The sequence below is a fragment of the Malus domestica genome, chromosome 15, assembly GCF_042453785.1.
Source record: "Malus domestica chromosome 15, GDT2T_hap1".
NCBI classification, from domain to species: domain Eukaryota; kingdom Viridiplantae; phylum Streptophyta; class Magnoliopsida; order Rosales; family Rosaceae; genus Malus; species Malus domestica.
In genome coordinates, this window is record NC_091675.1 from 17,989,155 (window position 1) to 18,060,197 (window position 71,043).

Below are 71,043 nucleotides of genomic sequence, written 5' to 3' on the forward strand. Positions count from 1 at the left end.
TTGATAAGTATTGATTAACGTGTTTATTTTTTATTAGTGATACATCACAATTTTATGAACCAAAAATGCAGAATAATTTTTTTAAGTACCAATCATAATTTCTCTAGGTACAATTATATATGTATCATATATTGTAGAGCTAGCACATCAATATATAACTAGAGTTTGAAATAGATAATTAGATATATATTTACAGTGTAGTCGATATCATGTTATTTTGCGCGGAAATTATATTGAAAGAGATGGATGCATGGATAGCGACGGGAGAAAGGCAGGTGGTACTATAAACACGTGAGCTGTAGTCTATGGATATCAAAGACGAAAATTAAGAGAGAAAAGCAAAAGGAGACAGGGGCAGGTGGTACTATTGTCTGGTCTGTATGCACTCCACAGGTTCCAAGTCCAGTCCAGGGCAGCTGGGAATAGCAAGATCGAGATATCAGATATGGCCAAAGTGCCGCAGTCCTTGTGGAAATTAAGATGGATATCTGAGTGAATTTGAAGTTGGAATAATATATAATTAGATAGATGCATGGCTAGGTCTCGATAAAGAATGCATTTGAAAAGTCCGGTCAGAACATATTTATTTTCTTTTTCTGGCTTCCTAAATGTGCATTTAGTGTGAAATTCCCCTTCTGATTTCTGACCACCACCTTCATTAGCCAAATGGTTCCTTCCTGATATGACTACTTGGAGTAATATTTCAATATGATTATAATACGGTTGGTATACGACATGTTTTAATATAAGTGGTGAAAACATTTATTTTTTAAGTTATTAATTTTTTAACGTACACATATCCCATCATTTATATAGTGATGCGTGGTATACCATCACGTGTTCCAGTCACACCGAAAAATCTCTCGGCTACTTGACTCCTAATAGGCAACTAAAGCAAACCCTACCAGGCTAATAGGTAAGAAAACCAAATTTTTATTCTACAAAACTCTAGACTTGTCCAACAAGAACACCCATAAGATAACAAAATACCCTAACAAAATAATAAACCAAACAACTAACTAATTAAATTCCCATAACAATCCACTTAATTTTTTTTCTTGCACTTTTATGAGTCAGTCCAATTTTTGTCTCCTTTTGTAGTTTTATATAAAGGAAAATTAATTAAAAGGGCTTGAAAACTTTGAGTTTTAATGATAAGGACAAAATAAAGGGTAAAATGAATAGTACCAGGATTGATTTTTTAGTGTAAAAATGTGGTTTTTCGTTAAAATGAACAGTACCGGATGCTTTTCGTTAAAATTCCCCTTATATAAATGTCGATTTCTCTTTTTCCCAAAATCCATTTTTGAATAGTTTAAGCCAAAGGTTTGGGTTGCAAGTAAATGCCTAATTTGTCTTCTTTAAGCCTTATTGAGTTCGGCCCCAAACAAGTATTGGTGAACCGATTACGTTCGTTCGAAATTTTATGATTAGATTATAATGTTTGGAATTAGCCAAACCGCAACGTGCAAATTATTTGCGATTTAGATACAAATTCGAAACAACACAAATCGCGCTCAGCCACCAGTCGAGACCAATAACATATACCTAATAAGAATATGGTGGTAATTTTACTTACTTAAAATATCAAAATAAAAACAAAAGTCTTCCACATTTTTCTCCTCTCTTTTCCCCATTTTTCTTTCATATGCATAGTACCTGATAATATATATAATTCATCCAAGAACTTGCATGGCAAGTCTTACTATGGACTTCTGTTAAAGAGACCATATGAATCGTGTATCTGCATGAAATCAATTAAAATATCTATAATGTCGTCCCAGTATAAACCAGTTGAGTCATGGCTAAGAAATTAACACTTAAATATCGAGTCAAAGGTAGCTTTGAAAATGCTATGCAATTTCATTAAACTGTTTGAAGTTGGAACAGAAATTGTCAACCAAATACTCCAGGTGTGTATCTGACTAGTTGGTTTAAGAGTCACAAAAGATTCATGCGTTTGGATTACTATATTTTAATACATTTCCAGTTTGCTTGTCGCTTAACTTTAGCGTGATAAAGAAGGGTAAGACATAGACCCCCACTTAATTTCGATTAGTTTCCACTTCGCTTTTGGCTTAACTTCGCCAAATATACAGAAAATACATTCTTTCCGTACGAAATATTGAAAAAATCACCCCAATTAAGCCTATCTTAGTTGTTGGTTAAAAGATTAGTTTGATCGTTTTCAAGAGAGACGTGTTGTCGTTAATTTATTTTCTAATTCTGTATATTCTTTATGGTAGATTTCAGTCATGTTACCTCATTTCCTATTAGTTTCTTGTTCAATTCTTGGATGTTTCCTTCTGCACCTATTGCATTGGACTTTCTATATTGAAGTAAGAGGGCCAAACCGTCTAGTATTTTTTTTAACCTACCTTAAATACGACCACATGACGTTATTATTCAACTCAAGTTTATAACACTTTAAATTTTTTGTACTACTATACTTTAGAAATGTGACATATCAACTTTGTCATCCACTCATATCATAACACATAAAATAGTATAACATGTGAAACTATCCAAACCATCAATCAACGACTTTTACATTTTCACTAAGTAAAAAGTATAGATAATTTACATTCTTCTTTTTACAATTAAGATAATATTCTATATGCATTGAACCTAAAATTTACTTATCAACCCATACCCCACGGCTGGAATTCTCTCTTAAAATAACAAGTTTAAAATAGTTAATCTAATACAATTAGACTTTTATTAACATATACCTAAACTAACTAGTGAAAGCAAGTGTATGATCTTGAGATTATCTAGCTAGTTTAGCTCCATGCATATAAAATTCTATCTGTTTGTTTAATTTATGTGCCCGTATATGCATGGATGCCTACTCCATAACACAAATATCCAAATTAAGCTGCATTCAATTGTTTGGTGGATCTTACTCAAAAGTTACACGGACATCATTATTAAATTGTTTGGCATGGATCATTACCTCAAATTGTTTCGTGGATTATGTTGCATCAAATTGTTTGGTGGATCATTAGTACTTAAATTGTTTGAGATGTACTCTAGGGATTAATTTTATCCTGCAAGTACTACTTAATCAAAGGGATTTAATGTAGGTTATAAATAATACATGCATGAACATATGTATAAATATGACTAAAATCGTACTTTTTATATATACGACATGCATGTCAATTAAAGATTTTATTCAAGCTCTGTATCATCACATATGTCTCCTAAAATTTAGTTGTAAACATGATCAACATATATAAAAATAAGGTGATCTTCTTAGTGTTTTCAATAATATACGTAAGATTTAGTTGAGACTAGCCTCCCCACACGCCTACATGTTTGGCAATTTACTTTATTTTATATTTTTTATATTTTATGTATAGATTTAAAAAACTGAATTTACATGTATTTAAACAAATAAAAATAGTTATATCAGTAATATACTCCCTCTTGTACGTGAGATAGTTTTATTTTGTATTTTTTTTACAGTTTTTTCCCTTTTTAATTAAATTACATTCTTTAAAAATTAAAAAGGGGGCTTTTAGACATTTTGAAAGTTTCACATTTTTGCCTTCAACTTTGCCACACGCCTACGCGTGTGACAATTGAATTTTTTTTATTGTTTGAGTTTTAGTTATTTTAGATTTTTTTTTAAAAAAAAATTGTAACTGGAGAATGGCAATTTGGGTATTATGAAAGCTTCACCATTTTTCCTTCTCCCTATGTATATATATAGATAAATGATTCTTATTATACATTGAAAACAATCGCATCATCACGCCAAGAATTTTTTGTGTACCTGAAACACTTATCACATCATGTATCTTTCTGTGTTATGACATGGGTGATAAGTTTGATCTGTCTCACTTGTAAAGTTTGTAATTAATTAAAAAATAATACATGTGTTACAATTTACGTGTGACTATAATATCACGTGACGATGTTCCATCTCACACAACTTCATACAATCACTATTTTTTAATGTCAATTTGCATGAAATAATTAGGATATTATAAGTGTTTGAATGCTCAAAGGTATTCAACAGAACTACATAATTTGATCAACAAATGTAAACGAACCATGAAGAGGAAGGTTCCCGTCCATGACTTACCAATTTCGCGTAACATGTACTAGCTAGAGAAATGACTGTGAACCACGATCGAAATTTGACCCTAGCAAAGCCTTTTAGACTTGAAATTCAATTTCACGTGCTTCCATCATATATGACGACCCTCTCATGCAGCCCTGGACCTCCACTATAAATACGATCTGCTCTCACATTGTTTTAGCAACCAAGCAAATCGATAGTATACAAATATACCACCCTCATTCTAAAACCATCTCTTTTTCCAATCGGCTCTCCTAACCCTTTATTAGCTGTCGCTAAAAAAATTTATGGCTCCAATAGTCTCAAAACTTGGCATCATTGGTGCCGGTGTAAGTGGCATAGCAGCAGCTAAACAACTAGCCCATTACAACCCTATTATTCTCGAGGCCTCTGACTCCATTGGAGGGGTTTGGAGGCATTGTTCTTACAGTTCCACAAAACTTCAGTCCCATCGATGTGACTATGAGTTCTCTGACTTCCCTTGGCCTGACAGGGACAACACTGAATATCCTTCTCACCTTGAGATATTGGCCTACTTGAACTCTTATGCTGAGCACTTTGATGTGCTTAAGTTTGTCAGGTTCAATTCCAAGGTGGTCGAGGTCCGGTTCATTGGTGACCGAGAAAACATTGAATTTGGTGTCAAACCTGTGGAGTATCGGAGTCTCTCGCCAGCTGGCGGTCAGCCTGTTTGGGAAGTTGCTGTCCAGACTAATGATTCAGAGACCATTCAGGTTAGTCAATTGCTTCATATCCGAATGGTATTTTAGGACAATTTCATGCATGCCTAGGGTTCGCACATCACTTCTTACAATATGTTTGTGGAAATGGAACTCTCGGATTAATTACCAGAGTCTTATAGGAATATATAGATGCAAATATGTTACAAATATTACTTTTAATGATTTGTAATCAAATTAATGTTAATCAATAAAATTATTTGAACATGCAAATTACCACAATTACGAACACTATCCGATAGAGGTGGACCATACCACTGTATTAGATAGTGTACCAGCAAGTAAGATGCAGTGAGATGATACCTATTTCCTGCAATTCAAATGATCGATCCATACGAGTTATTATCTTGGATATGTTAAAATTAAGTTCTGATTTTTAATTTTTTTTGTTTGAATTAATTCAGTGGTACGCCTTCGAGTTCATTGTGGTTTGCATAGGGAAATATGGTGATACACCCAAAATTCCAGAGTTTCCACACAACAAAGGCCCTGAAGTATTTCAAGGCCAAGCTCTTCATGCTCTTGATTACTGCAAACTGGACAAGGACGCTGCTTCTCAATTACTAAAGGATAAGAAAGTCGTTGTAGTTGGCTACAAAAAATCAGCTATTGATTTAGCTGTCGAGTGTGCGGAGGCAAACCAAGGTAAAAGTTTGGTCCTCAAATTTCTTACATATATGGTGAAATCTTAGGGTAAAAATAGGTCTACATTTCCACGTTACGGGGTTGTAATTTGCCTGGTTACACACAGCAGAAAGAAATTCAAGAATTGAAAAATATGAATTGCATGGTCATGGAATCAAAAGAGCTGACCAATATATATATGATGCGTTTTGACTTCTTTTTTTTTTTGACTAATGCTTTTTGACTTCTTTGACTGCACATGTTTTTCAACAAATCACATGAATTGAATTACGTACAAACCATTAGATTTGACACTATAAATGTTTATTAAATGTTAATTACGTACAAACCCTTAGATTCATAAATATTAATTATTAATCAATTATTTACTAATCATCAACGGCCATGCATTCTTCACGTCACTCACAAATTATCCGTGTATAAGAGATTTGAAATTTCGCAATACATGAAGAGGCCGTGTGAATATGTAATAAAAATAGTTTCATACAAAAAAAAAGAAAAAAAGAACCTTGCAAAGACTTAGAAGGAGTTTTTTCAACGATTCTAAATCACATGAATTACCTACACACCATAAGATTTGACTTCATAAATGTTAATTATTAATCAATTATTTGCTAATCAACAATCATGCATTCTTCAGGTCACTCAATTATATTATCTACGTTTAAGAGGTTTAAAATTTCACGATACATGAAGGGACCATGTGAATATGTGAAAAAGTTCCATTAACAAAGTAAAAGAATCTTGCAAAGACTTAAAAGGCGTTGTCACTTTCTCCGTTACCAATTGTTTATGGAATTAAGACCTCGATTTCTTACCTTTTATGAGTCTTGATTATATTGACCTGAATTACTTATGTTATTCCTTTTATGGATGTATTGCAGGACCAGAAGGCAAACCATGCACGATGGTAGTAAGGACTTTACATTGGACTGTTCCCCATTACTGGATTTGGGGCTTGCCGTTTTTCTTGTTCTACTCTACAAGGTCTTCACAGTTTCTCCATCAAAGACCTAACCAAACCTTCCTCAGAACCCTCCTTTGCTCTCTAATTATGTCTCCAATGGTAAGTTAAAAATAATAATTAATCAGTTCATATCAAGAAAAGAAATTATTAAACTAATACATGAGAAGTGACTTATGCACACTTTCTTCTCCCCATACACACTTCCGGCCTTTGGATTGAGTAAATCCAATGAGAATCACGAGACAAGACTTAAAAGGGTGTGTAGAAGAAGAAGAAAAAATGTGCGGGAATCATTTCCTTAATATATAAGAGATGAATGCTTAAAGGTTTGGTTGTTATTTACAGAGGCATGCAGTTTCAAAATTTATTGAATCATATTTGCTGTGGAAGATGCCTTTGGAGAAGTATGGACTAAAGCCAGATCATTCATTTGAGGAGGACTATGCATCCTGCCAGATGGCTATCATGCCGGAAAATTTCTTCTCCGAGGCGGATAAGGGAAAAATTGTGTTCAAAAGATCAACATCAAAATGGTGGTTTTCTGCTGATGGAATTGAATTTGATGACAACACTAAGATAAAAGCTGATGTTGTGGTCCTTGCAACTGGTTATGATGGTAAGAAAAAACTCAAATTCATCTTACCGGACCCTTTTCGCAGCTTGTTGGAGTATCCTTCTGGTATCATACCCTTATACAGGTAAACATAGTTTTCGGATTGGGATTTTAAAAATTTATTAGTCTTAAAAATGTTAAAATTGGAGGGTAAAATTTTTGAATGCATGTTTCTTCTGCAGGGGAACAATTCATCCTTTGATCCCAAACATGGCTTTCGTGGGTTATCTCGAGAGTGTTTCAAATCTTCACTCTTCTGAATTGCGCAGCATATGGCTGGCCAGGCTGCTGGATAATAAATTTAAGCTTCCAAGTGTGCAGAAAATGCTTGAGCAAACAAGTAAGGAAGTGGAAATCTCAAAGAAAACAACCAGGTTCTACAGGAGGCATTGCATTTCTACTTTTAGCATCAACCACAGCGACGAAATTTGCGAGGAGATGGGATGGACATCTTGGAGGAAGAATACTTGGTTGGCAGAAGCATTTAGCCCATATGGAAGTCAAGACTATCTGAAGAAACATTGAACCTCCAGTTCGCGATAACCTATTAAGTTTATAATCGAGAGTTACATAAGTACTAAGAATAAAGAAACCCTAGCTCCTTACTGAAAAAAGTAATGAATTATTGGGCCATGTATAATCAATTGTAAGACATATTCTGAAATCACAACAACAAGACATTGAGATCACGAATAAATCAAATCAATATAAAATAGAGATTGACTAATTATATTAAACTTATCTGTAGAATACGGAAGATATGGTTATGAAGATGAAGTCATTGATCCTTGCAAACAAAGTGAATAAAGTAGAACTAGTTTTCTACTTCCAGTACCTCTCAATGAATTCTACTTCGAAATAGGCTTGTAGTTTTCGTGAGTTTCAGTTGGTATGGAAGCATGGACTATTCTTAGGTTATATAGCTAGGGTTTCAACCAATTCCTCCCTATTATCGGAAAGGATATCAACCCAAACTATATCTAATCAATTAGAGTCCCATCATGACTCTTATTCCTCGTGTTTACTTAATAAAGGCCCTTAATTGATTGCATGTAATTAGGACTCCAATATGCTTATTTTCTTAAGGCACCAAGAGTCCTAGAGATTTCATTAACTTGATTGACAAGTCAACTATTCCCTCAATTATTCTAGGCATAATTCATTGCCATTCACAAAATGGTTTTACATTCTCCCACTTGAATGTCAATGAGAATACCTCAACGAGATAAATATATATGGTGATCACTTGAGTCCACTAAAGTATGCAATCATACATTTCAAGTAACTTGTCACTTTGAGACAAAGTGCAGAACCAAAGAAAACAAGGGCCAAGGCACACATTGGACAGTTCCTTGCACTCCATGATTACATGCACACTTAACTCAAAGCACTATGTTACTAACAAAGTCATGATATCAAGAGCTAATAGTCAAAACATTAGCTCACAATAGTCGAACTAAAAACATGAAAATATATTTCAGTACAAAAGTAGTTCACAAAAGAACTCAACAAGGTTGGTAACAACATCCAACTTTTCTGTCAATTTAGAATACGATAAGAGAACAAGTAAAATACAACATACTATTTACAAAATCAAGACCTCTTATTAAAATTTACTCTTAACATATCAGCCACTAACACTTCAAATTTTTAACACAAAAGGTAATCGCTTACTCCCACTGATGAATAGAGATAAAATTATATAGATAAATTATTTTTACTCCCACTAATTAAAAGAGTAAAACAAAACTTTGTAAATGTCTACAAAATAAAACATATACCTGTCAAATACTCCCATTAGCAAAACATTAGTCATGGGATCTAGAACATAAAATTTGTGAGCTCAACATCTTTATTCTAAATATCTGTAGGGAAGTGACTCTTTGATAGAAATAGAAAACTTTAACTAAATGTTTTCTTATTGCATCAAAAACATATTATTACATAATCATGTTTAGACATAAACTAATTATATTAGGTTTGCATAGCTAAAACATAAAATACAAGGGCAAACGTATATAGCTTCAACACTTTTGAGCAAATGAAGTATTTACAATCTTATCCAGTTCAACTATACATTGATTTATAGTTGAACTGGATAAGAAAATACTTTTGAGTAGATTAATTATCCATCAATAACTTATAAATCACAAATCCAATTTCTTGAACAACAAACAAGAATTAATAAGCAAAACACTTTTGAGCAGAATATACTCATTAACCCTTATTGAAATTCCTGCAATATTAGTTGCATATATAACAAATAAAATATAAACAAGCATGATAATGTACGTTTTATCTACCAAAACTATGACCATTAAAAGCATGCAACATTGATGAGTGTGAAGCCCATAATACATTATTTCTCCCACTTGGGCAAACACTCAAAATTGCAAGATTAAACACTAGAGAAAGTGGTTTTCATATACCAAAATATAGGCTAGTTGAATCAATAAAGATCAAATACATAATTTTTTTTTAAAGTAGGTTAGAATTAAAAAGTTCCATAAATAAAAACTTATGCAATGACTACAAATTTTTATTTTATTTTAGTGTATAAGAGGAGACTCACATATGTATTAAAGATTAGGTCATAAATTAAAATAAAACCTAATAAGAGAATCCAAACTCAAAATTTATGTTTTAATTCTAAAACAAGGTCAATTAAAATAAACACTTAGATATCTCAATAACATCAATTTTCCAACAATAATTTTAATCCAATTTAGAACTCAGAGAAAATTAAGGCAAAAGATTGGCAAATTTACCTACTCATTCTCGAGAGATTCATCATGGAAGTAGTTGAGTTGTGGAGGATCGAACCAACTACAAATTGCATGATTGTTACACCTTTGGGCATAAACTAATCATGCAAAGAAAATATCAGCATAGCTAGCCAAAACATAAAATACACAAAATACATATAGCTTCAACAACTTTGGCCAGATGAAAATATGTTAGAAGTACTTTATGTTGCTATAATATTAATTTATAGTTGGTAAATGATTTCTTGAAATTCCCTTTGGGACAAAAATATTCACCATATAAATTAGAATTCTGATTTTTTAAAATAATCCTTTAGAATAGTATTAAATAACCGTTTTGTTGAATATTCAATGATTCTCAAAAGATTCAATCAGACACAAAAATATGTCTTTATTGACATTGAACAATAGAGTTCTCGAAAGAGGAAACATGGTTATTCAGTTATTCGATAGGGACCAAAATGATCAATTAGTAAACTGATGTCACTTTCCAATTTTCTCCCAAAAGACAATTATCATCATAATTAGAATTGATGACCAAACAAAACATTGGTTTAAGAAAAACAAACCAATAAATCTTTAAATCAAAATTTAATCAGTGTTTTCTAATAAAAGTCATTAGTATTGATAATTTGCATAAAATAAGGACATATTGGAACCATAAACTTATATAATAATTGGTACCAATAGCTGTGCACAAATCAGTGAAACAATATCACATAACAAAACTAGTTTTGAAGTACCAAAATTCAGCAGTACTACTTTAGTTTGCAAATTCACTAAAAACTCAATTCTCTTTATATTGTAATGAAAATTTTTAGGTATACACCAGACATATATGGCTACTATTTCAAAAAAAAAATATAAGCGAGCCAAAAATTAATTCAAAAAAGAGAGGTGCTGCAGAAACTACAGAAAATGTTCAGTACATACCTAAGATTAAAATTCACTTAAAAATTCATTTTTCATCCAATGTATATAAAAATTTCAGAAATGAGGTAAACATATTGATCTAACATATTCCAAAATTTCATAATTTTTGAGTTTTAACAACTGTACTAAAAGAAAATTCGAAATGGGATGTGCTGCAGAAACGGAAAACATTCTACAGTACATACTCGAGACTATAATTCACCAAACATTCAATCTTCCTTCAATATGCATGAAAATTTTCAGAAATGAAGTAGACAAATAAATGTACTGTTGCCCAAAAATCCATAATTTGTTCGATTTTACAAGTGGATTAAAAATAAAATCGAAAAGGATTGTGCTGCAGAAACTGCATAAATCTGCAGTACAGTCCCGAGGTAAAAAATTCACCAATAATTCATTTTCTCACCAATGCTCGTGAAAATTTCCATATTTAAAACAAACATCTCAATGTATATCATACTCAAATTTCATGAATTTATGAGTTACATAGGTCTATCAAAATAATATCACAAACAGACTATTCTGCGGAAGTCTGTAGAATTCCAGCAACAAGGTATCACACTTAAAAATTTACCATAAATCCATTTCTTATAAAAAAAAATGGAAATATTGCCAGCGTCTACAATCCATTCGATATTACAAGATGACAAAATTTCATAATATTTGGAGTTATAAAGGTCTATTAAGCCCAGGTTATTGACATGAATAGTTTTCCTTATGAGAATTACCTCAATTATATAGAACACTAAAAGTAATATTCATTGCAATAATAGAAGCGACTATCATTTCATAGAGAAATAACCAAGAACCAAAACTTACTTATTCATTTGCATATGCACTATATGGATAAGAGTCGAAAAATGCAAAATTGAATTAATCCAAATTTGAGAATTAAAATATATAATTAATTCCTTTTAATGAAACTTTAATGGAGAAACTTTAATGGAGACACGACTTTGGCTGTTGGTGACAAGATTATAATCATACCCCCATAATAATTATAGTTTGAAAAGATTATAATTTAGCATGATTAATTTTGACAAAAGTTTAGGCAAAAATAATTCACACCACAATTGAATTTCTTACAAAATTGAAAACCCCAATACGAACCCACTGAAAGCAATTCATAATAATGTAATTAATCACACATCAGAATTATGACAGCAAGCAGTCCTTCGTAATACAATAATTATTTGTTTATATATACGTACCTTGCCAAATGGTTTCACCAATCGGTTCATCAAAATCAAACAAATTGGGAATGCCTTTTAGAACATGTTAATTAACAATAGTAAATCCAAATTTTAAAGCATGAAAGCATGAAATCCAACACAATATTCATCCTGAAACCTCACATATGCAAGGGTTAATTCAATAATTTGACAGAATCCTAACAAAGAACAGCCCAAAATATAAGCAAACTAACCAAAATTTAATTTTTTTTTAAAGGCTAGATTTTGCAACGCAATAAACAGAAGCGTAAATTCTCAACTTAATCAATTTTGAGATGGGGAAATTAAATAAGAAAATAAAGGTTGATTGCCCAGAATCAACGACACCTTTATCTAATTCTCAATTTAGTTGGAACCAAAAGCTTAATTTTAACTCAACCAAATTAGGTAGACTAAATTGTGAGATTTCATATCTTTTCAAAGAGAATTCTTACTGAAAAACGCAGAATATATCCAAAAAACCGTTGTTGAAGAGTTTTGTGAGAGAGAACTAAAAACCTCACACGTGAGGGAGAAGACCCCGTATTGTTTCAACGCCATATCCCACCCTTTTTTTTAATTAATAATAATTAAATAGAATTATTGCATCTAAATCGATAATAAGAGGATTATATAATAAATCCAAATATCATCCAAGATTAGGTTTGGGCAAACACCATCAAAACCTGTAATTATTTTACAAAAATTCTTGCAATTCGAAAAGAAACCATGTCATAATGCAATTCGAAACGAAATTTTCTTTTCACTGTGATGTACGAAAACAATACTGACCTTGATTATATACATGCTTTTATTCTTCCACAAAATATAAACATAATAAACTTAGTTATTACGCGAATTGATACAAAATTATGGAAGCATGTTAACTGATTTCATAGGATCAAAGAGTAGAAAACATCCAACCAAAACAATATTATGTAGGCAAACAACTACCTTTAATTAACCCGAACCCTAAGCTTGTTGTGTGGCTCTGATACCACATGTAAGACATATTATGAAATCACAACAACAAGACATTATGATCACGAATAAATCAAATCAATATAAAATAGAGATTGACTAATTATATTAAACTTACCTATAGAATATGGAAGACATGGTTATGAAGATGAAGCCATTGATCCTTGCGAACAAAGTGAATAAATTAGAAGTAGTTTTCTACTTTCGTGAGTTTTAGTTGGTTTGGAAGCAAGGACTATTCTTAGGTTATATAGATAGGGTTTCAACCAATTCCTCCCTATTATCGGAAATGATATCAACCCAAACCATATCTAATCAATTAGAGTCCCATCATGACTCTTATTCCTCTTATTTACTTAATAAAGGCCCTTAATTGATTGCATGTAATTAGGACTCCAATATGCTTATTTCCTTAAGGCAACGAGAATCCTAGAGATTTCATTAACTTGATTGCCAAGTCAACTATTCCCTCAATTATTCTCGGCATAATTTCCCACAAAATGGTTTTACAATAATTTCTCCATTGTTTACTTGTGAAATTCCCACAAAATTATGAGCTGCTCGCAAAGTTGCCAACTAATTCACGTATACAAAAAATAACTGATTGTTATAAGTTATAACCCTATTTTGTGGAGATGTAATGTCACATCCCAGTCCGCATAATAAGATATTGTCCGTTTTGGGCTACGCCCTCACAGATTTGTTCTTGGGTTTCGGCACGAGAACTTCCCAGTGAGTCACCCATCCTAGGACTGCTCTCACCCAAACTCACTTAACTTCGGAGTTCTTATGGGATCCAGTGCCAGTGAGTTCCAAAACGCGTCGTGCAATGGAAGGTGAGCATGTACATATAAGGCATAGAAGATCCTCTCTCCTGGGTGATGTAGGACACTACATGTAACACACAGATGGAAAAACAAGTAGCTAAAAACCATGAGAGCTTTCGAAGTAGTTTGAGCTAGAGTTTCTTCGATATGATTCTCAGGCTGGAACTGGTTGGTTTAGATGAGTTGAACCAAACCATTTTTGTCCAGAACACGTTTGTCTCCCAGGCAATGTCCCCAGCACATCCGATTACCCTCATCGCGTGCAAACATTTAAAATCATAATCAACCTCAAACATGATTTGTAGTGGTTATGCATTCAAGGCATAGTGCGAGATTACCATACAACATTCTCAAGCTATTGAAGGGTTTATTATGTGTTTAAATCGTAGTCCCCCTCCGGTGCCTTCTCTTTCTAGGGCTCTACCGACTGCTGAGACTTCTCCTAAGCAACTTTTGTGAAGGCTTCCTCTTGTTTGTTTATTTTGACTCATGTATATGTACATATTTGTAACTTATCGGAGATATCAATAAATAAGCTTTGCTTCATTTCAACGTACTGTGTTAAATATACCAAAGCCTTATTCACTGAGTAGGGTCGGCTATATGAATCTTAGAACGCCATTATGCTCGGTCCTGTGTCATGTCCTCCGTTAGATCCAAATACGCTAAGTCTTTTCTTAGAGTCTCTTCCAAAGTTTTCCTAGGTCTTCCTCTACCCCTTCGGCCCTGAACCTTTGTCCCGTAGTCGCATCTTCTAATCGGAGCGTCAGTAGGCCTTCTTTGCACATGTCCAAACCACCGTAACCCATTTTCTCTCAATTTTCCTACAATTTCGGCTACTCCTAATTTACCTCGGATATCCTCATTCCTAATCTTATCCTTTCTCGTGTGTCCACACATCCAACGAAGCATCCTCATCTCCGCTACACCCATTTTGTGTACGTGTTGATGCTTCACCGCCCAACATTCTGTGCCATACAGCATCACCGGCCTTATTGTCGTCCTATAAAATTTTTCCTTGAGCTTCAGTGGCATACGGCGGTCACACAACACACCGGATGCACTCTTCCACTTCATCAATCCAGCTTGTATTCTATGGTTGAGATCTCCATTTAATTCTCCGTTCTTTTGCAAGATAGATCCTAAGTAGCAAAAACGATCGCTCTTTGGTATTTCCTGGTCTCCGGTCCTCACCCCTAACTCATTTTGGCCTCCATTTGCACTGAACTTGCACTCCATATATTCTGTCTTTAATCGGTTTAGGCGAAGACCTTTAGATTCCAACACTTCTCTCCAAAGGTTAAGCTTCGCATTTACCCCTTCCTGAGTTTCATCTATCAACACTATATCGTCTGCGAAAAGCATACACCAAGGAATATCATCTTGAATATGTCCTGTTAACTCATCCATTACCAATGCAAAAATGTAAGGACTTAATGATGAGCCTTGATGTAATCCTACAGTTATGGGGAAGCTTTCGGTTTGTCCTTCATGAGTTCTTATGGCAGTCTTTGCTCCTTCATACATATCCTTTATAGCTTGGATATATGCTACTCGTACTCATTTCTTCTCTAAAATCCTCCAAAGAATGTCTCTTGGGACCCTATCATACGCTTTTTCCAAATCTATAAAGACCATGTGTAAATCCTTTTTCCCATCTCTATATCTTTCCATCAATCTTCGTAAGAGATATATTGCCTCCATGGTTGAGCGCCCTGACATGAACCCGAATTGGTTGTCCGAAACCCGTGTCTCTTGCCTCAATCTATGCTCAATGACTCTCTCCCAGAGCTTCATTGTATGACTCATTAGCTTAATACCCCTATAGTTCATGCAATTTTGTATGTCGCCCTTATTCTTGTAGATAGGCACCAAAATGCTCTTTCGCCACTCATTTGGCATCTTCTTCGTTTTCAAAATCCTATTGAAAAGATCAGTGAGCCATGCTATACCTGTCTTTCCCAAGACTTTCCACACTTCGATCGGTATATCGTCTAGGCCCACTGCTTTTCTATGCTTCATCTTCTTCAAAGCTACAACCACTTCTTCCTTCCTGATTCGACGATAAAAGGAATAGTTTCTACACTCTTCTGAGTTACTCAACTCCCCTAAAGAAGTATTCCTTTCATGTCCTTCATTGAAAAGATTATGAAAATAACATCTCCATCTGTCTTTGACCGCATTCTCTGTAGCAAGAACATTTCCATCCTCATCCTTGATGCACCTTACTTGGTTTAAGTCCCTTGTCTTCTTTTCCCTTGCTCTAGCTAGTTTATAGATATCCAACTCTCCTTCTTTGGTATCTAGTCGCTTATACATGTCGTCATAAGCTGCTAACTTAGCTTCTCTCACAACTTTCTTCGCCTCTTGCTTCGCTCTTCTATACCTTTCACCATTTTCATCGGTCATGTCCTTATATAAGGCTTTACAACATTCCTTCTTAGCCTTCACCTTTGTTTGTACCTCCTCATTCCACCACCAAGATTCCTTTTGGTGTGGAGCAAAGCCCTTGGACTCTCATAATACCTCTTTTGCTACTTTTCGGATACAACTAGCCATGGAATCCCACCTTTGGCTAGCTTCCCCCTCTTTATCCCACCCACACTGGGTGATTACTTTCTCTTTGAAAATGATTTGTTTTTCTCCTTTTAGATTCCACCATCTAGTCTTTGGGCACTTCCAAGTCTTGTTCTTTTTTCTCACTCTTTTGATATGTACATCCATCACCAACAAGCGATGTTGATTAGCCAAGCTCTCTCCCGGTATAACTTTGCAATCCTTACAAGTTATACGATCCCCTTTCCTCATTAGAAGAAAATCTATTTGTGTTTTTGACGACCCACTCTTGTAGGTGATCACATGTTCTTCTCTCTTCTTAAAGAAGGTGTTGGCTAAGAAGAGATCATATGCCATTGCAAAATCCAAGATAGCTTCCCCATCCTCGTTTCTCTCCCCAAAACCATGGCCACCATGAAAACCTCCATAGTTGCCTGTCTCCCTGCCCAAGTGTCCATTTAAATCTCCTCCTATAAATAACTTCTCCGTCTGGGCAAATCCTTGCACCAAGTCTCCAAGGTCTTCCCAAAATTTCTCCTTCGAACTCGTATCCAACCCTACTTGAGGTGCGTACGCACTAATCACATTGATGAGTTCTTGTCCTATTACAATCTTAATTGCCATGATTCTATCTCCTACCCTCTTGACATTTACAACATCTTGTGTCAAGGTCTTGTCCACGATGATGCCAACACCGTTTCTCGTTCTATTTGTGCCCGAATACCAAAGTTTAAACCCTGAGTTTTCTAGATCCTTTGCCTTAGGGCTAACCCACTTAGTTTCTTGTAGGCACATAATATTTATCCTTCTACTCACCATAACTTCCACTACTTCCATAGATTTTCCTGTTAAGGTTCCTATATTCCACGTTCCTAAACGCATTCTACTCTCTTGAACTCTACCCTTCTGTCCTAGCTTCTTCACCCTCCCCCGTCCCATAGGATCAAAGTTCTTCTTTTGTTTGTCCTGTGTAAAGTTGATAGGAGCATATGCTCCCAAACAACTTTGAGTTGACTCGTTCGAAAAGAAGTTTTTATGGCCCCCTTGCTCATTTAACACTGCATCCGGGTGCCGATGGAGATACAGCGACCCTTGCTCACTTATCACTGTGCTCGGGCCACACAGCGCGCCACTTACGGGTGACGCCCTAGCTTTAGCGCAATTTCGTTTTGGATTCATTTTCATAAGGATTCGACGTAATTGAGGAGTGCTGGCTGTCGACTACCTGACGCCCTCCCCCTCCTCCTTTACCCGGGCTTGGGACCGGCAATGTAAGATAAACTTACACAGGTAGAGTTATTTTTTTTTTTTTTAAATTAACATTTAAAAAAATTTCAACGGACTATTATACACAAATTAGAACCAGATTATTGCCATCCGTATTTGATCTTCAGTTTTTGTAATCTCGTTAGTAAATATAAAATACCAATTGAAAATTTCCACAGTTGACTTACAAATAACATCTCACTTGAGTTTCCTTGCTACCAAATATCACAGTTGTTTGCCTTATAGGGCATAGTTTCCATTAGTTATAACCAGATTGGATTATACAAAAATAACTACTTGCTAACCCTGTTTTGTAGAGATATAATGGACATAGGGATGGAAACACAAGCAGCTAAAAAGATGAGAACTAATTTAGAGGCTTTGAAGTAGTTTGAGAGTTTCGTCGATATGCTTCTCTGGTTGGAATTGGTTGTTGTAGATGAGTTGAACCACCCCATTCTTGTCCAGAACATATGTCTGTCTCCCGGGCAATGTCCCAAACAGATCCGACGGCACTCCCCATTCTTTCCTCACCTTGTTGCCCTCATCGCTTAGTAATGTGAATGGAAGTTTGTACTTCTTTGCAAAAGCCTACAAACATTTTCAATTGTAATCGACTTCGAGCATTGATTTGTAATGCTTATGCATACAAAACTAACACGCACAAATTATAATTGTTGGCTCACGTCTTAGTAGCTTACATTTTCAATTAATTCGAAAAACCAGCAAATTTATCCTTACATCTGTTGAAGAATCATTGTGCATAATCACCAAAAAACTCTTTTGAAAGCAACATATACTAAGCCTTAATGTGATGACACCACGTGATATAAACACACAAAACTTTCACATTACCTTGTGTGATGAGATGTGATGACACTACATGATATAAACACACACAACTTTCACATTACCTTGTGTGATGAGGGGTCATCACCGCTAATCCCGACAACCTGGGCACCGGCCTTTTTAAACTTCTCATAAGAATCTCTGAAAGCACAAGCCTAGAGGAGTATCAAATTGTCAGTGTCTGCACTAACTAAAGGCACAATCTATCTGGCATTATCAGCTCCAATACATATTTCATATCATAACAATCGAAAATTTACCAGACAGATAGCAGAAGTCATTGGCCAAAACTAATCCAGGATAAGCATATTAAGCATAAACAAACTTCAAAATAAGTGGAATTAGAACATGCTAAACAATGTGGTTAATTCGAACCTGTTTAGTGCAGCCAGGGGTCTCATCAGCAGGGTAGAAATATAGAACCACAGGCTTTCCCTTGAACTTGGAGAGGCTCACTGTCTTTCCATCCTGATCTTTCAATGTGAAGGCTGGAGGAACCTTACCCTTGTCCACCTGTCCACAAACCAACCAACCATAACCAATTAATAAAAAAAAATGCAGCCGTCGTAAGGGACTCGTAGCTCAAATGATTAAAAGCCTTTATCCATGCACCCATTAATACGAAACACAACATATATAAGCAAAATGTACCTTAGCAGAAATGAACATCTTGCCAGAGGAAGATGAAGGGATTGGCAGAGTGGAAGAAGTGGAGAACTTGAGGCCATAGAACGGGGAATGTGAAGAGCTGGAGACAATTGGGAGGGTTTGAGAAGATGGGTAGCGTTTGGGAGTTAGGGTGCGAAGTACAGAGGGGAAGGCTGGGTGCTTGGGAACAGAGAGGGAGGCCATTGGATTGGATTGCACTAAATTAAACAGAGAGAAATATGAAGTGTCCTCCTTAGTTTCTCTGTTTCTCTGGTGGGTTTTTTCACAATTGGTGGAGGAAGATAAGGGAGGGAGAGTGTTGGGTGTTGGGGAGAAGATGGGGATAGACCGGCTTTTGTGGACGATTGCTGACCCCAACCTTGTGTTACTAAATTTTTTAGCATTTTACTACCATTTCTATGGGAGTATTTTTTTTATTGGTACAAAGTTCAGCTTATAAATTTTTTTTGAGACAACAATGTTTTTACATTAAAGGGTGGAAGAATAAATTTGTGTGGAATTTATCATTCACCAGATTTGAAATTAAAGACTCTCACTTATAAGTGAAGGAGAAAATCACTAGATTGCAGTACTAAGTGGCCACTTCACAAAGTTTGTAAATCAAATTTTAGTGATGAACGACATCTACATTATATGTATTTATTTATGGAATTGTTATTAGCACCCCAAAAATCTCATTCTACACTTCAAACTTTCTATATTAGAAAAAAAAAATACACTTGTAAGGAATGTAGAATGAAAATTTTGAAGTGTGAATAACCCTTCCTTGTACTTAATGAATTTACACAATACATTCAAGTTGGTGCACGTGCATGATAAATTATGACAAGTTTTTTTTTAGGTCTAGCAGACATTAAATTGTCATTAACTATGGGACATGTGTTTACTTGTTGGGTGATCCTCCTCCTGCAACAAGTATGTGGCTTCGTCACATTAAGTGATTATGGTGCCCTGATCAAGTAATTCCCATGCTATATGTTTCGTCACATCATATTCACAGAATAATGTGAAGGAGACCATCAATTTAGATAATATTTTATAAATTATATGACGTGGTTGTTGTAATTGGATTGTTTCTACGACTTGGTCCTAACATCAAATGACTTTTTTGGGTCCAAGCCCAACTGTCTGGCCCAAACCGAGGAAAGAAGAATAAACTCAAACATAAATCTTTGTGATTCCGCGAAAATTGAGGGGGAGAAGAACTCCAGTGTGATAAACTTGGGATCTTTGAAGGGTAGAAAGCGTGCTCAGTACGAATCGAAAAGGTAATGAACCCTAAACCCCTAAATTCTCAGTACGTATCTCCTTAAGATTGGAATTCCTAATTGGGTTTCTGAATTGTGAACAGGATAGAGCGTTCTGGGCTGGGTTCTCTGCGTTTTCTCTCGAAGCATTCGAATTATGGAGGGTCTGCAGAAGTTGATTGGGAAAATCCCAAAAGACCCCCAAAAATTGGGCTCCGCTTCGGCTTCCTTCGACCCTCACCGTGGGACTGAAGGTCTCGCCGCCGCTCTGTCCTCCTCCGATCAGTCTCGTATTTTGCTCAACAGACCCGCCAGGTACCTCTAAAGTTTTGGATATTTTAATGGTACTCTGTAAATTGGGTAGCGTTTGGTTTGGGATGGGAGGCTTGGATTTGTGAGTTGTCTTTGAAATCTCAAATTGTAGGATTTTTTACTCAATGATTTCCGCAATCATGGTTTAGGGTTCTAGAGGCTTGGGTTTTGTACCTTTCAATGATTTTCCGTAATCGATTTTTGCGTGTTGTTTAAAGAGTTGAGGTTGATGCATTACTCAGGCATGAGTTTGTTCTTATGTATGCTTGTTGAATGTAAGCAGACCTCTAATTGTAAACATTGGATGCTGCCGCCGTTGTCTTCTGTTTTTTACACTATGCTGGCAATTTTTACAATGTCTACTTGCAGGCAGGTGGTTTCACTGTGGACATGCTCAAAGCTTTGTACACTTTGCTTTGTTGCTGGAATTGTTGTTGGTTATACGCTGAAGCGACGCGTCCGAAGTTGGGCTTCCAAACTTCTCAAGAAGATGAGAGATGATTGATTGCAACTGGATCGCATTATACTGATCCATTTAATGCGTTGTTCTCCATAGAAGAATGATTCTCCAACAATAGTTGTTTTCTCTAGAGGGTGCAATTTTGATTAGCTTTCCGCGATTATACTAACACTGCTTCTGACGATTCTGACCTGATCAACATATATTGTTACCCCTCGTTTTTTATTATGTTAATGATAAATTTTACAAGCTAACCATCAGCAGTGCCTCTGTTCCCGTACTTTGGAATTGTTGCATCTGCTGATTTAAGTCGGATGAATTCTGAATATCAAGTCGGAAAGGTATCTCTTTTGCTTGTATTGTCTGCCATGAATACTTGTTCATACTCTCCAGGCTAGGTTGTTGTCCTTTTCTTGTTTTTCCATCGAAATTTCAATACATTGGGTGCATATTCGCTTGAATTTTGTTTCGTCATTGTCAATACGACCAGGTCATCTTTCTTCCCATGTTTTACGGAAACTTTGTATTATATTGGATATGTATGAAAAACAGTTACATTTACATCTTTCTAAGCTACTATCCTTATACATATATATTTATCTTTCTCTATGGATACTCCATATGATTAGAAAAAGATCGCTGCTTGGTACTTTGACGATGGTGGTCTTCTAGTTTTAGAAATACTCCTTGTGGAATTCAAACCGTGTCGTTGTCTTGTGACTGAGTTCATGTGATAGCACCTTCAGCTCCTTTGCCAACATCGGCATCCCACAGTAGAATACCCCTGCAAATTAGCTGATTCGTTTAATCTCTCGGTTCTTTGTTTCGGTTCTCTACTAGATGCATGATTAGGGTTTATGTTTTTAACATAAAAATTCGGTTGTGGTAGAATATCTTTACCTACTGTTGAATACGGATGCTTGGAAGCTATCTTGGTAAACACTTCTTTCCAATCCGGTCTTGCGAAGTGAGTTCTTACCTGCAATGCATAATTCAATGTTTGAAAGGTCAGTAACTGCTTAAGAACACAATCTACCGTACTTGTCAACTGAAACGGCGATGAGGATCATACTCGGGTGCCAGATAGGATGTCGACGCCATGTTTGGCGTGGTTTAGAGCTTGGACCATGGTGATTAGAGTCGACCTAGCGTCACCCTCTTCGTAGACACTCGTAAGATAGTTGTGTAGTTCAATCTGACCCTGTAACAAGAAAGAAGGTTAACAAACTAGTAACTTAGCAGTAGCGCATCATCGAGGTCGAAGAAAATTATGACGTAAAGTGGTAAAGAAGTTAATTCGTTACTTTGTGATCCATTTCTGCAACCTCATCCATGACTCCTTTAAACCACTCAAAAGAGCCAGGCTCTCTGGTAACCCAATAGAAGTGTGCATTCATAGTCCTCTGCGATTTCTTCTTGTCACCGGGCGTCAAACTTGAAGACGTAAAACTATTCTGGCTGTCGTCTGATCTACTAGTTTCTGTATTTGAATCCTAGTTCATGATCAATGCATTTTAACTTAATTATCAGAACGGAAAAATCTATCGAAACACTGAATGTTTGTACTCAAAAGAGTCGGATGTTATGAACTGTACCATTTGTTCTTCTGCTGTTCTTGTGCTGTTTAGGAGATCTCGAAGAATGCTTATGAAAGGGGTAGCTCCAATCCCAAGCCCCACGAGGAGCAAGACATCGTAGTTCTGGTAGTCCTGCGCTGGTGCCCCATATGGACCGTCGATAAACAATCTGGGTTGGCTGCATTGATGTTGCATGTAACGTTAATAATCTCATGCATATACTGAACCTAAACCTCGGAAGGTGAAATATTGGTTAGGTGTGTTCATACCCTCTCCGATCCAGATTTCGCATCTGAACAAATCTTGCTGAATGTTCTGCAGGGGATGAATCATCTTCCTCCGCTATGGCTCGCTTCAATTCTCGAGTCCAGTCTCCTACTGTTCGGATGTGAACGCTGAGGTACTCATCTCCTGGCGCTGAGGTAATGGAAAATGGATGCCTGTAAATAATAAAGGATCGAGAGGTTTAGTATTTATAGTTGTCGGGGTGCTTCTTCTAATTTACGTTTCATGATAGACGAAGTTGTATAAGAATCAGACTCACCATTCAAATGAGGAGATTGTAGGGCATTGTAGAAATATGTACTGCCCACTTTTGTACTTAAATCCAGGTGGTTTGGACATGATTAAGCTAATCACATTTCCGGGTAGGACCGAAACCTGTTCACACAGTCAGAAATCAACGATCGCAATGTATATGAACAGTCGACAAAAAAAAAATATGAACAGATTTGAGTAAATTTTTCTTACCTTTAACATCTTAACAGAATAATGCTTCGATCTACATGTTCGCAGACTGCGTTCGGCCACATAGAGCAACAATGGAACAGAGATGTACATCCATGTCTGCTAAGTAGGAAAACATTTATTACTTGATGCAATCAGTTAAAAAGTACATGAAATTTGCTACTGTGTTATTGTTCAAGTTTCTTACCGTTTTCTCGTACCACTTGTGGGCTAAATACAAGCAGCTTCCATGTATGATTAGCAATATGTAGACAAGACCTAGCAGATGATGAGAATACCAGAACGCATTAAACCCAGTCAACTTGTTGAATGGAGCAGGAAGCCTCACCATGTTCCTCCGAAATCTACGCGCTGCTAGAGTGAATGAGATGGCTATTAAAATCACCATCAAAATTCCAGTCGTGCCTTCAGTTCCGGTGAGTAGGAATTCGTAGGTGGGCTTTTTGTTGTGGAAATCTGAGGATAGCGGTGCGAATTTTTCCGGCGATGAGTTTACTATGCGAGGAAAGTCGCATGCCAGATGGTTCCCGGCGTGAATGATTATTCCAATTGCTATAGCAAATGCAATTATCTGTGGTAAAATAAGGTCAATGCAAACAAAATGTCAAATTGTTGTGTCTTAAGAAAAAAAAAAACACATAGAACTGGCTACAAATAGACAAAAAAAAGGCACTAAATTGTAGTTTAATACGACTTATTGTCTATTTAGTATCCCCGATTTACTGAAGATTAGCGCTTATACCTTGTGGAAATTAATGTTGTCATCAAAAGGGATGAAGCACCTAGCTCTTGTGGATCGAAGCCATGTCAGCATGTTTCGACAAACCGGTAGGAGGATGAGAGCCATGTTAAGCTTCAGAGTCTCTGCAGCCCCTTTGGCCACTGGCAAGCAATAGTGCATGACCTGAAATGCAGCCCTATTTTTTCTGTATTGGTAGAATTTCCAGCCAAAAAGGGAAGCCATTGCAACAACCCACAGCAGTAGAATCCAACTGCCCTGCCAGTTCTCGAGTACGAGACACTGAAGTGAACGGCTCAGTCTCCGGACCAGATTCTTGGGCTTCAAGGAACTGAGGTTCTGACTCCAAGATACACTTGCTGTGCTCAATGGTCTGCTGTAGTTTATGTACACGTCTCTTTGTAGAAGCAATGCTTCCAATTGCCATAACTGAGTAAATGGTAAAACATTATTAATTGTCTGATTTGGAATTCCACAAAGACGAGGACACTTTTAAATGTGATTGTCACACTGTCAACGTTTATAATATGAGTGAATTAATAATATCATGTGACGGTGTGACAGTCACGGCTTTTATTTGAAGGTTGTATTAATTTTACCTCAATGTAACCGAAGTTTTCGGGATCAAGTTCTTCCATTATTAATGAAGCATAATCTTCAGCTTGTTCTTTCAGCTTAGGTAGCTTGTTTGCAGAAGCACTGAGCATTATAAGCTGTAATTGAACAAAACAAAACGAAACTCCATTAGAAACTGATGGGATTTTTTTTTACTTTTACCGCAGTGAACAATTTTTACCTCTCGAACTCCTTCCCTTGTGATTCTTCCATCTTCATTGCTATCCGCCCTGAAAATTAAATCCAAAAAATTTAATAAGAAAACAACCTTTTACCAACTAAACACCCAAGGAAAGTGATCAGATCTCTAACTTTCTTGTTTTTCTATCCAACCAAAGACCATGAGCCATTTTTCTTTTCCTTTTTATTACCAAGAAAATACATTTCCACAAATAACAGAAGGCAAAAGCTACACGCAGTTAAAAAGCATTTAATAACCTAACTTATATTTTAGAGGCACTGAGATGGGAAAGGTTGAAGTAGATAGAACACACAAAGACACAACATAGTTTAACCTATGTGGGTAGAGTTCTCTCTTTTTGGTCAACTAAACACAAAACTCACACCAACACAATGCACAACTTCAAAACGTAAAATGCCAAAACACAATACAATCAAACACTCCAGGACGATTAGATTTATAACTTTTCAAAAGGGGGTGACTTGTGAACCCCTTTTTGAGAATCAATCACTTGATTTGTTGAGTTGATCTTGACTGATACAACTATAATGAATTCTGCTATGATCTGTCGCGTGTAAGCTCTTAACAACCTTTGACCATAAAATTATGTGAAACTCATGCATACATGGAATGACAAGCATCTGCATGTTATTGACTTTAGCACCCTTCACTAACACGGTAATATAAAAGTTAAAAATATCAAAAGAAAAGAAAAAAGAAAACATAAGTTAGGTCAGTTAGCCATGGTGCATGCGGCTTGTATTCAAGTTTCAGTCACCTTAAGATGTATTACATTAGTTTAGAATTAGAGCTCCGTCTGCTTGGACGGTGGATTTGTTGGAAGCAAAATCAGAGAAACGTAATCAACGGCTGAGAAAATAGAGAAATGAGAGTGAGAAACCTACATGTCAAAGAAGATTTGAAGGCGCGCGTCGAAGCTGTTGTCGGAAATCTGCAACCAAAAGTCGCGAAGCTCCTCTTTCGTAATTTTGCTTATCTTCTGCCGCCGCCTTCTCGCCAATGCATCAAATATCCCCACCGCAAACTCCTCCGAGTCCCCCATCCCTTCATTTATACAAAATATTCATTAATCTTTTTCCCTCGCAATTTTCCCGGGAACCAAACAGACAAATTAAATTAATGTCAATCAATGTTAACTTATTAAACTTAGTTAAGATCAATTAATTAAACTTCTATGAGCACTTAATATACCTATACATTCACCGAAGTCTGCACTGGCGAGCATGCCGTCCTTGGCGAGCGACTCGAACCTCGCCTCCACTTGCTGCCACTGCTCCGCCGCGTCACTTCCTCCGGCAGTCGTCTTGCTGATGAATCTCAACCCATTGAGAGCTCTCTGCGCGCTCGATCTCGTCCGTTGAAGCTTGGCCTTCATCCTCCTCGCCTCGCGAGCCGGCAGAGTGAACTCTGCCACGGACTCCGAGTTCGACGCCGTCGTCCTCGAAGACGCCGATTTCAACCACCCAAACGTCCGCCGAATACTCCTCGACGTCGCCGAAAGACTCCTCCGTAAAATCCCGTTCGCCGCCGCGGCCTCCGACGACGTCAAATCATCATTTGCGGGAGCGACGCTGCACACGACAATTGAGCCGTCGTCGTCATCGTCGAGCTCCAATGTGACTTCGACCAAGTCCTGGTTGAGGTCGTTGAGAAACTTCGGCAGCATTGCACCACCGACCGACGACGGCGAGGAGTTTCCCGGTAACTCAAACCCGTGGGTGTAACTCGACCGCTTCGAGCTAAACGACGCGGTTGGCATCATTGTTTAATTATTATAATTCTTGAGGTTTTGTGTTTGCTTGAAAAATTGAAATGCTGAGGATTTTTCTAGCTCTAGAGAGAGGGAGAAAAACAAGACATGCACCTCTCAACCAATTCGTCCCCCACAATTTCAACGCAAGTCGTGCTACCTCTCTCTCTCTAACTCTCTTTCTCTCTCTAAAGAGTAGTTGAGTTTTTGCTCAAGAAGCAAATTTGTCCCACAACAACAATAGATTTCCACTTACTTATAACAATTATATGATCTTTGAAAGGAACGGAGAAAGTACGTACTCTACATTACTTCCCAGTACTATATTTTCCCCGCCAATGTTTTTGCGTACATATAAAGTGTGTTATTGAGATTTGAGGATTTTGTAGTGATTTTATAGGAGGAGCGTACCATCTACAATTTAAGAAGAAACAATGATTACGTTAATTGCAATGTTTAGGCTAATTGTAAATGATTATTGTACATACGCACATGTTGTATATTTCTACAAGACAAAAACCCTAAAATTTATCTTTTTCCACCAACTACACTCTTGAATCTCATATTTTAACTCTAATATTGTTGTCGTAGATTTAGACTTGTATTTTATATTCTTTTGTTACATATACATTGTATCATTGTATCATACTTGTGGATACAACTTTCTTCCTTCTTGTTCTTGGATAAAAATACACCTAGAAGAACAATTAACACCTTAGGTCAAGGCCAAGAGCCTCAAGCGCCCACGATCAATGGGAGGGGGGCTTTGGCTGAAGAACCTCCGATACCAAAGTTAGAATTTTGAGGGAAAAGTGTTTGGAGAAAATATAATGAGGGATGGATGAAATAGGTTATAAATAAATACCTATTTTTGGCACTTTTGACTTGATTGAGGGATGATTTTCCACTGCTTGAGCGTAGAAGCTTCGGTGTGCCTCGAGGGTAATTTTATCTTTTTATACCCTAGAATACACGTGTCGCCTCCATATTTTTCTCGATTATTTTTGGCTCCACATATGTGTGTATATGTGTAGGGTTAGTGATGCTTCATGGCCACAAACTAGGGCAAGGATTTGGTCTACACAATCACCTATTCAAGAGGAAATATTGTTCTATATATTTTTCAGACAGTTTTATATTATATGTATTATTGATGAATAACTATGCACAGGGCATATCCGGCCGGTGGTTCTTTCACTATTTTTATGCATAACAATTGGCCATCAATGGCTTCTCTTATTTTATACGTAGACATATTGGAAATGGTCGTCACTATTGTTGAGCAGTCAGTCTCGGACTCCATTTTTTTATACAAACGTAACCACATAGAGATAACCCAGCATAGCTTAATTACCAGCTGGAACCAAACATGCATGCATACCTCTTTTTATTTATGTGTTGTCATTGTCTTTAACTGTTTAAGATTCTAAACAAGTTTAATAGGTGTTTGACAAGTACATTAGCTATTTAGTTAAATTATTTAAATTGGATTAATAGATCCCTAGATTAATGAGTAGAGTTGGGATTAAGTCTCATTTTTCGGAAAGGGATCATCTCCTGATCTCTTCCACCAAGTCCTCCTCATTAATTAATCTGGGCCCTTAAAATTTGATCAAATGGCTACAAACAGAGAGCCACTTTAAAAGTTATAATAACTTTAGTCATTTGATCAAATTTCAAGGGTCCGGATTATTTGATGGCGAAGACTTGGTGGAAGGGATCCGGAGAGGATCGCTTTCCTCATTTTTCAGTTCTAGAAAGGAATACCACTAGACCGTTGTACTAAATAGCACATATATTATATGTATATATGTATAAGAGCTAATCTCTATTAATTTTTTATACAATTTAATTATATAAAAAATATACATATGACCTTTTTTTAGAAGAATTATCTTCAATTTGTAATTATTGTGAACTTAATTACATGGTTTAGAATAGTACGCATATATGCAGACCAATATATACACACATATATTATGTGCATTGATAGGATTTTTACCATCTATGCAAATAGGATCAAAATCACATGAAATATTTGCAAGAATACAAAGATGTTGTAGTATAGATGCTCATGCAAGGTCATTCTCCACAAGAACTATTTTAATAATTTATGCAAAAACAATTCCTAATTAACTACTTAGAATTAAAAATTAAGAAAAGAGATTTTGGAATTGGATAACCTTAAAAAAAAAATTTAATTAAAAACAAATAATAAATTTGCCCACAACTAATATGATAAAAAGAAAAAAGTTTTAAATACCAATTTATAAAAGCACTAGGGTTCCACCATCACCTAGCAATCCTATGTATTTTTACCAATTTCTTATGATCTACACATGCCACTTTAAAGGTTAGGTTTTCCTAATTTATATTCTACTTGGAACATCCAACATATAACGTATATCTAACATGCAACCCGTCCGAACGTTCGGATCAAATCTGAACATGAGAGACTCATTATGCTTTATGAAAATCCTTTGAAAAACCATACAACCCTTAAGACGTGGTGTTCATCTTAATTGAAATTACAATTATTAATCACAAGAAGCCAGCGCCAATTTTAGGGAACCTTCCAATCAAAATTGCTTCAAATTACTTTTCTAAAGATCCTAATGGTGATCAAGCATTAAGACAATTAGATAGTTTTAATCACAGTAATTAATAATTCAAAGTATGCATGCGATTTCATAAGCAATTAAATAAAAATCACATATTCATACTAAAGCTCAAGGCTTTGCCCTAGCAAAACAGATTAGTTACGCATACTCATAATAAAAATCAAAGAAAAGATCATTAACTAGAAAAAGAATGAAAACACTTTGTAGGTGAAAAGTCTGAAATTCTCCAAAGCTTTGCTAAATTTTCTCAATGTCACGTAGAGAACCCTAATGGCTAAAAACCTTATTTATACTACTCCAAATTAAAGCCCTCCTACAAAACAGGTTTTCTAAAAACTAGGAAATAAAATAATAAAAGGATAACTAGGAATTACATTCCCATTATGACTAGGAAATCTGCCCAATGTAGAAATAGCCACGTTTATGGACCTTTAGGGCTCCAAAACAGGCCCAAACGACTTAAATTAAAGATTAGGACCTTCTCTTCAAGTTCCAAGAAGAGCCCAAATCTAAAATCCATCATCTTCTAGCCCAAAAATCACAAATAATTCCAATCTGCCAGCACTGCACGCTGGGCATAAATTAATTCGTCACGATCAGATGCTTCGGGATAATATTATGAAATTTTGACACAATCTTCTTGACATACTCACGAAGCCGTTCCAATTTGAATCACTAAAAAATTCCACCGTTTGATTACTTTATGCTCCAAACAAGTTCGCATGTCCTACATTAAAAACACATAGGAAAGCATCAAAATCTCACCAAAATAATAACCAAAATATACCAAAAATAGGGAATAATATATAGTATAAAATCGACTCATCATGCATATACATACAAGTGCTAATCTCGATTAATTTTTTTATACAATTTAATTATAAAAATATACATATATAAAAGTTGGTCTTTGTTGTTATAATTAAGTTGTCATATATACGTACTCTCGTTGAATTTGTTGCAAAAACTCACATTTGGGAAGATGCTTTAACAATACTCTTTCACTGTCCGAGCTAAAAAATTCTACAATGACTCTTTTGCAAACGTTGAAAGTTAAATCTCGTGGCTGTTTGACGTAGGTAATTAGAGCATGGCTTCAAGTTGAAACATGTTCCCTCATAGATTTCGAACAGGATTATAAAATTACTTCAAATACAATTCAGGTACCTCAACTAGTCAACTCTAAAAAATCAGTTTTTTAACCCATTAAATGATCTGATTTCCCCTCAACTAGATCAACTAGATCAACTAGATTGTATATGTGAATTAGATCAACTAGATTGTATATGTGAATTAGATTTTTTAGATCAACTGATTTCCCCTCAACTAGATCAACTAGATTGTATATGTGAATTAGATCATTTAGCCAAGTTAATCTAATTTCCCCTTTACATGAGTTCAAAACTCCCTCTCCATGTATCGGAGTAGTTTAAGAAATTGCTTGTATCAAAATAATATTTCAAATAATATTTATTAATTATTCTTTAATTTCTCATACATGTGATGGCATATATATATAAGAGGATACATAAATATGCTTTGAATTAAAAATATGTGGGAAATGGTAGGAAGAGGCTTTTAGTTCAATGAGTTAAGATCATATTCTCTTGCTCTCGAAATCTCGAGTTAAAGTCCTTCCTCCTTAATATCTATTATATAAAAGACAAAAAAGCCTATATATGTGTGTGGCAGAACACCATTAACACAACACAAAGATGCTGGCGCTAGTTTCCCAAAAAAAAAAAAAAAAAAAATGCTGGTGCTCCAAATTTATGCTTTCAGTTGGTATTAATTGTGTATGAATTTGAGGGCATATTTTGTATAGTCTTCTTATTAGAAGGTTCGTGTCTTCCACTTCCGCCGCCCACGAGGCAGCTCGTAATACATTTCACATCAAGATAGAGAATGGAGATTTGGCGTTGCCCTTAAGTCACACGTATAAGACCCTTCCATTTATTACTACGTATACTAGTTGTTTATTTATTTATTTATTTATTTATTTATTTTTTTATAGATAACCAAAATTTGTTTATAACCAAGCATTGTTCTATTTGTTAATATCATGTTTAATGTTATATTGCACACATCTCATAATAAAAATCGTTTATTTTTTTAATCATCATTTAAAAAAATTAATGTGCTTTAAAGGTTTAAATTCAATGCTTGATCTCAAATTCGATTTTACGTGACTACTTATTTTTAATAACAAGTAACTAAGAGAACATGACTCAGTAAGTAGATAACCAAGGTAGTAGCTTCAGCGTTTATTTGACTACTGTAGCTTTAGCAAACTAAGAAAATAATTAACGTTTGGCTGCAACTTACTACTTGTCAAGCTATTATTGGCTACAATTGATGTTAAAAATATGTATATATACGAGCAATAGTGCTGAAAATTGGACCGTAAAGAATTGGTAAATTATATGTATATACTGTACACAAAGAAGAAAAAAAACGAATGAAGTTAATTATGTCATTTCGATGCTGTTCAGATAAGTTAGGTACGTACGGATGATGACAAATTATTGCTTAGGTCGAACTTAATTTACTTGTCACTCTTTGAGTCTCTGGCTCAGCTGATTTGTTATAATATGTTTTAAATGCAAATTACTTTCAAAAGTTCTGCATGCTATCTCATCTGAAATGCCAGGTGAGGGAAGTAACTCAACCAACCTATTGACTTTAACAAGTTTAATTACAGAGGTATTTATCTTTAGAGTAAACTTAATACTTTATTGTTACTGTTCTAAGAAAAATTTGACAAGTTTAATTACAAGCACCAGAGATGCCTAGACATATGAGGGAAGTAACTCAACCAACCCATTGACTTTAACAAGTTTAATTACAGAGGTATTTATCTTTAGAGTAAACTTAATACTTTACTGTTACTGTTCTGAGAAAATTAAGAATGTCTATCAAGCACCAGAGATGCCAAGACATATGAGGGAACTCAACCAGCTCATTGACTTTAACAAGTTTAATTACAGAGGTATTTATCTTTAGAGTAAACTTAATACTTTACTGTTACCGTTCTGAGAAAATTTTGAGTCCGACAATCACAATGCTATGTCTGATGTTACTAATGAACATGTATCATATCTATGGATGCAAATTTCATACATGACTGATTTGACAAAATTTTATTTACAAGAGAACAAACCATTAGCCTAATTGACAAACATCCTGAAAAAGACATAGGGTGTCCGTCAAAGGGCCTCCAATACCTATAAGTAGAAAAGTAGTAGAGAGAAAAATAAAACTTGAGAGTGTTCTCGGCAATAAGTGGCGATTACAGTTTTCTCTATTTGACTTGGCTATTTATAGAGAAAACCCTAACAGTTAGTTGGTTGGGAATGTTGCTTAGCATACTAGGTACTCCTTGATTATGCAAGTCAATCTTCGCAGTCTTGCCAGCTAGTAGTTCTAAAAGTCCATGTTGGTAAGAGCGCAGTTGCGTCAGACACCCAAGGAAAAACTCTGGAGAGTTGGTGTCCTGCCACCATTGGATCGCGGAGACTCCGGAGGTCAATGGCATGCTATGTTGTAGGCGGCCCTGAGAGCTCATAGTCCGTTAGCATAAAAGTCCAATTATTTTAAGGCATTCTACGTCTTTTTCTCTTAGGGTAATTTTGCGGTCCACTCACGACGGCAAGGGTAAAACCGTCTCATAGAGCATATAGTCCACATGTTCTTCTCCTATTGGATGTGGTTATTTTATTTTTCCACAATATGTGCAGAAATGTTTGTGAAAATTTCATGTATTTAAGATATAGTGTTAACAAATAAATATACTTATTATAATATGAGTAAACTGGTAACACCACATGACAATATTTCAATATCGAAAAGCTCTTGTTAGAACAAGAACATTGTAAAAAAGGGAAGGTTATGTACTTTCAAAACCATTTGTTCTTGGATTGTGCTATCCATTTACCCATTTTTACCCCCCACACACCCCTTGTTAATTTTTGTCTTTTAATCTTCTTCAATTCATTCGATTCGCCAACCGGAAATTGAAAAAGATGTGTAGGAGGTAAAAAAGAGTGTGGATAACACTACCCTTTATCTTTAACTAAATTGTTCCACAAATTTTTAATTAAACCATCAATTGCATGAACTTATCTGTGTCTATGAAAATTTTCTTGGTTAAAAATCACATTTGAGTTCGTACGTACTTGAAATCCTATAGCAAACAAAGAAACTTTTTCGTATATATATGTGTGTCCTAGCTCATCGATCTTGTACTCCCTCTCCCTCGTACTGAAAATATTGTACTAGGCAACAACAACATTAAATAAATTAGAGAAATTAAGATTTCTTAAGCAGCATTTTGGTCAATTAGGTGGAACCTACTAATCAACTAGAAACAAAATGCATGTCTTAATGTGGACATGTTTTTTGATGGTGATACATGCTGGGTGTGGCAAAAATCTAAGTTTCGAAGCAAGTCTGTGGAATGACACTGACACAAAATCTATATGTTGAGTTTAGTCGCACAGTCCACCAAGTAATTTAATCCTTCAAAATCAAGCAATTGAACTCATAGCTACTCTTGAACTTCGTGTCCCTTCTCATTCCATTCATTTTATTTGCATGTTTCAATCTCAAAAATTCAAAATTGCCAGAAACCTAAGCAACAAAATAATAGTAATAAGAATAAATAATCAGCAAGAACAATGGCGGGTCCATGATTTTTGTTTTCAGGAAACAACTTTTGCAACATGAACTAACAAAGATAAGTTTTCACCCTTATTAAGAAGCTTAAAAGATAAGTAAACTGTCCATTTTTGCTTACTCCTTAACCCTAATGCAACCCTACCTCGATTTAGTATCGTCTCATGTGTCTAAGGAGGATCCATTCTTTGAACAATTTTTTTCTCAGTGCATTCTTTGAACTATACATCGTTTTTCTTGTTAGAATTGTTTTGAAGGTGAGTAAGGTCAAACCAAGATTATGAGTGAGCAGGGACTGATCAATAATAACCACAAATTGCCAATGAAAACCAACAGTTTTTCTATCGACAAAAAAAAAAAAACCAATAGTTTCTCAACAGAATATTGTTTGACTGTATTCCAAGAAAACTAAATTAAAAGGAACTTAATTAGGTGAAATGATGATCTTCACGAGTTTTAGTTAGGTCATATCAGGCTCAAGAAGCTCAACTCTGTATTACTGACTTTGCTCAAATCTATGTTGATCTCAATTATCTGGCCCAAAAGATAAGAAAATCTTTGTAATCCCGGAGGCAAATTAGTGGCCCAAGTCCAAATATCATACTTTTCAATAGTTGGATTCTAAGAATCCACAGTTAGCTGAGGCTGCTGAGCTCCTCACCAGATTCTGTGATTTTTCTTACACTGGTTTGGTTTCTATACTCCTCCAATGAGAGCAAATAAAAAACAATTTGTAATATATTCAGGTTATAGTGTAAATGGCTAAAATAGGAGCCTCAACATTGCTATTTTACAAGAACTGTATATTAACGCAGTAGTGATTCATCTATCGATCTTGTGATTCGAGAAAAATTCTACTATATAAACAACAATGTATTGCATGCGTTACATTTTTTAACCATTCAACATGACATTATTCATCTTTTCCTGACATGATTTAGAACGATAGTCACCATTAATATAGTAATGTATGTTAAACATTGTTATACGGTAGAAAAAAAAAATTGCTTTGAAGTTAGAATGCATCCCTTTTAAGTTTCATAGAGTAGCTTCTAGCATACATACTCCGATTTGGAAGCTTAAATATAATTATATAAATGTTTATCCTCTCCATCCTTATCAACAAATGTGGCTGGTAATGTATCCTTAAAAATGAATTCATCTTTGGCCAGCTCAAAAACAATTCCTCTACATGTGCGACATGAAAGAACACAACGATGTCAATGAGTGCATGAACATGCATGCAACAAAGACCTACATTTGTTATTTTTAAATGCTAACTTTTTAAAGATGAATTATAGTGTGGGGGTGCTAATCACGTGGAGAAAGCGTTTCTGGTCTGATAAATTAAGGAAAGGGTTTTTGGCAAAAAAAATATTCATGCACCAAGCCTGCCACATGTTGTCACAAATTTTTTTTTCAAAGATTTTTTATTTGACTTTGTGAGTGTCATCATCTAATGTAATATGTAATGTAATGTGTGGGTGCAAAGTTGCTTAAAGTCGTCGAATGCTACAAACTAAAGGTACGTACTAGCTTATAATATTTAGTACACTCTCATCACCCTCTTTTCCATGTCTTATAGCTAGTCAAATTAGCTACGGGACATAGAAGAAGACACTATTTAAGGATAGCTAATCCTTGGCCCTATTAGTAGTGTTACAATCATTTCAAATAGACAACTTCAAATAATTTTTGTTATTGTTATGTTCTCGATTGTTATAAGGAGGTGATATTAACACTATCGAAATGTTTCAAAATACTCTCGTTGTTGTTTATTTATTCTTTTATTTTTAATTCAACTTTCAAAACTTCCCTTTTGTGTAGTTGATACGGAGAAGAGCATATGGCTGAAAGATCAAAAGAAATCGATGAATGCAAATTTACATTTTAGGAGTGAGAAACGAAACTAGAAAAAAGCGATGTTATGTGTTTGTGTTTTGTTATGATTTAATGATTCCATTAAACAATCTGTATTCCCTAAAAAGCGATCTTATGTGTTCATGTTTGTGTTATGTGACAACACAACAACAACAACAAAGCCTTTTCCCACTAAGTGGGGTCGGCTATATGAATCCTAGAACGCCATTGCGCTCGGTTTTGTGTCATGTCCTCCGTTAGATCCAAGTACTCTAAGCCTTTTCTTAGAGTCTCTTCCAAAGTTTTCCTAGGTCTTCCTCTACCCCTTCGGCCCTGAACCTCTGTCCCGTAGTCACATCTTCGAACCGGAGCGTCAGTCGGCCTTCTTTGCACATGTCCAAATCACCGGAACCGATTTTCTCTCATCTTTCCTTCAATTTCGGCTACTCCTACTTTACCTCGAATATCCTCATTCTCAATCTTATCCTTTCTCGTGTGCCCACACATCCCACGAAGCATCCTCATCTCTGCTACACCCATTTTGTGTACGTGTTGATGTTTCACCGCCCAACATTCTGTGCCATACAACATCGCTGGCCTTATTGCCGTCTTATAAAACTTTCCCTTGAGCTTCAGTGGCCTACGACGGTCACACAACATGATGGATGCACTCTTACACTTCATCCATCCAGCTCGTATTCTATGGTTGAGATCTCCATCTAATTCTCCGTTCTCTTGTAAGATAGATCCTAGGTAGCGAAAACGGTCGCTTTTTGTGATCTTCGCTAAATTGCTCCGGTCATTAGTGTGGATAAGTATATAAATGGATAGAGATAGGAAAGCAAACACAAGATGTACGTGGTTCACCCAGATTGGCTACGTCCACGGAATAGAAGAGTTCTCATTAATTGTGAAGGGTTTACACAAGTACATAGGTTCAAGCTCTCCTTTAGTGAGTACAAGTGAATGATTTAGTACAAATGACATTAGAGTACAAATGACATTAGGAAATATTGTGGGAGAATGATCTCGTAATCACGAAACTTCTAAGTATCAGAGTGTGGTATCATCTTGACTTGCCTTATCTGTCTCATAGGTAGATGTGGCAGCTTCTCTGGAAGTACTCTTCCTCCATCCAGGGGTGGTATCTTTAACTGGTGGAGATGCACAAGGTAATGTATCAATTTCACTTGAAGCTTACTTGTAGTTTCAGGCTTGGTCAAGCGCGATACAAACCATGTAGTAGGAGTCCCCCAAGTCGCCGAGCTAGGGGATTTGCTGAAAGAGGTGACAGACAAGGTAAGCAATCAGAGCTCCGGCTGATTGTTCACCTTCTCCCCATCTTGCAGCAGCATGAAGGATAAAGAGAAGAAAAATGAGAAGAGATGATATGGGATACTTTTGCTTTTGAAGAAGTAACTTTCCACAGGCTTATTCTTGAACTGAGCTGGAGGGTTTTCTGGTTTCCTCCAGAGTATAAGGCCGACTGAAGAATTTAAGGGTCAAAACAAGTCCATCAAATCTAGAGTACGTTCGACCCTGCTGATATGGGATACTTTTGCTTTTGACAGAGTAATGGATGGATCGGCACGTGTGCTGTTACGCTTGTCTCCACATGCTTCCTTGTATCCTTCGCACTTGCCCTATCTGTTCCTCAAGCAGATGCGGTATCTTCCCTGGCAACATAAGATGTTGAAGATGAGTACTCGAGAGCAATGCCAGGTAAGTAATCAGGTAAGGGGTTCCAGGCTGTCAGTTCCTGGCTGGGAGCTTGATTTCAAGTGCTGACTGATTGCTCTCTTTCTCCTTGTCTTGCAGGTAAAAACAAGGCCAAAGGAAAAGACAGGGAAAAAGCATGATATGGGATACTCTTGCTTTTAACCCTGATGATATGAGATATTCTTGCTCTAGTATAGCTTGTTTGCAGATGTATTATCGGGGGGAAAGAAAGCTGAATATTTCGAAAGGCTTCGTTGGGAGTGCCCTCTCAGATATGAGGAAGGGTTGAGCATTTTTGCAGGTCTGCCTGTTCGTTGGGGATGGAGGTCGACATATATAAGAGTCTCCCTAACAACAAGTAGTAATGCTATTCCTTTACCCTGCTTGGTCATAGCACGGTAGTGGGAGCTGCCAGCTTCACATGTTTTAACTCTGTCAGAGCACTTTGAAAAAGTGGTATGTGGTATCTGGCTCTCGAGATTCGGAGAACGATGCTTCTTCGATTTTTGAGAAAGCAATCATGGTGGGGGTCTGGCTCTCGAGATTCGGGGAGCAGTGTCTCTTCGATTTTTTAGAAAGTAATCATGTTGGGAGTCTGGCTCTCGAGATTCAGAAGGCGGTGCCTCTTCGATTTTGGAGTAACCAATCTTGTTGGGAGTGTTTTCTCGAATGTGAGTAAAGGTTGGGCATGTTTGCTAGTCTACCTTGCCACGAAGCACGGAGGTTGACACACAGGGACTTTCCAATTATCCAGCAGTGGTACTGTTCCTTTACCCTTGTGGGTAATAATATGGTAGCTAGACCTTCAAAATTTATGTGTCTAAACTTTGTTAGTGCTGTTTATTTGCTATTCTTTTACCTTTCTTGGTCAGAGCGATGTAGTGGGAGCTGCAAGCTTCACGTGCTCAACTTTGGCAGAGACTTTGACAAAGTTATCTGTGGTACCCATGAGCTATTGTTGCGTGTGGGAAGTGGGTGATTGAACAGTAAGATTCATGTGCTTTCTACTTCACCAGAAGTCTTCGACAGAATGCCCATAATTTCCGCAAAGCTGAGTGTGCGTGTGACAGGTGCTGACAAGGCTAGAAAAGAAGGTGCCTCTTCGATTTCTGAGATCGGCCCTCGTGGTCTCTGAGCAGCCCAGCTTTTGAGAAAGCGAGCGCCTCTTCGATTGATTCGGAGAACGATGCCTCTTCGATTTTTGAGAAAGCAATCATGCTGGGGGTCTGGCTCTCGAGATTCGGGGAGCAGTGTCTCTTCGATTTTTGAGAAAGTAATCATGTTGGGAGTCTGGCTCTCGAGATTCGGAGGGCGGTGCCTCTTCGATTTTGGAGCAAGCAATCTTGTTGGGAGTGTTTTCTCGAATGTGAGTAAAGGTTGGGCATGTTTGCTAGTCTACCTTGCCACGAAACACAGAGGTTGACACACAGGGACTTTCCAATTATCCAGCAATGGTACTGTTCCTTTACCCTCTCTTCGATTTTTGAGAAAGTAGTCATGTTGGGAGTCTGGCTCTCGAGATTCGGAGGACGGTGCCTCTTCGATTTTGGAGCAAGCAATCTTATTGGGAGTGTTTTCTCGAATGTGAGTAAAGGTTGGGCCTGTTTGCTAGTCTACCTTGCCACGAGGCACAGAGGTTGACACACAGGGACTTTCCAATTATCCAACAGTGGTACTGTTCCTTTACCCTTGTGGGTAATAATATGGTAGCTAGACCTTCAAAATTTATGGGTCTAAACTTTGTTAGTGCTGTTTCTTTGCTATTCTTTTACCCTTCTTGGTCAGAGCGATGTAGTGGGAGCTGCAAGCTTCACGTGCTCAACTTTGGCAGAGAACTTTGGCAAAGTTATCTGTGGTACCCATGAGCTATTGCTGCGTGTGGGAAGTGGGTGATTGGACAGTAAGATTCATGTGTTTTCTACTTCCCCAGAAGTCTTCGACAAAATACCCATAATTTCCGCAAAGCTGAGTGTGCGTGTGACAGGTGCTGACAAGGCTGGAAAAGTAGGTGCCTCTTCGATTTCTGAGATCGGCCCTCGTGGTCTCTGAGGAGCCCAGCTTTTGAGGAAGCGAGCGCCTCTTCGATTTCTAAGATCGGCTTTCGTGGTCTTTGAGCAGCCCAACTTTTGAGAAAGCAAACACCTCTTCGATTTATGAGATCAACCCTCGTGGTCTCTAAGCAGCCCAGCTTTTGAGAAAGCAAACGCCTCTTCGATTTCTAAGCAGGCGCCTCTTCGATGTCTGAAGCTCCGTCGAGTGTAGCTTTTTATAGGGGCTGGCATTAAGTTCCAAAGCACACTTGAATCTCCACCAGTAGAAGCTCCATTCTTGCACTTCTAAGATCTTGATTTGTCCGACCTCTTCTCTCTTCAATACCTTTGAAAATGTCTGGCCCCTCCGACCGTCGTTTTGACTTGAACCTTGTTGAAGAGGCAGCCCCGCCTTCTCCAGACAACATATGGCGCCCATCCTTCGTCTCCCCTACTGGTCCTCTTACCGTTGGGGATTCCGTGATGAAGAATGATATGACCGCTGCGGTGGTGGCCAGGAACCTTCTCACTCCCAAAGATAACAGACTACTTTCCAAACGGTCTGATGAGTTAGCTGTTAAGGATTCACTGGCTCTCAGTGTTCAGTGTGCAGGTTCTGTGTCTAATATGGCCCAACGCCTATTTGCTCGAACCCGCCAAGTTGAATCATTGGCGGCCGAAGTGATGAGTCTCAAACAGGAGATTAGAGGGCTCAAGCATGAGAATAAACAGTTGCACCGGCTCGCACATGACTATGCTACAAACATGAAGAGGAAGCTTGACCAGATGAAGGAAACTGATGGCCAGGTTTTACTTGATCATCAGAGATTTGTGGGTTTGTTCCAAAGGCATTTATTGCCTTCGTCTTCTGGGGCTGTACCGCGTAATGAAGCTCCAAATGATCAACCTCTGATGCCTCCTCCTTCTAGGGTTCTGTCCAGTACTGAGGCTCCGAACGATCCCCCTTCGATGCCTTCTCTTTCTGGGGCTCTACCGACTGCTGAGACTTCTCCTAAGCAACCTTTGTGAAGGCTCCATCTTGTTTGTTTATTTTGACTCATGTATATGTACATATTTGTAGCTTATCGGGGATATCAATAAATAAGTTTTCCTTCATTTCAACGTATTGTGTTAAATACACCAAAGCCTTCTTCGCTAAGTTCTTTGAATTTTCTTTTGTTGAAGCTTGTATGTTGAAGCTTTCTGAGTGGAGCATGTAGGTTGGGGTAGTGTTCCCTTAATTTTTCGAGTGAGGAAAACTTCTCGGTTGGAGACTTGGAAAATCCAAGTCACTGAGTGGGATCGGCTATATGAATCTTAGAACGCCATTGTGCTCGGTCCTGTTTCATGTCCTTCGTTAGATCCAAGTACTCTAAGTCTTTTCTTAGAGTCTCTTCCAAAGTTTTCCTAGGTCTTCCTCTATCCCTTCGGCCCTGAACCTCTGTCCCATAGTCGCATCTTCTAATCGGAGCGTCAGTAGGCCTTCTTTGCACATGTCCAAACCACCGTAACCGATTTTCTCTCATCTTTCCTTCAATTTCGGCTACTCCTACTTTACCCCGGATATCCTCATTCCTAATCTTATCCTTTCTCGTGTACCCACACATCCAACGAAGCATCCTCATCTCCGCTACACTCATTTTGTGTACGTGTTGATGCTTCACCGCCCAACATTCTGTGCCATACAGCATCGCCGGCCTTATTGCCGTCCTATAAAATTTTCCCTTGAGCTTCAGTGGCATACGGCGGTCACACAACACGCCAGATGCACTCTTCCACTTCATCCATCCAGCTTGTATTCTATGATTGAGATCTCCATCTAATTCTCCGTTCTTTTGCAAGATAGATCCTAGGTAACGAAAACGGTCGCTCTTTGGTATTTCTTGATCTCCGATCCTCACCCCTAACTCGTTTTGGCCTCCATCTGCACTGAACTTGCACTCCATATATTCTGTCTTTGATCGGCTTAGGCGAAGACCTTTAGATTCCAACACTTCTCTCCAAAGGTTAAGCTTTGCATTTACCCCTTCCTGAGTTTCATCTATCAACACTATATCGTCTGCGAAAAGCATACACCAAGGAATATCATCTTGAATATGTCCTGTTAACTCATCCATTACCAACGCAAAAAGGTAAGGACTTAAGGATGAGCCTTGATGTAATCCTACAGTTATGGGAAAGCTTTCGGTTTGTCCTTCATGAGTTCTTACGGCAGTCTTTGCTCCTTCATACATATCCTTTATAGCTTGGATATATGTTACTCGTACTCCTTTCTTCTCTAAGATCCTCCAAAGAATGTCTCTTGGGACCCTATCATACGCTTTTTCCAAATCTATAAAGACCATGTGTAAATCCTTTTTCCCATCTCTATATCTTTCCATCAATCTTCGTAAGAGATAGATTGCCTCCATGGTTGAGCGCCCTGGCATGAACCCGAATTGGTTGTCCGAAACCCGTGTCTCTTGCCTCAATCTATGCTCAATGACTCTCTCCCAGAGCTTCATTGTATGACTCATTAACTTAATACCCCTATAGTTCATGCAATTTTGTACGTCGCCCTTATTCTTGTAGATAGGCACCAAAGTGCTCGTTCGCCACTCATTTGGCATCTTCTTCGTTTTCAAAATCCTATTGAAAAGGTCAGTGAGCCATGTTATACCTGTCTCTCCCAAAACTTTCCACACTTCGATTGGTATATCGTCTGGGCCTATTGCTTTTCTATGCTTCATCTTCTTCAAAGCTACACCCACTTCTTCCTTCCGGATTCGACGATAAAAAGAGTAGTTTCTACACTCTTCTGAGTTACTCAACTCCCCTAAAGAAGCACTCCTTTCATGTCCTTCATTGAAAAGATTATGAAAATAACCTCTCCATCTGTCTTTAACCGCGTTCTCTGTAGCAAGAACCTTTCCATCCTCATCCTTGATGCACCTCACTTGGTTTAGGTCCCTTGTCTTCTTTTCCCTTGCTCTAGCTAGTTTATTTTATATTTTCTAGCTAGTTTAGTTTGTGTTATGTGACGTATTCGCTAAAAAAAAAAAAACCAAATAAAAAATTAATGACTTTTTTTTAGTACATTGATATTTTTACATTAGGAGGAGGGAGAGTTTGACTATGTCACACAATGAGCAGCTTAATTTGGTATCGAATTCGTCATCTACGAGATTCGAACCTAAAATCTCCCATTTCTAAACAAAAAAGAATATCACCAGACCGTATTACTAAGTGACTATAAAAAAACTAATGGATCGGCATCTCATAGAAAAAGACTTGGCATGGGATTGGACTATGGAGATTCCTCAAAGCACGTGGAAAAGCCAAAACTCAAAAACGAAAAGCAAAAGCCGATGCCATTATGCACACGAAAGGTCGTTCAAAGTTGCGAGCTCATCGGCCATAAATATGCTCCTCTGTTTTTCATAACATCTCCTCTTCCAAGTCCTCATAATTTTCCAGTTCATCAAATATAAACACACTTTTCTGTTTTTTACCTTTTTTTTGGTCTCATGAGAAAGCAAAATTATATAATTTATTTTGATATAGAAGAAGAGAAGCCGTTAGGTTTGCTTGGTTCCTAGGAAAACCGAAAAAACAGAGCCCTCCGAAAGCGTAGGCAGAGCGAGTGAGAAAGGAAAATTTGCTTCCGAAAAATGATGGGATCACAAAAGTAGTAAAACTCCCAAAACACTCGTCTCCTTTTTCTCTTTGGATTTATTATTAATTATTATTATTAGCAATATTTAGAATTTTCTGAATACAATCTCTCTCTTTGGAGACCTAGAGCTCGCTCCGTTATTTCCTTCCGAAGCTCCCATGGCGTTTCTTCTTCGGGTTTGCAGCTGATGTGCTCCCCCTCCTCAGGTAATGTTTATTTGATATTCATTATTTGGAATATTGGAATTTTCATATTTATTATCTTTTTTTTTTTTTTTTTACTTGGTTGCATTTTGATGTTATGTTTTTGGCAATATGGGTTCTTTTGTTTTTTCTTTTGGAATGTTGGATTTATGGGATTTCTGGAATCTGAATCATCATACATTCATCATACATGCAAGTTTTTTTGGTAGAGCAATTGGGTTTTTCAATTTCAAATCTGGCCTCTTTGTTAGCCAAAAATGAAGAATTTGAACCAAAACTTAAAAATTGGGATGAAATTTAGATATTTTATTGAATTTTCACAAGGAAAGATAAAACATTTCACTTTACGGAATACAGAAAATATTGAAGAAGTATATTACCCATGTTGCTATTTCATCTTACGTGAATGTACAATCCTAGAAATCAATGTAGGACTGGTTAAAGTTTGGAACTTGGTTGCAGATGTGGGCGTAGGCACATTGGCTAGAGCAGATGTGCTCCTCCGCTATGCACCAAAGTTCAAATCTTCCTCCCTACACTTTAAAGTAGAATATCGTTTATATCAAGAATAAGAAAAAGTACGGAACTTGGTTGTATACTTGGTAGATTTGGCATGGTAGAGACAATGATAATGATGATTTGAATTATAATGATGAGGTTGATTTGAATTAATCCTTTCATAGTGGAAGATCTGATGAGACCTTGTGTGGAATCGGACAATCTGATATCTGTGTTGGGATTCTTTCAACAATTGTGGTAAAACCTGTAGCAATGAATGAAAATGGTGGCACCAAGTTGACTGGAATCAGGCAGATCGTCAAGTTCAAAGAAATCCTGCAGAAGTGGCAAGCCGTCACGCTTGGCTCAAGGGCAAACAGCCCCCGAGCCAACAGTAGTCCCCATTCTGAAAGAAGAGGAGGGGATCCCCATTCTGAAAAAAGAGGAGGGGAGAGCACCACTCCCTCTGAACGAGGCCATGGGGGTATTTCACCGGCAATTAGCCAGAGGCTAACAAATGTTATTTGTGACTCGGATGAGGATATATGCTACAGTCCCGAACCGCCACATGATATCCCCAAAGGATATTTGGCGGTTTATGTTGGACCGGAGCTTCGGAGGTTCATCATTCCCACTAGCTACCTCAGTCACTCCCTTTTTAAAGTATTGCTGGAGAAGGCTGAGGAGGAATTTGGGTTTGATCATAGCGGCGGGCTCACAATCCCATGTGAGACTGAGACCTTCAAGTACCTCTTGAAGTGCATGGAGAACCATCAGAAAGCTCACCCCGATGACAGCCCAGGTAAAAAAAACCACATACTTTAACTACCTTCACATTACAGTGCCTTATAGATCAAGTCATCCTCTTTGATGCCCACAATGAATTCTAAAGTTCTTTAACCGGCAGTATCTCAAGTCAATCGCACACTCCCATGCGTTTTTAGCTTAATTTCTCGTATGAATGTGTGATTATCCTAGGATACCGACACAGTGACATGTACTCCAGAAGCCCTTGATCCGTTTTCAATTTGATGGATCCACATTGCATAATAAGTATTTTTGTCTTTCTTCACGAACTAGGTTGCTAGTTTTATTGATGTTGTTAATTTGGTATTGTTGGTGGTTTTGCAGCCGGAGACTGGAAAGTCATTCAATGAAGAGTAAGTGACCGTGATGAAGTTTCTTATTAGTGGTCCAGGTTTTTAGGGGTGTGATTTTCTGGTGTAAAGCAGGGTCTCCTTGTATTCAGACATCTTTTTGCTTTTCTCTTCTTTTTTTTTGAATTAACAACAATTGCAGAAACTTTAGTTAAACTTTTTTAACCTCTCTATTTTTTTCTCTGATTGATTGTTACCTACATCTTCTGATGTTTAATCCTCAAGTACGAAACACATTTGTCCTCCATCACAATATATGTCAAATATGAATTAATTTCCTAATTAATATGGTTCCCGCTAACAAATTCTAGCCAGCTTATTTTCAAGTGCTACCATTATATCAAATTTGACGATATGATTTTGCACACCCTTGTTTATCTCTATCTCTCAATTCTTTTTTGTTTTATTCGATTCAAATGCCATAAATACATATGAATCTGTGTAATGAGAAAAATGCGTGAGGAAAAATGTAGCCAAGTTTGAACTTAGTTTGGAAACCCATTTGACACTGGGTTAATTGTCGTTCCACGTAAATATGTGCACATAAGCTTCTAAATTAAGGTACCAAAATATTTCATCACCTCAACCAATCACTGGAACTCTCGACTTGATAGGGAGAAACTGACTTGTATCGGAAAAGCTAATATGGTAATATCTCAAACTTATCACATGTCATTATGTGTTTTGACTACCATGTAGCATCTCATGATAAACTTAAAATGTAAGTTTCTCTGCCGTTAAAGGGGATGATGACATTAGTGCTTAAATAACCGAAGAACTACTCGCATGGTTGGAAGTTACTGCAATTGCTTATAATAGAGGAGGAAAACAAAACATTAATTATGGAGAGAAAAATCGTGGTATATTGTTGTTTAGTTACAATGATAATTCTATTATAGAATATATGGTATTTACCTAGCCGTAAAGTTTTTTTTTTTGGAGGGTGGGGGTGTCAAATTTTGTTTGTTACTTGCAGAAAGAAAACTCAATTACTATGTGGTGTATAGAAACCCCAATTTTCATTACATAATCTGCTTTCCGACAATCATACAACATCGGGTAAACTACATACACACGATACAACACTTACATGAGAGCAGATTGATGCTGGCTAGCTAGCTAGTTGCCTTTGGCCTTCTACCTAGCATTCCTCCTTTTATTTACTACATTGATACACATATGTATATATATATACTGATGATATGAGTAGTATACTATATATAAGGGAGAACCCACTTTGTTCCTTTGATAAAAGTCAGGCTGAGAAAGGGCTTTGCTCCTTTATCAGATGACATTCGTGCATACTTGGGCCGACCCGATGAGCTCGAACCTGGTCTCATACACTTGCACGCTCGAACTTAGTCCCATCATCGTCACTTTAATTTCCTATAAACTAATTGTTCATGTCTTTAATAAATTTAATATGCATGTCACCTTTTTAGACCGTCTCATGATGTGAATAGACTATGTTATTTTGGCTTAAACATAAAATTTCAATGTGACTATATAAGTCTAGTAAGAGAGGTACTCATTTGTCCTGCTCGGTATGTGCAAGTAGTGACTGTAGTCGAACCATTTTTGTCTGTTGATGAGAGAGCCCATGTATGTGTAAGCAAAAACAACCCTTGGTCTCTCCCTCCAAGTTCGCCCAAGAAATGTGTCACCTGTCCGCGTTATGTTGTAATGTACAAACACAAAACCACTCTTATCTTCCACATTTTCCCTGGCCGTTATCACCCTCATACCATTTGCAATTGAATGTATCATCAGGAGTCTTGATTTAACTCTTGGACGAGTTATGGGATGGTTCGTGTGATCAGAGTTTGTCATTTTTTTTTTCTTTTAATGTATACCTTATACATTGGGTTGATGGGTAATTCATTGTAGAACAGAAGAATTCGTCTTCTGTGTAAAAAAAACTCATCACGTGGTAGAGTACTTATGTGAGAGGGACGTTGTGTAGAACAATTGTACTTATGCAAGAGTTTTGGGGAAGGTAAATATTTAAGGTGGCTACTGTTTATGAGTTGTGAATTAGGACGTGAAGAGTTTGGAGGAATTTGGGTAAAAGGAGGGGTTTAGGTGGACAAAGAGGAGAAGTTGGTGTTTGAGAAGTAATAGATGAAGTCTTTTCAAATAGGGAAAGGGCAGGCTGGCAGCAGTAGCAGTTTTTGGGCCACGCCCAAAATAGCAAAATGTCCAACTGCTTCTTGGGAAACAGAGTTTGCAATTTTCAGCTACATGGACTTGGATACTATTTGGGCTGGAAGTACCCATTCATATGGGACTTCATAGACTTAACATGAGGGCTTCTTACTGAAAAAAAGCTGTTAAAGGTTGGGCCAAGAAGCAAATCGGTGCTGCGGCCCCAATGTTTCAGCATTGTTATACCTTGTGATGTCAAGATTTCTATCACTACAATGAAAGAGCACACATGCACGAATTTATTTTGGTCAACGATGCATGTGTGCTCTAGCGTTGTAATGAAGATATGCTGAAAATGGCATGTTTACTTGTTTGGAGTGGTGTGTATGCAAGGCAGTGGTTGATTTAGAAATCGTATTATTGGTTAATTTTTGTTGAGTTTTGTCAATCACTTGGGGAATCTGTCCAGATCTGATAAGTCATGATTTCGACACATGCAAACATCTGCCAAACCATAATGTGAAGGCTCGTTGAAATCTGTCCAGGTCATTTCGAAAAAGACAACTATCACCTATGCAAACCTACGCATATTCCCATAGGACCTTCCGAATCATTTTTACCAGCTTCCACAGAGTCCCAGGACCCTATAGGCCCTTAATGGATATGTCGTTGATGCAAGATAAACGTATCATTTTGATTTATTTCAAATTAAACATTTACTACTAGATAAAAAATTAAAAATATAAGCGAGTCCCACATTATCTCATACCTAAATAACATGCTATCGAGGTATCAAAAGAAAGTATGTCTGCCTCATGCCTAAAGAAGGAAAAAATAAACAAGTATCAACAATTCATAATTTTCCTAATGCTAATTGTGTAGTGTACAACACAAACACGATGCATAGTACAGCCAATCCACGTACACTGGTTATAGCACATAGATTAGTTTTACTACATGACGTTGTTCCAATAACATGCCTTATTTATTAGGAATAGGTCTAACACCCGGACATTAAGTACGTACCCGATGTCATCAGTCACCTAATAATTTTGCTTAAGATGAGTGCAGGAATACAAATATTGGAGAGTGTAAAGAACACTAACCATTATATATTATTTGTCAAAGATATTACCCTGTACAAATCTTATTATTATTGTGACTTTGGGACTCCTCCGCCCTGTGACACATGCTGTGAGCGAAGTACTAAGCGTGCAACCTAATTAATTAGAGGGATACAAGGAAGGAGAATATAAGCGGGCATCGCCATGGGGATGGGCATGCTTATTTGTATACCAAACTTTTTTTTAGGGTTTACTTTTCTTGGTCGATTAAGTAGCTTCCATTTTTAGGGGGTCAATTATTCCTAGCTAGCTAGACACTGAGTTTTAGAAGAAGCTCATATTGCTCTTCACTTGTAAGTGAAAGATCTTATATTTGAATCTCGTAGATAGCGAATTTAATATCAAATTAGGTTGCTCATTGTGTGGCTTACCCGAACTACCCCCTCTACTCTTAATGCAAAATATATCATTGTACTCAAAAAAACAAAAATAAAAACAAAAAATAAAATTAAAATAAAAAAGAGATATACCTGGTATTCCGCACCCTAGCTACTCACCATACAAGAGGATGGGTAATCTAATAACATATCCAATGACTTTCATTTTTGGCATGCATGCAGTCTCTAGTTTATGGACGGACTTGTTCAATATAGTATTGTCGATGCAAATTTCCATCTTTCTTCACAAATCAACACCTTTGATCAAATACTCGAAGCTTCACACGCCCACGATGAGTGGGGAGAGGGTTTGGCCAATGGATCTCCGATGTCTAAAAGTGAGTATTTAGGGTTTTATGTGTATAAAAAAAGCTCTATCATTTTTTTGTGGAGAAATAGGGTATTTATAGAGGAGATAGGGTATTTAGGGTAGGTTTCGATGAGAATATTCCCAAGATATTGTGTAAATAATATCTTGGAAATAATGGTAATTATCCCAGAATAAATGTGAATGACTAGGATTACTTACTTTATAAGGTTTGTCTTCAATTGGAAATGTATTAATGATATGATTTAGGGATAATCTTACCATTAAATACCTTTAACTTTTTCCACACGCGGAGAAGCTCTGCGTGCATGTCCTAGGATGCTGAGTTGCGTGTGGGATGCCTTGCTTATTTAATAAAGGTAATCTCATCTTTTTTGGTTAAAAGTCCACGTGTCGCCTCCAGAATTTTTTAGATTATTTTTTGCTCCACAAGTATAGCAGGAAAATGGACACTTTTGTTACCTACCTTACCAAGTAGTTGAGTTATTATCCTTAATTTACCATTAAAAAGAATACTATTCATGAAGTACATTTCAGTGGAAGATTACACCGCCACTTGCCTTGTCCACCCAAATTATTCACGAAGCACAATGACAATGCGTATGAAAATTGGAAACCTAGATAGTGCATGCCCCTCAACTTGCAACCTCAATTGTTCGAAAACACAACATTACTGAAGACACTTGACAAAAGAAAAAGGTTTTTTAACCAAAATGGTCCATGAGATTTGCATAACACATCACTTTGGTCCCTGAGATTGAAAATCAATAGAAATGGTCCTTGAGATTGTCCACCATCCATTATTTTGATCATTCCCTTAAAAACTCTGTTAAGTGTCTCAGAGCTCTTGGCCGAAAGTTTGGGCAATTTTCAAAAATTTGTAACTCAATCGTTTCTTAACCAAATTCGACCCATAATATATCAAAATGAAGATAGAAAGGTGTAGAAAAAAATTATACCTATTTGGAAGCCCAATGGTTGTCGGAGATAGCTGAAAAATAGCCTAAAATGTGACTGGTCCGCGGGAAAACTGGAAAACTCGCCGGAAACTGGGTAAACTTTAAACGTTCATAACTTCTTCAATACTCAACGAAATCGAGTGATTCAAAAAATGAAAATCATACTTCTCGACGAGACAAAGAGAATGGTACATTTCTTTATGGCTAAATATCCGTGGTTTGGCCGGAAAACGGCTCAAAAGTGGCTATCTTGGTCTCGAGTTAGCCACTTTCGAGTTGTGTTCCGGCCAAACCATGGCGAATTAGCCATCAAGAAAGTACCATTCTCTTTGTCTAGTTGAGAAGTATGATTTTTGTTTTTAAATTACTCGATTTTGTTGAGTATTGAAGAAGTTATGAATGTTTAAAGTTTACCCAGTTTCCGGCGAGTTTTCCAGTTTTCTCGCGGACCAGTCAACTTTCAGGTTATTTTCTGGCCATCTCCTATAACCATTGGGCTTCTAAATAGTATAATCTTGTTCTACACTTTCCTATCTTCATTTGATATATTATGGGTCGAATTTGGTTAGAAATGATTGAGTTACGAAGTTTTGAAAATTGCCCAAACTTTAAGCCAAGAGCTCTGGGATACTTAACGGAGTTTTTAACAGAATGACCAAAATAATGGATGGTGGACAATTTCAGTGACCATTTCTATTGATTTTCAATCTCAGGGACCCAAGTTATGTGTTATGCAAATCTCAGGGACCATTTTGGCTAAAAAGCCAAAAGAAAATTAAAACAAGGGGCGTTTAGATTTAAATGTCTCATTGTTCTATTTGTTAGATTAAACATCTATACTTTTTAGATTTTTATTAAACATTTTCCTACATTTTAGGTGGCAAATATATTATAAGTATCATTTTTAATGCAAAATTACACAATTTGCCATATATATAATGTACCAATTAGCTAATAATTATCCAAATCTCCTAGAATCTAGTAGACATATGTTTTAAAAATCTAAAAACATATCAAATTTGATTTATTTATGCTTCTAACGTGATATATATTTATGTTCTTCTTTCATGATCATTCTTGGAAAATAGATTCTAGTGGTAGATGATATGGGGTATGTTTCTATTTAGTATTGGCACGTTTCTAGCCGATATGTTGGTACATTTTAAGTTGGCATGGGTTGACACACCCCGTCCCGAAAGAGGGCATGCTGGCCATCACGTGAGAGTGACGTAACCATTTACACAGTACGGAAGCTTTAAGATACAATTTATAAGTTGATACACCCGAAGGTGAGTCCTAATTTTGTCCAATCTGTCAGAACACCGTCAAATTCCTCGTAGTCACCACACCTTTGTGATTCCTGAACCTGGAGGGGCGCAAAACCAAAATTGAGTGGGTCAGTAAAACAATTCTTTTCCAAATCCAAACATTTCTCAAAACGTTGTAACCCCTCTCCGTAAAACCTGTATACTTTCCCAGAAATATAAAATATAAATATACATATATATATTCTCAATACTTCAATTCATTAACTCAACATTTTCATCATAATTATGCCATGCCACATCATCTCAACATTTCTCATATTAATTATGCCATGCCACATCATCTCAACAGTAATAAGGTATGAATGCATCAACATAAATCATATCAGGTGCAATAAAGTAATCAACCGGAGGCCCTCTAATAGCCCTGTACGGTTGAACCTAGAGCTCAAAATCTATCACTCTCACACTCTGCCGGAGTCACTCCGCGTGACCTGTACGGCCTTCTGCACATAAGTTACGCTCTAGTGCTTCTCATAAATCATCTGTGCACATAATCTAAGGTTACCCACCAGTCGGAATCTCACTAACACTCTCGCGACTGGCCTGTCGTACCCACTCCGCGTGGACTGTACGACTAGCATCTACTTGGATCCAAGGCGAGCGTGCGATGCGGTGAATACTATAAGCACTAAACTATGGTGCAGGATTTGAGCTCAATATACATCAACATCATCATAACAGAAATAACTACTCACCTGTGCGTCCATCGCACCATTTCATACATATGCATCATAAATCAATTCTTACCTGTGCGTCCACCGCACCAATTCATACATATGCATCATAAATCAATTCTTACATGTGCGTCCACCGCACCAATTCATACATATGCATCATATATTAATTCATGCATGGCATTTCAACTCACATTTCTATATACTTTTCATATCAATTCTATGCATGGTATTTCACTTCCCGTTTTTCCACATAACTCATATGCATTTCATTTTAAACATATTTTCATTTCAATTCAATTTCTGGGAAACGTCAAGTATATATATATACGGAAAACAAAACTGCCCACTCACCTGGAGTTCATCCAACAACTCCCTAGCACCACACATCAAGGCGTCACGACGATCGCCGCCTAGAATAGTAATCAAATCCAACCTCAGAATTCATATCGATAGAATATATAACTTATATAAAATACGTCCCTACGTAGATCGATCCGGAAGATCTGCCACTCAGATTTTAAATCCATAACTTCCAGAGGTCCACAATATATCTCTAGGATAACATCCTAAAATTTCATTACCATCCAACGGTCGGATCTCCGTCAATTTCCAAAACTAAGTGACGGTTAACATTTTATATTATGGACTTACAACTCCAATTCCGGAAGATCCGTAAATCGGATTCCCAATCCGTAAGTTCCTATAATCCTCAAATATTACGTATTACAACGTATCAAAGTTTGGTGACGATCCAACGGTCGGATCATCAATTCACATTTTCACCAAAACTATAAAACGTTATTCGAACACCTAACCAACAATCCTTAATAACTTTCTCATACGGTGCTCAAATTGGGTATATGAATATACCACAGTGATCTACTCGACGTCACGGACGTCGACATATTTTTAAAATATTTTTTTACTGTAGCACGCGCCCCCACGCGCCAAGGAAGGCACGGGTCCACGCGCCCCCACGCGCATCATCTTCTTCCTTGGGTCGCCGGACTGGTTTTTCCGGCGGCCGTTTTTCAAATTGCCATAACTTTGTCATTTCTCAACGAAATCAAGTGATTCAAAAACGAAAGTTGTAGCCCTTGAAGAGACAAAGAGAATGGTACCTTTCAAAACACCTAGTTCGCCGTGGTTTGGCCGGAAACTGCCTCGAAAGCCTCGGAGGTCGCCGGAAACTGGGTATTTTTCAAATGAGTATAACTTCTTCAATACTCAACTAAATTGAGTGAAACAAAAAGGAAAGTTGTATTACTTGACGAGACGAAGAGATTGATACCTACCTCAACTCTTAACTCGCCGGGTATTCGCCGGAAAGAGCCTCGAAAGCTCCGGCCAAACTTTGAACTTGTCGATCTCCGTGTTCTTACGTCCAAAAACTTCCAACGAAGCACTCCGAGCTTCCTTGGGACTTCCTTAAGCTCACTGTGAGCTTGGTTTGGCCTAAAAAAAAAGCCAATTTGAAGTTCGTGAACAGTGCAATATTACGGTGACACTGAAACTAGGGTTTTCCGAAGTGAAACTCACCTGAGTTTGGTATCCCCGAGCTCGTGAAGTCCTCAGGATCACGATGGTGGTCTTAAATGGAACGTTCGTAGAGGTTTGATTGAGGTTGGGTGTGAGTCCGTATGTTCGAGAGTAAGAGAGAGAGTGAGAGAGTTTTCTGAGATGAAAGAAGAAAAAGAGAGAGAAGGAAAGGTTACGGGTTTTAGGGAATGTTTTGAGGGTAGGAGGCCCTACCTAAGTCCAAACACAACTTTAAACATACTAATGTAAATCCAATTGTTAAATTTTCGCCCCTTAGTTCCGCTTAAGGGCATTTTGGTCTTTTCACGTCCTCGGAATTAAAATTCCGGGACGGGCTGTGACATGGGTACTTCAGTACGTTTCAATTTGGCATGGGTACATTTCTAGACGATATGTTTGTACATTATAAGTTGGCATGGGTATGTATCCTATTAGTATTGGTACATTTCAATTTGGTATCAGTACGTTTCAAGACATATTAGTACATTTCAACATGGCATGAGTACAATTCAAATTAGAAATTAATATATTTAAATTTGGTTTCAATTTAAAATTCACATTCATATATCTCATGCTGAATGACATTAATCTCATTCCAACTAATCCCTTTTGTCAACAACTTTTATGCAAATTATATTGTGCTACAATATTTTAAAATCACTTGTTTTCTGTTGCATACTACATAACCATGCAATAAAACTAGAACTCAACAAGATAAATGTAGCATCTATGGTGTTTTCATCATGTTGGATTGGCTATCTCCATTCTTTTTGCTGATGTAAGTTTTTTCCGTGATCAATGAAGTTTTATTATAGAAAAATAAATGTTAAAAATTCAAAAATTAAGAGATAATATTGATGATTTAATAGTTAATATCTATTAATTATCCAACATCCCTAAAAAAGGGGCATAGATTCTGACACGCCAAAAAACCTCTATTAACTAAAAAGATTAAGTGGGAAATCAACATATAACATTTTTCATTTAGAAAAAAAAACTAATTAAAATAAATTTAAAAATACTTAGGTGGCCACTAGTCAAAGCGTCTTAATCAAATCTTTAAAAGACACAAATGTTTAATAAAAAATTGTAGAAACGGAATGGGGCATTCTAACTTTCTCTAATAAGAGTAGCCAATTTAAATATTTTTCTAGGTTATGTCCAAGAAAGTTGGAGCTAAGGGGATTGGCGATTTGCATATGAAACCCTAAGGTAGGGACGATGGCGAGCTTAAGGAACTTGTGACAAAGGCAATTGGGCTACTTGCGAATGGGAAGGTTGAAGTAAAGGGTCTGCGTGAGGGTGTTGGTGTATGTTTTATATGTGCATGAAGTCTTAGGGTTAGGGTTTGTGGAGGTGGAAATGGCAAGAATGCAAAATATGGAGGGTTTGGCAATGAAATTTGGAACCAGTATTTCCTTGTCGGAGAAGGAGAAGGGTGGGGGTCAAGATTGAGAAGAAGGTTGTGGAGGGCGCACATTTGGGGTTCCATTATAGTGTTGTGGCGGAGGTATTTTCGAAGAAACCTGTTAATGAGAATACGTTTATTGACCAATTTAAGAGTATGTGGAGAATAATGGATGGGGTTTCTATTAGGGCTTTGGGTTGGGCTCGGTTCATGGCTCGTTTTGTAGGCCATCGGGACATGTGCCCTGTACTAGAGGCGGAGAAGCCATGGTTGTTTTGGTATGATATAGTTTTGGTTGTTGATGGAGCTTGTCATGATCAATGGGCTGAACCTCTTTACTTGGTAACAATGTGGGTGCAATTGCATAATGTTCCTCTGCTTAATATGACAGAGGCTGTTGCTCTGGCAATAGGAAGCTTGATCGGTAAAGTCGTTAAGGTGGACAAGGATGATGGTAAGGATTGTATTGGTCATTTTTTATGTGTGAAGATCTCTTTTGATGTTCGGGAGCCGCTTATGCGAAGAGCAAATGTGGAGTTCCTTGATGATGAGACAATCTGGATAAATTTTCGCTATGAGGGGTTACCCGGCTACTGTCTTATTTGTGGCAAGGTGGGGCATGCCACTAGGTAGTCTAAGGCTGAATGACTTGGTGATGAGGCATCTGAGGTTGACACAGAAGCGTTATATACGTTTAAGGGGCTTGATGTAGAGTATGATCTGAAAGGGAATTGGCTCGTGAGGAGAGAATATGGGTAAAAGGGAACAAGGGGGCAGAGTGGTTCGTCCTCCTTATCTAATTGGAGGTGCCATGAAAGCTTGGAAAAGGGTGACCTAAGCAGAAGACGTGCTTTGGAGGCAAAGGAGAAGGAACGACAATGGTTGTAGCAGGATAGAGCCTTTGATGCAGGGCTCATTGGTCTAAGAGGTTCCATTGCACCTGGAGAAGGGATGATAGAGTTAGTGAATCATCCATAAGAGGTTGTAGCTAATGGGGACAATACTAAGGTATTGCAGCCAAGTCGTGAGATTAATCTTAATATGCCAATTATAGAAATGCACGATGATGTGTCTGAAATGGCTCCTAAGAAGGACGGTGCACATGGAGATTTGGGGGCCAGTTTATTGTCTCAGGATTCGGATCTATTCAATCTTCTTCTTATCATTGAGGCTGTCTCGCAGGGAGAAATGAAAATGAACCGTGAGGAAGATGGTGAGGAGCTGGAGGTGTTCGAAGAAGGTTTGACCCTTGTGAACAAGATCCAAAGGTTTGGAATGGACCAAGCAGAGGCCACCTACCAGGGGTTTCCACGATCGCAATGAAAATCATATGTTGGAACTGTCAGGGTATCCGGGGGGAGGGACCTGACAATTGACGATCTCTTAGAGCAAAATCGACTCTACTGAGGTTGTGGCTTTATTAGAAACTAAAAATAATAGTCGAAGGTATCGTTACTTGAAACGTAGGCTCAGAATATCATGTATGCATGCTATTGAGCCTAGGGGAATTGCAGATGGTATGTGTGTGTTTTGGTTTTGGAGGGATGCCCAAGATGTGGTTTTGGTGAACTATGGTGATTTTTTCATTGAGGTCCTGATTAAGGATGGGGTGCGGCATTATAGATGGCGACTGGTGGTTGTTTATGCGAGTACTGATGAGTGTAAACAGGTACAACAACTGGGTGTGCTAGCGGAGTGTATTGCTTGCTACCCTGAACCATGTATGTTGATGGGTGATTTCAATAATTTATTATTAGAATTGGATAATGCGGGGGGCAATGGATGAACAGTTGCCAGTATGCGGTGTTTTGGACTTTTGTGGCACATGCACGCTTATTAATATTTGGGTTTGAAGGTTACTCGTATACGTGAAGGAATATACGTAAGGAAGGTTTTATCCAGGAAATGATTGATCGTGCTCTTGCTACAAACGAATGGGTCCAATGTTATCAGCAAGCGGTTGTAAAACATGTGGTGTTTAAAGGGTCGGACCATGCAATGTTAGTGCTCTCAACAGATGTGGATCAACCCCGATGAAAGAAAATGTTCATGTATGATCCACAATGAAATCAGGATGCAAGGTGCGATGAGGTGGTAATGCATGTTGGGGTAATGCTTTCGGTGGTACTCTTGCATATAACCTGGTGAATAACTTGCGGAAGGTTAAACACGGCTTGGTGATGTGGTGGAAAAATGAGGGGTGTAATGAACAAAATGAGATTTTCCGCTTGAAAAAAGTCATCCGCTATGCGTATCAACAACCTGTGTTTGATGGCCAACGGATTCGAGAGTTGGAAGAGGATCTTACACGGGCAATTAGAAGAGAATAAGTCTATTGGCGCACGAAGTATCGAGTATAGTTGTTACGTGAAGGTGATAAAAATACTAGGTTATTCCATGCGTAAACTTTGAAGCGAAGACAAATGAATGTTATTCGTGGGATAGAAAATGAGGATGGGACATGGTGTACAAATAGGCATCGAATCCATGGCATTGCAGTTGGTTATTTCCAATCTTTGTTCTCCACAGATCGGCCTGCTAGTTTTATGGGATCCAGCCGTGCGTGCCAAGTAGGGTAGGGGATATGGAGAATAATTTATTAATTGCTCCGGTGACTTATGCAGAGATTGAAACTGCTATATATCAGATGCACCCAACGAAATCACCGAGTCTGGATGGGTTTAATGCAGGATTCTTCCATCATTATTAGGTGGCGGTCGGAGGTGTGGTTATGGGTATTGTTAAATCTTTCTTTTGCTCGAGGAGAATGTTAAAAAAGTTTAATCATACTAATATTATGCTCATTCCTAAAGTGGATAACCCAACAAAAATGTCCCAATTTTGGCCGATTTCGTTATGTAATATGGTGTATAAAATTATTTCCAAAGTTCTAACGAATCTGTTGAAGAGAGTTCTCCCTAAAGTGATTAGTCATAATCAATCGGCGTTTGTGGCGGGAAGGCAAATTTCTGATAATATTTGGTGGTTCATGAACTCTTACACTCTATGCAACATGGCAATGAGGACGGTGTTAACTTTATGGCGATGAAATTGGACATGGCAAAAGCTTGTGATCGTGTTGAATGGTCCTTTTTGAATGCTATGTTGTACAAATTGGGATTTGATGATATTTTTTGCCAGTAGGTGATGGAGTGTGTGCAAACCGTGTCCTATAATGTCGTAGTTAATGGTGAGGCAACATGTTATATCACACCTAGTAGGGGACTCTGGCAAAGGGATCCGTTGTCGCCTTTTCTATTCCTAATTTGTGTTGAGGGTTTTTCATCCCTAATTCATAATGAGGAGAGGGTTCGACACTTTCGGAGGATATCAGTGAATGCCTTTGCCGAGCCCTTATCACATGTTTTTTTTGCGGATGATTCAGTTTTATTTTGTAGAGCTACGAAGTTAGAGGCTCATAATGTTAAATGTTTGCTCCAACGGTATGCCTAGGGGTCCAGGCAGTTCATTAATTTGGACATGAGTTCGGTCCATTTTAGTGAGGGTTGTTCGTAGGGGTTGAAAGATCAATTATCGCAGGTGTTGGGGATTAGACATTAGGAAGGATTTGGCAAAAATTTGGATATTTATGGGGATTTTGGGGTCTCAAAAAAGAAGGTTTTTGAAGATGTACAAAATAGATTGGATGAGAGAATCAATGGATGGGCAGAACAGTTTTTGTCAGTTACAGGGAAAGAGGTATTGATTAAAAGTGTAGCGGCAGCTTTACCTATTTATACTATGTCATGTTTCCAATTGCCAATCTAATTGGCAAAGGAGATTGAGCAAATTATTGCATGATTTTAGTGGAGCGATCGGAAGATAGATAAAGGAATTCATTAGATTGCTTGGAATAATGTTGCACAAAAAGAAGTCTTTAAGAGGAATCGACTTTAAGGAGATTATTACTTTTAACTTAGCTATGTTGGCTAAGGTGGGGTGGCGTATTAAATGCAATCCAGACTCGCTTTTGGTTAAAGTGCTCCAAGCCAAATACTATCCTTCTTCGTCGTTTCTTGAAGCACCGGTGGGAAAAGGTACGTTGCAGGGGAGGAAAGTATTTAAGGTCGGTATACGATGGAGGGTTAGGGATGAGAACATTATTCATATTGTGAAGGACTCATGGTTGCCTACGCTGCGGACGTGTCAGCCTATTTCAAGACATGAAGAGATGTCTAGAATGGTTGCCGACATGGTGGTCCCTAGGGGGTAAATGGAAGCATGATGTTATTGATAGGTATTTTAATAAAGAGGAAGCACGTATTATTTTAGGTATGCCGCTTAGCCAAATTGGATGCCCTGATCGTATTATTTGGCAGTACACTCGGAATGGGGTGTATTCGGTGAAATCAGGGTATATGGTGGCTCAAAAGATGATGGGGAGCTTGGATGGAAAGGGGTGGGTCAATCCAGTAAGGATGACAATAGGGATCCGGTTTGGATGGCTTTATGGTAGTTGAAGGTTCCTCATAAGTTGTGTCATTTCATTTTGAAGGGGTGTAGGAATATCCTTGTAGTGCATACAAATTTGCAACTCCGAGGGATTCGGTTGGAGACTAGTTGCCCGTTTTGTGCAGGGGATGTGGAAACGCAGGTGCATCTTTTTTTTCGTTGCCTATTTGCTCGTGTTTTTTGGTTTGGTTCTCCGTTTCAATTGGATGTGACAACAGTGGTGGGTGGGGATTTTATGGAGTGTTGGAAGTGGCTGTGTAAGAAATATGGCGAAGAGGGGGAGGCTAGTGATCTAATGCGCTGGGTGGTTTGTGGTTTGTGGAGGATATGGAAGTGTCAGAATAGTGTGGTGTTTGAGAAGATTGAGGTAAAACCTAGTGTTGCGCTGTAACTACTTCGACAACAATGTGGTGAGATAGCGGTGTGTGAAGGGGAACTAGTGCAGCAGCCAAACCGTGGGCAACAAGTGAGAAGGGAGAACCATGAAAGGGTGGGTAAAGCCTCCATTTAGTACAATCAAAGTGAACTGTGATGGAGCTTGGTGTAGTCGTACTGGTGTAGGGGGTTTTGGGTGGGTTGCGAGGGATTTTGCGGGGATTTTTAAAGGTGGTGGAGGTGTGGGCAAAATTCTATGTGTATCGAGCATCATGGCGGAAGTAGAAGTAATGAGATTGGCTTTGTTGGCTTGTGTGGAAAAGGGCTTTGGGGTTGTTCAATTTGAAACTGATTCGAAGGTCTTTGTTGATATGATCCATGAGAGCTTGCAACCGGAGGCAGTTATGGATGGTATTTTATGGGATATTAACCATATTAAGCAACAATTATGTTCTGTTGAGTTTCTTTTTACTCCTCGTGCCTGTAATGAGGCTACGCATCTTGTGGCATCTTATGTCACTTGTGTGGGGGGTGGTCATTTTTGGAATGCTTTTGAACTAGAGTGGTTGTTTAATTCTCTAGCTTTTGATGTAAACATTTCGATTCGTATTTAATAATATCTAACTTTCGACACACAAAAAAAATCTCTTAAAAGAAAATGATGAAGAAAACATCTTTAATCAAACAACTATATATACAAGGAGAATAAATATATACAAAATTGGTGATCAGAATTAATCGTATAAATATGGATATATATCCCGACAACTAGATACCAAGGGGAACATTCTACAATTCCCTAACTTGGCCGACCAGCCCCGTTATATTACGGTGAGCAATACATTCCACCACCAACAATATTTCTCTAATTTTCCAAGTTGTGTGCCATGTCTTGAGGGCATGCTAGGGTTAATTCATGGCTCCTGCTTTGGATTAATTAATTAGGTCATGACTTGTACCTAGCTTGTGTGATCCATATATATCGCATCACTCCCCGTTAGATTTTGTTACATCTTACCATATCTTCCACACACATATTCATGACTCAGTACAATTAATATTATAATTTAAGTGAATTTGACACGCTATATCATCACGTGCAAGTCTGAAATATCACGTGTTTGATCGGATTCGGAACATGGTGTAAGAAGAGATACTCCCACTCTAGTCTCTAGGCCGGCCAACTGACAAGATATCCTATAGGCTATAGGTAGGCTAAAAACCTTGAAGAGCTATATATGTGATCGTATAGTGCTTCATTAATAACCAACACACCTCTTTCCCTTTTCTTTTTTTTTGTCAAAGGTAAATTTTACTCAACTAAATAAGAATAGGAATGTTTACATCTTCAGCTAGAATATTAAATAAAAACTCTAGCCCATGGGCATCCCAACAGAAGGAGCCTCTCTTTAAGGTTACATGTGAGGCCACAACATAAGCCGTAGCATTTCCTTTCCGCTTAACAAACACGAAACTCACCCTGCCTACTTGGGACGCCAAGACCCTAATATCATGGAGTAAGCATTCTAGAGTTGCATCAATCGCATACTCTCCGTTCAGCATTCTAATGAGCCCCTGAGCATCCGACTCAATTTCCACCTCCGCAAAACCCCGCTCCCTGCAAACCATTAAAGCTGCACGCACTACACTAGCCTCAGTCATGGCCGCCTTGTTGAATAATAGACCTCATTCCCCGCCAGCCGCAAGGAGCATTCCAGCGAAATCTCGCACCACCCATCCATAGCCACCTCTTTCCCTTTCAGATCACAACAGATTGATCAAAGCAAGCATGCATATGAAACCCTAGTTCTATACCGGGTTCTAGTGTGGGCTGCAGTAGTGAACAAGCTAAATAATCGTGCGCTGATCAGAACATGATAGGAGGGGACCTGATTTTGATCAAAATATTACAACCAAATATTAAATAACATGTGCGAAACCTGAAATGGTAAGACATGCGTGGTGTATTTTATCTGCAAATCTGATTAATCCTGATCGTCAGGTAACAACACATGTCAGTATTTGGCGTCATCGAAACCCAATCCATTCCATTCCATCTCAAAATTCTTAATGGTCCCCTTGTATAATTGGTAATTTCACATGCATGAAAGTTTTATAACGGTTAGTAAATATGTATAATTTCACGTGTTATAATATAAGATGATACGGCTAATTATAATCAGGGTCATCTTTAAAATTTCAGAAGTTTTTTGCGAAATTTCTAAAGGAGGCCCTTCTTAAAATAGTCTTCCAAAAAAAATTGAACAATGCATTGATGTTAAAAACAATAACTAAAACTTAAAAATCATACTAAATAATCAGTAATCAGTTCAATATTAAGAAACCAAATGAACAAAATCTTCAAAAGTCTAGCATTGAAGACTTGAAGTTTCACTTAAAGATGGTTCTTCATGCATTCTTTGCTGCAAAATCATCAATTAAACATTCATAATCAATTTTGTCTAAAAAGCCACTTTCAATCAATATCAAACCGAGCCCATTTAACCCTTCTTGCAACATGGTTGATTGCAAGTATGATTTTAATAATTTTAACAATGAAAAACTCATTTCCGCAAATGCAACGGTAACAAGTACAGCCAACAAAATTCTATATGCAATGCTTGCAATCAGGAAACAACGCATCATCTTCAAGTAGTTTAATAAGTCAATGGATGTCTTCATTTGTTTCAGTAAACCCTCTCATAAAAGCTTCAACTCTACAAATAATGCATACTCATCAGCATAAAAGAACTCACATTTCTTGAGAAAGTTTTGAAGACGATCACAACAATCTTTCAATTTATCACTGCCCATTGAATTCAACATTTTTGAAGTAAATAAAACCCCAAATATATCATCATATGCTTGATATTCTTCAAACCTTCTCTTCGGCGAACCAATAACTTGATCTATTATATATAAAAAGTAATGAACCCTAAAAGGTTCCTTCGTTGATTATTAAGTTGATTAGGATGACTCATCATTATCATCAGTGTCATTTTCTACGAATTTCACACCTTTTTTTTTTTAAACACGGGATCAATTTCCATAAATTTTGATATAATACTGTTATATATTAGCAAAAATTTTTTGGGACCCCTAAAATTTCGAGGCCCTAGGCGATCGAACACTTCACTCCTCCCCAAAGTCGCCTTTAGGTTGATATGTCTCACTCACTAGACCCCACCCAATGCCGCCTAGGCCCCACCTAGGCACTATGCGGTTGGCCACAACCCCAATTAATGTTTAAGCATTTGAAAATTAAGAAAAGAAGCCTAGACCCGCATAGGTTGCAACTCTTACTTAGACATAAAATAGATCACTTTCATCTCACATTTTATTGTTCAATAAATTGTACGAGACTTGTTGAATAATTGGATGAACACTCATTATATACTTGCTCCCCATGTTTTCAATATGTTCTATTTCTAATACTTTATAAATATATATATTTCATTCTATTTTGCAATTTATGTATATCAATATAATTATTTATTTATTTTAAAGTATAAATAGACATTTATTTATATGTTATATCATAAATTTAGGGAACTGTTATTCCAACAATCTCATTCTATACTCCTCACAAGTGTATTTTTCTTTCAAATTATAGAAAGTTTGAAGTGCAAAATGAGACTTTTGAAGTGCCAATAACAATTCCCTAAATTTAATTAAAATAAAAAAAATAAAAAAACCGCCTAAGCTCCGCCTAGGTGCTAGACTCCTACTCGCCGCCCGATTAGCGTCTAACATCTTTTAGAATCTTCTCACTTCTAAAATATATTATCAAAAATAAACATAAATCCATTATAATTTGAAAATAACTCCAAGTGACAGACTTCCGAGCACAGAACAATCTCTCCACATGCATGCGCCTCTTTTTCTTTCTTTGACTTCGCTTTCTTGCTGTGATAGAAAATGAACTTCTCTCTCCAGACACTTCATATGGCTCAGTTTGGATGAATAGAATGAATGGAACCCACCGATTTTGGATAGTGGCAAGTTTGGTAACGTGGGAGATTTAATTTCAGATTTCCGGCATCACATGTCGTGTCTTTAATTTTGTGTTGGGGTTTTGTAGTCTAGTGCCTCCAAAAGTTTTTTGTTGTGTAACAAAACGTGCGCATCGTTAAGTCGATAGAAACTTTCTGCAGGTGCAGACGTCGGCTTTGCTCTTTCCTTTTTTCTATTTAATTCTAAATTGCGACCAAAGTAATTCGATCCCACATAGATAAACTCATCAGGGAGAGGACTAGGACTGCAAAATATGATATTGATGTTTAAGGAAAACTGCTTTAGAATTTTAGAGGATCTAGCTTCCTTTCTATATTTCTTATTTACGTTTTGGATTTCACACCCATGCATGATGTAGAACTTATCCAATATATGATTTGGCAATCTGAGATGTGGAAGTTATTTCATATCGAAATTTTATGAAATTTTACTAAGATGTATAGATTAGGAGATGATACTATTTCTCGTTCTACTCTCTGTATTTTGTAAATATACATTTTAAAGTTAGATTCTAATCTTTATGTCAAATTGAATTATGATTCGGATTTTCAGCAAACCAAATAAATTTTACATTATGAAAATTATAATTTTAAAGTTAGCCTCTAACCAACCTATCAGCCTTACATGTGGAAATACAAAGAGGGACCTTTCACCATCAAGTTTATAAACTGGTATATAGAGAATCAATTCCCATTGAATTCACACTAAGCATAGCTAGGTCTTTAGTTTGCATGATCCTGACTGCGTGCTGCCATGGCGCGCACCATTTAGATTACTGTTCTCTATACAATGTGACACTTCCTCATGTCCTCTCATGCCCTCTTGGTAGTGGCAGACGATGAACCCTATCCACACCCCCACTCTCTACTAAATATATATGCTGTGGGCCGGCGTATATAACCATTTTTTTGGTATTTTGTCCCCATTCAGTGATCCTTCATTTGTTTCTCAATTTCATCTCAACTCGTTTCCCTTTTGGGGTCAAGCCAATAACCACAAAAGATTAATTAAACATAGGATAAGACCCCAGTATCAAAAGAAAACCCTAACACAAACAAAACGAATTGCTAACTCACTAACTGAGAAAACAGAACACAATCTCCTAACTTTATTATTTTTGAACATTACTGTGAACAAACTAAGTATTCTATATCTACTAAAATCATCCAACATACTTCATATTGTGTTATATGATTCTTCATATTGTGTTATATAATTTATAAATCCAACATGTTTTTTGTACATACATACATATGTCCACATAGCAAAAGAACTATTTGTAATATTACCAATTATTTCTTAAAGTACTTCTAAATTATTTTTTTTTAAAAAAAAAAAAAAAAGAGACAATTGGTGGTAAATCACGGTTATCCACCTCTTCCAGGGGCCAAAAAGACTCACTGAGGTATTTCAGCTTCTCATTGGTCACAAGTTTGGCTTCCACACTAACAGCGAGTTTCGAACCTAAAACCTTTAATTTTTAATTTGAAGGAAATCTCGCAATCCGTCATTTACAACTGCATCACCAGCTCGCAATTCTTAAAGTACATTTTGAGTTTGACGAACGAATTCAATCTCTTCACTCTGCATGAATATTTTCGTGCGATTCATTAAAAAAAAATCAAACACCTCATCACATGGAGTGGGGACGGGGTCAAATCCGATTTGGCGACGTACTCCCACGTGGGCTGATTCTTGGCGCCTGACTGGGTTGATTTCAGACAGAATGACATAAATATCCTCAGACAGATGCATGTCCAGTTACCAAATGACACCGAAATCAATGCAAGGGATCATTGGCATCTGGGGGGGCATCCTTACCATCAAATGCGGCGAAAAATGTGTCTTTTTCTGCAACTCATTTTTTGTCTTCTTCGATCCCGACATGCTTCCACCCATTCACCAAATGTTCCATTTTATGAACATTGTTTAACCAAGTAAAAATACTTTGTATCAAAAAATTATTACTATATATTACATGGGATACATATAATTTTTTTTATGATGTATTAGTCATCAACTATTTCTACATCATCACATGAAGACCTAATGCACCATTTACTTGAGTATTTACACGTTCAAGGGTGAGTATTGCAATCCTAATTTCATTAGGAGTATGATTGTGTAAATCCTAGTAAATTATGTAGAGAAATCCTATGAGATCTAGAAGATTTTTTTCTTGTACAACTTGTATTAATTGCAGAGCAAGTTTCTCTCTCCCTTATTAGTATAAATAAAGGCAATAGGTATGAGAAATATCACACACGTAATTCCTCAAACCCTTCTTTCCATTCTCTTCTTTCTGGTCAATCTCTCTCTCTTTTCCCTCACTAAGTGCATACTACAACAATCGAATTGTTAATTTAGCACGTTATTTCCAAATCAGAACTGACCAAAAATATTATATAATCGAAGTTATTAATTTACTGAGTATTAAATATTGACGTTTTACTATACCTTATTATGCTAGTTAGTTAGTCTTTAAAACTTTGTCATTTAGAGGACACTTTAAAGATTCAAACCACCACCAATGACACACCCTGACCCGGAATGTCCACTTGGACTTCGAATCGAGTTGTGTTGGCCCGACACCTGGAGGGTGACAAAGCCATAAAGTGTAGTGTAGTGGAAGAAGAATGTGAATAAATTTAAACCTAAAAATGCCTAATCAAAAGAGTGCGTGAGTGAGCAGGATTGAACCTATTTCACACTTGATGTCAGAGCATGAGACAGTATAGTAAATAGAGGGTTATACCACTAATGATAACCATCTCCTAAGATTTACCAGAATCCTCGTTTGCACATAAGCATAGCTACTAAATCTGGAGGGGCGAAAAACAAAATTGAGTGGGTCAGCAAAACAACGTTTGTAAGAAAACCTTTATTTTCGAACATACTAACCCCTCGCTGTAAAACAAGTATAGTTTTTGTAAAACATACTACGTAAGTATGTAACAAAAGTACAACAACAATATAACCAGAAATATGCCAAGTCATGATATATCAAATGTCGCAGTAATATAATCATGTGATAATCAAGTATAACTAAGTGCTGATCCATCTAAGCTGACACACGAGTTCGTACATATAATTTCTGACACGAACATGACTGGGTGTAATCAATACGCTTTAGTACTACGATCACATGAAGGCTGGTGCAGAAACATGTCACATACGAGTCACAATTGCCTAATGCAAACTATACAACAGGACTGGCACCTAACTTGGATCTAAGGTGAGTGAACGGTGCGATGTGAACATACACGTGAAGGACTGGCCCTGGCCCTGAGGCGAGTACTAACACCGGTGCAGCAAGATGAGCATGTATAGATATGTATGAATGTCATGACAATAATATCTCAACCATATAGCAGCATTTATCACAATTAATATCACAATAACGATACTTGGCAATATAAGCGTAAAAGTGAAGTAAATACGTGTTAATGGAAACTATAATTATATATGGGTATAAAAAAAAAACTGTCCACTCACAGATACGCAATTAAAACAAAGGCTTCAAGCCTTGCTTGACCCCGTACGTCCTCGGGATACGTTTCCCCTATATGTGAAATTACTAATTAACTTAGTTTAATAACACAAACGGAAACTTAAATAAAATCTCCGTAGATTGCTCAAACATAGGATTTGAATATACGAAATTGATCTACTCGACGTCACGGACCTACACAAATTTTCAGAATAATTTTTGGACGCCGGACGCGCCACCATGCACCGGCTATGGCACGGCCACACGCGCCGGCCACGAGTAGGCAGAGCTGACGGAGGCCTAACGGCAGTTAGGAATATTCCCTTAAAAGGTAGCAGAAGTTAACAACGTTACCTGACGTCATTAGAATATTCCGTCAGAGTTGACGAAATATTCTGTCATCTTCTCCGGTGGTCCTACCCGGTCGCCGCCGTCTGAACTCGCCGGAATCTAGAAATTTTCACTTGGCTTATGGGTAAAATTTCAAACCTTCATATCTTCTTCATTTCTCAACCATTTTTCACAAAATTTATATGGAAATCAAGCTTATGAAGAGTAGAATCGCGTTATACCTTTTTGAAGTCCAAAAAGTGGACGGAGGTGGCCTGAAAAAGCCTTAAAAGGTATGGCTAAAATTGGGACTTCTCGAAACCTTGTTTTTGAGGTTGATTCATCACCAAACCTTCACTAAAGACATCGGAGAGTTGTAAGAAAGCTTCCTCGACCTTCAAAAATCCTTGACTCGGCCTGAAAATGTCAATCTAGAACTCACCGAGTCAAAGCTTACGAGTTGGTGAGTCAAACCTCAACTAAATCGAGATCTGGTTACACGGTTATGATCATGGGGTTGAGGGGAGTTCAAAGGTGTAGGTTACAAGTCACGTTTGTAGGGTTTGGACGTCATTAGAGAGAGTTGTAGAGATAATGTGAGAGAAAGACCTTCGAGGAGAGAGAGAAGAGAGAGAGAAATGGTGCTCTCTGATTGGGTGATGGGTTTGATGGTGATGATCTGATTGGTTGCTTTCAAATGAGGGAAAGCAATTGATTGGTGAAGGAGAAAAGTAGGGAAAAAGGAATGGTGGTGAGGGATTGGTGGAAAAATCAAATTGAATAATTTGATTGGTTGAGTGTGAGGGGACCGAATCCACTTTTAGGGATTAGATGGATTTTGAATTTCAGATTTTGTACAATTTTAAATGTACAAAATCAGCCTTTGACATTGTTTTTTTTTTACATTGTAAATTTGTACATGGGTGTACAAAATTACTCGTGATTAACGTACTTTAACGGAGCGTAACATTTTCGTTACAGATCCGATTCGAGTCTAACATGTGCTCACACGCTCATAGCGACGAGTACTAATTTAGTATGAAACCAGGAAAATGAAACTGAAAACCGAAAACCACGTCCACATCAAATTCTATTTTTGTCCAAAAAGGGTAAAATCGTCAACTGACACCAATGGAAAAGAAATCACAGTGAAAAATAGGGATGGCTCGTCACAACCAAGATCATATTATCTATTTTTGTAAATATATGATGAGTGCAACCGCCTTTACCAAGAGAAACATGGTGTAGTATGCAAAAACTACTATGAGTTTTGGATTAAATTTTAAAAACCTTGTTCATTGGCTTCAACTTATTCAATGGCGCCACGTAGATTAATATATTTTTTTTGTGCCCAAATGGAGGTATTCCACACCTTGAAATGTATGATTAATTTTTAAAGAAATCCTGAAAGGCTAAAGATATATTAGCCCACTCTTGATCACAAAAGCTTTTAACCAGAGAATCACACTTATTTTTACTAGCTTTATGCCTCGAATCAAAATCAGAGAACATACCTAACTTAAAATTCTAATGTATTTCTACTATGCCGTGGTTATTAATATTCCATTTATATGTTCGTGTATGCATGCATGACCTTTGGACAATAAGTAGGGGTGGGTTCGATTTCATTCGGTTCGGTTTTTTGCCAAAACCGAAACCAAATGAAAATTTCTTTCGGTTTTTTTTTTTGTTTGGTTTTGTTCAGTTTGGTTTTGGTTTTATTTTATTTTATAAAACTTGATCTTTTTTTCAATATAGAATTTTTAAAAAGAGGCTTGCATTTAGGGATGGGCAATGGTTATGCGGGTGGGTAACCGCGGTTAATTTACTCATAACCGTTTATGCTCATACCCGCATAACCGTTTACCCGTTGGGTAATTACCTAAACGGTTATACCCATATCCATAACTGTTTATAAACGGTTAACCATACCTATAACCGTATACTCATTTAACCGTAACGGTTTAATACCCGTTTACCCATTTATCCCTTTTAACCCGTTTATCTTTTTTTTTTTTTACCATTACTCTTTTTTCACCCGTCTACATGTTTTTTAACAACTTGAAAATTAAAAAAAAAATTGTCATAATTTTTTTTTGACAATTAAACACCGTTATAGATACATTCATCATACATTTCCATATTTTAATTTTTTTAAGTCCTTATATCATTCCAATAATTGAAATAATAGTTTACAGACGATATTTTTAATTGTTACCAATGAAGGTAAATATAATATTTGCTAAGTATTATTGGGTTACAAAAATTGTTTAGAAAACATTTCTGTCAAAGCATTTCTGTCAATTTCACGGTTACCCGCAAGGAATTTAAATTAATTTGGCCAATTCCTTGATGATGAGAATCATCATTCCTGTAGTAGTGTTATTGAGAGAATGACCGATGGATTCCTTGCTAATTTATTGGGTGTTAAGTATTATTGGATCGAGAACATGGTTTGTGTTAGTTTTACATATATAAAATAAATAGGTAAACGGTTACCCGTTTATAACCGTGGTTAATACCCATAACCACCTATTTAAATTTCGCGGGTAAACGGTTATACCCATAACCATTTATTTATCTAAACGGTTACCCATAACCATAACTGTTTAATTTAAATGGGCGGGTAACCGCAGTTACCTATAACCAATGGGTATTTGCCCATCCCTACTTGCATTGGTAGACTAATAATAAGAACATGGGGAAAGTTGGTAATTGTACTTATACAAGATCATATAAACCAATCATATTCTATCAACAACCTCAATTGAAAAAAAAAATAAAATTGATCACCATAACCATATTCATTCCAAAAGAAAACAAATAGATAAGCTCTTCCAAGTTCCAAAGGTTTTCAAAACTTTCTTTATAACCAATGGAATATCCTCCCTAATTGAACCAAGTATGCTCCTTGAAAAAGCCCTAAGCATAGTTTCAAACTTGGTAACAAAGTTTCATAAAGGAAACACCATGGGCATACATTCATAAAGTGTAAAGGAATTCGGTTTGGTTCAGTTTCCGAACCTTCAAAACTGAAACCAAACCAATAAGTTGGGTTCCGTTTTTCCTTTTTCGGTTTTCGACTTTTCGGTATTTGATTCCCTTTTTTCGGTTTTTTGAGCCCACCCCTGACAATAAGTATAAGCTGCTGCAAAACTTGGACTTTGAAGCTTTACGGGTTGGCACTGGCAATCACAGCTCGGCCAAGACGCGAGTGCATTTTTGCTCACCACCATTTAGTGTGGTGAGCATACACTACACTAAATGGTGATGAGCAAAAATGCTCCCTCAAGACACGTTATTGGTACTTATGCGTGCA

At 37.3% G+C, this 71,043-nt stretch overlaps 7 protein-coding genes, 1 long non-coding RNA gene and 1 other non-coding gene across 10 annotated transcripts; 6 read left to right on the forward strand and 3 right to left on the reverse strand.

Annotated features, from left to right (window-relative positions):
* Positions 1-4,270: 4,270 nt before the first annotated feature.
* LOC103400961 (probable flavin-containing monooxygenase 1) lies at positions 4,271-7,880 on the forward strand. Its single transcript, XM_008339660.4, has 5 exons — positions 4,271-4,824; positions 5,235-5,475; positions 6,360-6,541; positions 6,788-7,140; positions 7,238-7,880. Exons 1-5 carry the CDS (start codon positions 4,378-4,380, stop codon positions 7,578-7,580), a joined length of 1,566 nt encoding a protein of 521 aa, XP_008337882.1. The 5' UTR covers positions 4,271-4,377; the 3' UTR covers positions 7,581-7,880.
* A 9,898-nt stretch (positions 7,881-17,778) lies between these two features.
* Positions 17,779-19,511, reverse strand: LOC103400903 (peroxiredoxin Q, chloroplastic). The gene is made up of 4 exons (XM_008339592.3): positions 19,095-19,511; positions 18,819-18,956; positions 18,509-18,598; positions 17,779-18,185 (listed from the first exon to the last, which is right to left on the reverse strand). Exons 1-4 carry the CDS (start codon positions 19,293-19,295, stop codon positions 17,967-17,969), a joined length of 648 nt encoding a protein of 215 aa, XP_008337814.1. The 5' UTR covers positions 19,296-19,511; the 3' UTR covers positions 17,779-17,966.
* Positions 19,512-20,115: 604 nt separating this feature from the next.
* LOC103400906 (uncharacterized) lies at positions 20,116-23,448 on the forward strand. Its single transcript, XR_011576260.1, has 4 exons — positions 20,116-20,380; positions 20,464-20,674; positions 21,041-22,949; positions 23,030-23,448. It is a non-coding gene; the product is annotated as an uncharacterized protein (transcript).
* Positions 21,640-26,922, reverse strand: LOC103400905 (respiratory burst oxidase homolog protein E). The gene is made up of 14 exons (XM_008339593.4): positions 26,203-26,922; positions 25,896-26,055; positions 24,991-25,039; positions 24,794-24,907; positions 24,198-24,623; positions 23,643-24,026; positions 23,459-23,554; positions 23,253-23,368; positions 22,978-23,148; positions 22,727-22,886; positions 22,436-22,624; positions 22,204-22,332; positions 22,032-22,110; positions 21,640-21,915 (listed from the first exon to the last, which is right to left on the reverse strand). Exons 1-14 carry the CDS (start codon positions 26,771-26,773, stop codon positions 21,806-21,808), a joined length of 2,754 nt encoding a protein of 917 aa, XP_008337815.2. The 5' UTR covers positions 26,774-26,922; the 3' UTR covers positions 21,640-21,805.
* A 16,094-nt stretch (positions 26,923-43,016) lies between these two features.
* LOC103400902 (uncharacterized) lies at positions 43,017-45,351 on the forward strand. 2 transcript variants are annotated; one of them, XM_029095045.2, is made up of 3 exons: positions 43,017-43,526; positions 44,207-44,823; positions 45,153-45,351. In XM_029095045.2, exons 2-3 carry the CDS (start codon positions 44,295-44,297, stop codon positions 45,176-45,178), a joined length of 555 nt encoding a protein of 184 aa, XP_028950878.1. In that variant the 5' UTR covers positions 43,017-43,526; positions 44,207-44,294; the 3' UTR covers positions 45,179-45,351. The 2 variants fall into 2 exon arrangements, with proteins under 2 accessions (XP_028950878.1, XP_028950877.1); XM_029095044.2 differs by having other exon boundaries at positions 43,063-43,526; positions 44,293-44,823.
* A 5,858-nt stretch (positions 45,352-51,209) lies between these two features.
* On the reverse strand, positions 51,210-53,868 carry LOC114821697 (uncharacterized). The gene is made up of 5 exons (XR_003769434.2): positions 53,656-53,868; positions 53,412-53,571; positions 53,238-53,306; positions 52,468-52,526; positions 51,210-51,477 (listed from the first exon to the last, which is right to left on the reverse strand). It is a non-coding gene; the product is annotated as an uncharacterized lncRNA (long non-coding RNA).
* A 1,363-nt stretch (positions 53,869-55,231) lies between these two features.
* LOC139191740 (uncharacterized) lies at positions 55,232-56,386 on the forward strand. The gene is made up of 2 exons (XM_070812745.1): positions 55,232-55,675; positions 56,081-56,386. Exons 1-2 carry the CDS (start codon positions 55,232-55,234, stop codon positions 56,384-56,386), a joined length of 750 nt encoding a protein of 249 aa, XP_070668846.1.
* Positions 56,387-58,985: 2,599 nt separating this feature from the next.
* Positions 58,986-59,906, forward strand: LOC139191741 (uncharacterized). The gene is made up of 3 exons (XM_070812746.1): positions 58,986-59,272; positions 59,417-59,498; positions 59,559-59,906. The coding sequence occupies exons 1-3, from the start codon at positions 58,986-58,988 to the stop codon at positions 59,904-59,906; spliced, it is 717 nt and encodes a 238-aa protein (XP_070668847.1).
* Positions 59,907-59,997: 91 nt separating this feature from the next.
* LOC139191742 (uncharacterized) lies at positions 59,998-60,504 on the forward strand. The gene has a single exon (XM_070812747.1). It carries the CDS (start codon positions 59,998-60,000, stop codon positions 60,502-60,504), a length of 507 nt encoding a protein of 168 aa, XP_070668848.1.
* Positions 60,505-71,043: the final 10,539 nt, after the last annotated feature.

Coding starts and splice junctions, on each gene's coding strand:
- LOC139191742 (XM_070812747.1), top strand. CDS start 59,998: ATGAAAGGGTGGGTAAAGCCTCCATTTAGTACAATCAAAGTGAACTGT.
- LOC139191740 (XM_070812745.1), top strand. CDS start 55,232: ATGGATGGGGTTTCTATTAGGGCTTTGGGTTGGGCTCGGTTCATGGCT. Junction 55,676..56,080: donor ACTGTCTTATTTGTGGCAAG/GTGGGGCATGCC, acceptor AAGGTATTGCAG/CCAAGTCGTGAGATTAATCT.
- LOC103400902 (XM_029095044.2), top strand. Junction 44,824..45,152: donor TCACCCCGATGACAGCCCAG/GTAAAAAAAACC, acceptor GTGGTTTTGCAG/CCGGAGACTGGAAAGTCATT.
- LOC103400903 (XM_008339592.3), bottom strand. CDS start 19,295: ATGGCCTCCCTCTCTGTTCCCAAGCACCCAGCCTTCCCCTCTGTACTT. Junction 18,957..19,094: donor AGATGTTCATTTCTGCTAAG/GTACATTTTGCT, acceptor GTTTGTGGACAG/GTGGACAAGGGTAAGGTTCC. Junction 18,599..18,818: donor CCCCTGGCTGCACTAAACAG/GTTCGAATTAAC, acceptor ATACTCCTCTAG/GCTTGTGCTTTCAGAGATTC.
- LOC103400961 (XM_008339660.4), top strand. CDS start 4,378: ATGGCTCCAATAGTCTCAAAACTTGGCATCATTGGTGCCGGTGTAAGT. Junction 4,825..5,234: donor ATGATTCAGAGACCATTCAG/GTTAGTCAATTG, acceptor GAATTAATTCAG/TGGTACGCCTTCGAGTTCAT. Junction 6,542..6,787: donor CTCTAATTATGTCTCCAATG/GTAAGTTAAAAA, acceptor TGTTATTTACAG/AGGCATGCAGTTTCAAAATT.
- LOC139191741 (XM_070812746.1), top strand. CDS start 58,986: ATGTTGGCTAAGGTGGGGTGGCGTATTAAATGCAATCCAGACTCGCTT. Junction 59,273..59,416: donor GACATGGTGGTCCCTAGGGG/GTAAATGGAAGC, acceptor CGGTGAAATCAG/GGTATATGGTGGCTCAAAAG. Junction 59,499..59,558: donor AGGATGACAATAGGGATCCG/GTTTGGATGGCT, acceptor TTCATTTTGAAG/GGGTGTAGGAATATCCTTGT.
- LOC103400905 (XM_008339593.4), bottom strand. CDS start 26,773: ATGATGCCAACCGCGTCGTTTAGCTCGAAGCGGTCGAGTTACACCCAC. Junction 24,624..24,793: donor AAAACTTCGGTTACATTGAG/GTAAAATTAATA, acceptor CCATTTACTCAG/TTATGGCAATTGGAAGCATT. Junction 22,333..22,435: donor TTGCAGAAATGGATCACAAA/GTAACGAATTAA, acceptor TTCTTGTTACAG/GGTCAGATTGAACTACACAA.